General features: G+C 34.6%; 11 protein-coding genes across 13 annotated transcripts in view; 5 read left to right on the top strand and 6 right to left on the bottom strand.

Annotated features, from left to right (window-relative positions):
- Positions 1–5,432: 5,432 nt before the first annotated feature.
- Positions 5,433–8,099, top strand: LOC21407942 (glucan endo-1,3-beta-glucosidase). The gene is made up of 3 exons (XM_010108176.2): positions 5,433–6,804; positions 7,422–7,713; positions 7,859–8,099. Exons 1-3 carry the CDS (start codon positions 5,752–5,754, stop codon positions 7,993–7,995), a joined length of 1,482 nt encoding a protein of 493 aa, XP_010106478.2. The 5' UTR covers positions 5,433–5,751; the 3' UTR covers positions 7,996–8,099.
- A 3,486-nt stretch (positions 8,100–11,585) lies between these two features.
- LOC21407941 (RING-H2 finger protein ATL56) lies at positions 11,586–12,062 on the bottom strand. Its single transcript, XM_010108175.1, has one exon. The coding sequence runs from the start codon at positions 12,060–12,062 to the stop codon at positions 11,586–11,588; it is 477 nt and encodes a 158-aa protein (XP_010106477.1).
- A 3,622-nt stretch (positions 12,063–15,684) lies between these two features.
- LOC21407940 (mitochondrial import inner membrane translocase subunit Tim9) lies at positions 15,685–17,510 on the bottom strand. The gene is made up of 2 exons (XM_024172315.1): positions 17,353–17,510; positions 15,685–16,099 (listed from the first exon to the last, which is right to left on the bottom strand). The coding sequence occupies exons 1-2, from the start codon at positions 17,445–17,447 to the stop codon at positions 15,913–15,915; spliced, it is 282 nt and encodes a 93-aa protein (XP_024028083.1). The 5' UTR covers positions 17,448–17,510; the 3' UTR covers positions 15,685–15,912.
- A 70-nt stretch (positions 17,511–17,580) lies between these two features.
- Positions 17,581–19,776, top strand: LOC21407939 (outer envelope pore protein 16, chloroplastic). The gene is made up of 6 exons (XM_024172314.1): positions 17,581–18,050; positions 18,194–18,245; positions 18,349–18,380; positions 18,710–18,743; positions 18,865–18,932; positions 19,402–19,776. Exons 1-6 carry the CDS (start codon positions 17,937–17,939, stop codon positions 19,540–19,542), a joined length of 441 nt encoding a protein of 146 aa, XP_024028082.1. The 5' UTR covers positions 17,581–17,936; the 3' UTR covers positions 19,543–19,776.
- Positions 19,777–19,873: 97 nt separating this feature from the next.
- LOC21407938 (pentatricopeptide repeat-containing protein At1g07590, mitochondrial) lies at positions 19,874–23,410 on the bottom strand. Of its 2 annotated transcripts, XM_024172313.1 has the most exons (3): positions 22,987–23,410; positions 21,529–22,628; positions 19,874–20,091 (listed from the first exon to the last, which is right to left on the bottom strand). In XM_024172313.1, exons 1-3 carry the CDS (start codon positions 23,308–23,310, stop codon positions 20,079–20,081), a joined length of 1,437 nt encoding a protein of 478 aa, XP_024028081.1. In that variant the 5' UTR covers positions 23,311–23,410; the 3' UTR covers positions 19,874–20,078. The 2 variants fall into 2 exon arrangements, with proteins under 2 accessions (XP_024028081.1, XP_010106474.1); XM_010108172.2 differs by lacking the exon at positions 19,874–20,091 and having other exon boundaries at positions 21,121–22,628.
- A 1,020-nt stretch (positions 23,411–24,430) lies between these two features.
- LOC21407937 (metallothionein-like protein 1) lies at positions 24,431–25,511 on the bottom strand. The gene is made up of 3 exons (XM_010108171.2): positions 25,384–25,511; positions 25,183–25,266; positions 24,431–24,880 (listed from the first exon to the last, which is right to left on the bottom strand). The coding sequence occupies exons 1-3, from the start codon at positions 25,431–25,433 to the stop codon at positions 24,781–24,783; spliced, it is 234 nt and encodes a 77-aa protein (XP_010106473.1). The 5' UTR covers positions 25,434–25,511; the 3' UTR covers positions 24,431–24,780.
- A 4,381-nt stretch (positions 25,512–29,892) lies between these two features.
- LOC21407935 (probable GTP-binding protein OBGM, mitochondrial) lies at positions 29,893–33,090 on the bottom strand. The gene is made up of 6 exons (XM_024172341.1): positions 33,027–33,090; positions 31,903–32,139; positions 31,687–31,795; positions 31,447–31,529; positions 31,286–31,348; positions 29,893–31,205 (listed from the first exon to the last, which is right to left on the bottom strand). The coding sequence occupies exons 2-6, from the start codon at positions 32,035–32,037 to the stop codon at positions 30,075–30,077; spliced, it is 1,521 nt and encodes a 506-aa protein (XP_024028109.1). The 5' UTR covers positions 32,038–32,139; positions 33,027–33,090; the 3' UTR covers positions 29,893–30,074.
- A 1,170-nt stretch (positions 33,091–34,260) lies between these two features.
- Positions 34,261–37,358, bottom strand: LOC21407934 (protein TRM32). 2 transcript variants are annotated; one of them, XM_010108168.2, is made up of 4 exons: positions 37,149–37,358; positions 36,593–36,672; positions 35,031–36,456; positions 34,261–34,919 (listed from the first exon to the last, which is right to left on the bottom strand). In XM_010108168.2, exons 1-4 carry the CDS (start codon positions 37,306–37,308, stop codon positions 34,294–34,296), a joined length of 2,292 nt encoding a protein of 763 aa, XP_010106470.1. In that variant the 5' UTR covers positions 37,309–37,358; the 3' UTR covers positions 34,261–34,293. The 2 variants fall into 2 exon arrangements, with proteins under 2 accessions (XP_010106470.1, XP_024028108.1); XM_024172340.1 differs by having other exon boundaries at positions 36,593–36,691; positions 37,149–37,209.
- Positions 37,359–43,535: 6,177 nt separating this feature from the next.
- LOC21407933 (fasciclin-like arabinogalactan protein 4) lies at positions 43,536–45,386 on the top strand. The gene has a single exon (XM_024172336.1). It carries the CDS (start codon positions 43,830–43,832, stop codon positions 45,108–45,110), a length of 1,281 nt encoding a protein of 426 aa, XP_024028104.1. The 5' UTR covers positions 43,536–43,829; the 3' UTR covers positions 45,111–45,386.
- A 12,464-nt stretch (positions 45,387–57,850) lies between these two features.
- LOC21407932 (probable protein phosphatase 2C 4) lies at positions 57,851–60,992 on the top strand. The gene is made up of 4 exons (XM_010108166.2): positions 57,851–59,829; positions 59,927–60,040; positions 60,190–60,454; positions 60,572–60,992. The coding sequence occupies exons 1-4, from the start codon at positions 58,105–58,107 to the stop codon at positions 60,685–60,687; spliced, it is 2,220 nt and encodes a 739-aa protein (XP_010106468.1). The 5' UTR covers positions 57,851–58,104; the 3' UTR covers positions 60,688–60,992.
- Positions 60,993–67,037: 6,045 nt separating this feature from the next.
- The window catches only part of LOC21407931 (epsin-3), a 2,053-nt gene continuing 172 nt past the window's right edge, over positions 67,038–68,918 (top strand). The window contains exons 1-4 of the mRNA XM_010108165.2: positions 67,038–67,344; positions 67,451–67,573; positions 67,702–67,863; positions 68,214–68,918. The exon at positions 68,214–68,918 is cut by the window's right edge and continues 172 nt beyond it. Coding sequence (XP_010106467.1) covers positions 67,208–67,344; positions 67,451–67,573; positions 67,702–67,863; positions 68,214–68,784 — 993 coding nt within the window. The 5' untranslated portion in view covers positions 67,038–67,207 and the 3' untranslated portion in view covers positions 68,785–68,918. The remainder of the gene's footprint in view (positions 67,345–67,450; positions 67,574–67,701; positions 67,864–68,213) is intronic.

The following is a 68,918-nucleotide window of genomic DNA, read 5'->3' as shown; positions in this document are numbered from 1 at the left end:
TTGGTATAGTGAGTTCAAGTTCCATGCAAAGTCAAAAATACAAATATAGTTGCATGCGTAGCTTAACGACAATTCAACACTAAACTGTACCAGAAAGAGCATAATTTAATCTCTATCCCTAATTTAAAAAAGTAAATTACTGACATATTAATAGGTGTATGACCAGTTTTGGTCACCTGCTTCCAATAAACAACAAAAGTTAAAATGTCTTTTTTTGTTATGTTTTACAATATGAAATCACTGATATACCAATTGGCTATTGCTAATAAATCGTTAAATTTTATATTGATATTTGGTTATGCAATGACTGAGAAAATTCTGATGTTAATCGGTATAATTTACGTAATTAAATTATGAATTTCATGGATAATGGCATGTTTTGTAATGAATGATTTATGGAATTAATAATATTATTCTAAAATTCTATATAAAAATTTTATCTCAAAAATTTTTATGTTATGACTCAGTCGATAATCTTCATCACAATTTAAGACGGGAAAAATTTTCGATTTGACTATGACTCATAATTTTGTTCGTAAGAATTTATGAGTATTGTACAGTGTTAGCAGTGCTACGGGAAGCACTATAACATTTAAAGCAATCCTTAATTGCCAATTAGTAAAATCGGTGTTACGCGAGTTGCGTTTTTAGTAAAGCCATAAAGCCGGGCTCAGAAATTGACATTGTCGGTTATTATGTTTTACTGAGGGTTTTAAGACACGTATGTTAAACTCAGATTTTAAGTTATTTTAAGACAAATTTTAAAGTCTGGAAACAACCCGAATAATCTACACGATTTTAAATCTAAACCGGTATTAATTCCTTCTGAATATAGTGTTGGACTATGATTTAAACAGTGGACTAAAAATCACTGGAAATTATTTGTCATGTTAATTGATCTAGAAATTATTGTCAGTACAAATTTAATCAGTTTAAGAAAGAATCTTTGCGGGACAAAATGGAGACAATGATTGAACCTTGATATGATAAGAGTTTAAATCATCATTAAGTGTAAATTTTCTCTCTCTTCTCACTAAGTATGACCAGCCATACTGTTGTTTTTTTTAATCAAATTCTAGTCCATAGAGCTTGATTAAGAACTTGATTAGTGATAAGTTAACTTAGCCATTTGTCTATATATACCACCGGTTGAAATTAAGTTCACTTTTACCTTTTTTTTTTTTCACTCTCTCTCTCTTTTCCCCTTATTTGGCTGAACCCCTCAAGTTCTCTCTCTCAAAAAATTTCCCCTTCACACAAGAAAGACTTCAAACTACAATCTAGAAGAAAGAGAAGGAATTTGTGTAGGAATTCCTAACACTTTCAAGGGTAAAGATCAAAACTTTCTCTTATGATTTTATTTGTTCAAAGTTTCAACTTTTCCTTAAAGATTTAAATCTTTGTATGAATTTCTCACTTTGATGGTCAAAACCATTCCTCTCCTAAGGTTTGTGGGAAGATTCTTTAAAACTTTCTCTTATGATTCTTTTATTTAAATCATTTCAACTTTAAGAACAAAGTTTGGTTTAGTTACAAAGTTTGTGTTTCTATTGTTTATTTGTGTGTTAACAGGTTAGATCTTCACATGCAAGGAGTTTTAATTTAAATCTTTTTTTTTAATTTGCATTTTATGGTCTATGGTTGTTGTTTTGTGTGTTTAGAATAAGGTATGAGCTTTGCATGTTAATTTTAAGAGGTTAAATATGCAAAAATAATAATAATAAGTTGACAAGTTTCTGTTTTGGTTTAAAAATTTCAGTCCATTTTGATTTAAAATTCGGAGCTGTTAGAGACTAAACTAAGAAAAAAGCTATTTCACAAAAGTTGTAGATCTCGATGTGTTCAATATTTTTTATACAGAGAAAATTCTCAATTCTATCTCTAAAATGTGTTTTTAGGCGTTTTTCCACAACTGCCCAGAATTTCATAAAACTGTTCAAAACTACCAATTTGAGTTCGTTTCTGTTTTACTATTTTTGGACTCTTTAGAGGGCAATTTCAGGATTTATGACTTTCGTGCCTTAAAGGTTTCAACGTTATGGATAAATCTCTATAACTGCAAAAAAAAAAAAAAAAACCACAATTCTGACTTTAGAATGCGTTTTCGGGCTGTTTTCAAAAACTGCGCAAAATAATATTCCTACAGCTACTATTTTTAAGATTTTGGGCCGTTTTGAGGCCGAACCTCGTTTTCAGCAAAGCACTAAACTTTTAGATCACGACACACTAAACCTTTAGATCGCGACGAGACGAAGAAATTTCACAAAGCTTAGATTTTAAGAATCAAACTCTAAGACGTAGTTAATTACAGATTAAGGAAAAACAGAAAAGTTAACCGGTAAGAATTGAAACGGTTTAGATTTCTAGTGAAGAACATTTTTCGAAACGTTTGAATCTGAGTTTTTCAAGAATTGAAAGTTTAAAACAAAATTTAATAAACGAGGCCAAATAGAAAATTTTAAAAGGTTTACAAACTTATGGTTATCTTCTAAAAATAATCACTAAGTGCTTGCCAGCACTAATTTCTAGTAACCGATAATATTACTATCGATAAAATATGATTTACTAATGATTTTCAAAATAAAATGGGTTGAGAATTTCTATAAAAACACTAGGTACGAGCCCAACACCCGTACTATACCTGTAACTTTTCGAGCCTAAGTTTGACCGCTAGTATAAAGGAGCGTTGTAGACATGTTGTAGACTAATGGGCCTTAATATAATTTTAGGCATAATCTAAGAAATAATATGAATTGGTAACTTAGACATAAACCATGGTTTAGATAACTAATTAAAAGATTAAGCTATCAACCTAGGACCGATTAGCAAAGGCCGTTAAGGAAAATTATATGATAAAAATTTATTAAAATAATCACTGTAATATGTAAGAAGTCAAATGATTCTTTTTTAAAAAGAAAATATTTTCTAAGCATATGAATAAATTCCTAAATAGACTAAGTTAAATAGATTAGCTTATAATAAGTCAAACTCATACCCTCAGTGGGTTTTCTTTATAGAACACAACAGTAGAGTTTAACCTCAGTGAGTAATATAGTCCCGACCTTGGCTGATATAGCATGTAAGTGAGAATTTCACCTACAATATGAATAAGTTTAAAAACATAATATGTACATGTTTATGTTTAAAGTATAATATGTTATGTCATGATATATCGCATGCTCACTATTAAAATCTATAATAAGAATATTTAAGAGTGTTATACCAATCCCTCGACTTACGGGGAGGATTTAAGGCATGAGGAGGCAATCATTCAGTACTTGAGGAGGTAAATTTAGGTCACGATGTGGTTGGGAACCTTGTAAACCCTTTCTACCCATTGATTGTGCGTACATCTCGGTACGTACACTCGGGCCCAGAGGAGTAATAAAACAAGTTCATAAAAGAGCATAATTGATACATGCATTACTGATATACTTTAAGTACTCTGTTTTAATTAGCGAGACTTAGTTCCTACTTACTGAGTATAAACTCACCCCTATGATGTATTTATACTGTAAGAAAACAACCAATAAAAGGTGAATGATGGGTTGTGCGCAACGGCAGGCGAGCAATGTGGAGAATGAGAAATTGATACCGCTCACATTTTAATTTTGCAATATGTTTTGTTGTGATAAGACTTTTTAATTGTATTTATGCAGTATGGTTTTAATAAGACCGAGACTTCTTATATAACTTAAAAATTAATATTTATTAATTTAATATTAAAGTTAAATTTATTTTCCGTTATTATATGATATATAAATATAAAAAATATTCACAAATTCAATTTAATTAATTCAAGTATTTTAAGTGATTACATGTTAATGAGTTTAAGAGACAATTACTTAGGGTCGTCACATGTTAATGATGGACTATCAAATTAATATATAATAGACCATAAATCAATCTATGACTGATTAATCATTTCTAAAAAAATCATTTCCATAATTTAACAAAACTTGTGCCATTCAAAAATATAACTCAAGAAACAAACATGTACTTTAAAACCTCTTTTTCTATATTTTATTAGGAGAGTTAGACATATAATATAAATATAGCAAAGATTTTAAAAAAATTCATAAACAACAATATATAAATTATTTTTAGTTTGATAGGTATGTGCGTATGGTTCTTATTTTATTAAGAAAAAAATGAAACCATTAGATCTCAAACACACGTACACACTCATATACCAAATCACTTAAACTAGCCTCAAGTTGTAAATTTATAATCCTTATAATAAGTCCTTATGAGTTATGAGATCTGAACATTTTTGCTTAATTTGAAGAATTTGAGGGTCTATTTGATTTATACGTTTAAGTCAATGATTTTTATTTATTAGCGGGAACTTTATGAGAGGAGAAATTTTTTGAATTTAATTCTTTGTGAGATAAAAAAACAATGTAACAGAATCGAAATTATGATTTGAATATATGTACCAAAACGAGGCGTGAATTTTTTAATTGTAGCATAATCTGATTTTTTGTTCCAAACAAAGATTTGGATGGTGAAACCGATTCATATTGGTCTTACAAACCAAATGCGCACATATAATTTCAATATAAAATGTAAAAGTAATTTTACAGATATTATCAAACAGTAGACATACTATATACAGCAGTATAATTTTTTCTAATTAAAAAAATCTACTTTTTTATTTAGGTAAACTATTGTAATCTTAATTTGGCATAGCGTGTGTTGCACATATAACATAATAGTAATTTTACGTCCGACTCTATTATAAGATGTGGAATTTAAATCTCCTCAGTCTAAAAAAATAGTGTATTATAGTTTATAAAAAGAGAGAATATAATAAATAGTAAATTTATATAACTATATTAATTAAATAACATATTTTAAAACTACTTGAAGTAAATAGATTTAATGCATAAATAGTTCATTTATGATAAGTAAAAAGATTTTTTTCTCATATAAATTTTTTTTTTACGGCTGGTAAAAGATTTTTTTAACATAAATAAAGATGTTTTACTATATAAATTATTTTTACCAATCATAATTAAAATTTTTACATGATAAATTACTATTTACTTTAAATAGTTTTAAAATCAACTATTTACTTAATTCAGTTTTAAAAATATATTATTTACTATAAAAATAAAGAAAATGAGACAAATACACCTTAAAATGTATAGATTTTAATTTTTTATCTTTTAATTAATACATTTTAGTAAAAAAAAAAACTATATTAATTAAATGAGTATTAATCAATAATATAAAAAATAAAAATTTTAAAATAATACATTAAAATAGTGAGTTGACTAATTTTTTCTAAAAAATCATTATTAATGGCACTCGAAACTAAAAAAAATTCACTAAGGTTGCCAACTGCAAATTTGTAGGCCAAAAGAGGTGCGAAAAGTTGCTCACTAGTCACTAGCCTGCCCAACATCTATCACTGTTTTTTGATTTTGTTCGTTCCTTTACGCGTCTATCACTGTTTCAATCACGATGGCACTTGTTAAACTACTCCCAAGTCCCAAGTGTCTGAAGACGTTACCATTGACTGACCCACCTGGTCCCACCATGAGATGAGACCTCTTTCTTCATCCTCCGATGAATAAAAACAAAATAACAACAACAAAAAAAAAAACAGATTAACGCCCAAAACACGTGCCCACTCACACTTTTGATAACAGCTAATTGAGCACACACCTCAGTACGAAGCAGTGGCCAATTTACCATTGACACTGCCCATTGTTAACTTTACTCCACACTTCTCCTTTCCCACTGATGAAACCAACCATGGAACAAAACCCCTTCAAAACCCACCTCTATATTTTCTTCCTCTTCTTCTTTTCCTTTAAAGCCACCGCTTATTCCGTCGGCGTCAACTACGGCACCGTCGCCGACAACCTCCCGCCGCCTTCCCAGGTCGCCACCTTCCTCAAGACCCGTACCACCATCGACCGCGTCAAGATCTTCGATGCCAATCCCGACATCCTCCGCGCCTTTGCCGGCACCGGCATCGCCGTCACCGTCACCGTCGGAAACGGCGACGTCCCCTCCCTCGCCAAGCTCCCCGCCGCCCAGTCATGGGTCGCCAACAACATCCTCCCCTTCCACCCCAAAACCATCATCAACAGCATCGCCGTCGGCAACGAAATCGTCGCCACCTCTGACAAGAGCCTCATCGCGCATCTCCTGCCGGCGATGAAAGCTCTCCACTCGGCTCTGAAGCTCGCCAACGTCACAAACGTTCAGGTTTCGACTCCTCACTCCCTCGGGATCCTCGCCCCCAACTCGGAGCCACCGAGTTCGGGTCGGTTCCGAAGCGGGTACGACCGGGTCGTGTTCGCCCCGATACTCGAGTTTCACAGGCAGACGAAATCCCCCTTCATGATCAACCCGTACCCGTTTTTCGGGTTCTCGGCGAAGACGCTGAACTACGCGCTGTTCAAGCCAAACGGCGGCGTTTTCGACAACGTTACGGGGTTGAACTACACGAACATGTTCGACGCCCAGATGGACGCTGTTTTCTCGGCGATGAAGAAGGTGGGATACGACGATGTGGACATCGTCGTAGCGGAGACCGGCTGGCCATCGGCGGGAGACCCGAACCAGCCGGACGTGAACTTGGAAAACGCGCTGTCGTACAACGGAAACCTCGTAAAGCACGTGAGCTCCGGCAAAGGAACGCCGTTGATGCCGAATAGGACGTTTGAAACTTACATTTTCTCCCTCTTCAACGAGAACCTGAAACCCAGCACTTCGGAGCGGAATTACGGGTTGTTCAAACCGGATCTGACACCGGTTTACGATGTGAGCGTTCTACGCAATGATCAGGTATTTTTACATTTTTGTTTTTTTAGCTGTTTAATATTGCCGGTTTCCAGCGAATAGTATTTCGACACGTTTTTGAGACGGCATTGGATATTTGTGGACATTAGCGTAGGCAATCACCCGTTCTTGATGCACAGCTGACATCTCTGACACTTGCCAGCTTTTTTTGGTAGTATAGGTGCATAGTCTGTAGTGGAAGACATAAGGCAGCTAATCATCGGTTTACTAATTCGTCTTGATTTTAAATGATGGTTTTTTTTATTATTTTTTATAAAAAATTTAAATTTTAAAAATTAAAATTATAATTCTGAATTCAACTAAACATCTCATAAATTATTTTTAAACTGTAGCTTTTTTTATTTTTATTTTTAGATTCTATGCTTTATAGGTTTTGTTATGGTCACAGAAAGTTTTCTACCATTTGAAAACCTTTCCCGCAAAGGTTCCTTTGCTTTTCCCGTGTCTGAATGGATGTGCATGATGAGATTCCCGAGGCTGAATTCAAGTGATCTGTGCGCGGACTATTGTATTTTTGTGCGCCCCATCAAAAACCATCGCTGAATTCACATCTGCAATGACATTGTCGTTGATCTTTTTTCAATGGTGTTTATTTCTCTCAGGCGCTGGGTCCCACGGCTGATGTGGCGCAAGCACCAAAAGCCGTTGATACGAGGAGAAAGTGGTGCGTGCCGAGATCGGACGCCAGTGACGAGGCGTTACAGAAGAACATAGACTACGTGTGCAGCGCGGGAGTGGACTGCAAGCCGATACAATCCGGTGGGCCCTGCTTTGATCCCAACACCGTTCGATCGCACGCGTCGTACGCGATGAACGCTTACTATCAGGCGTTTGGGCCTCAGGACTACAACTGTGATTTTGGCCACACTGGAGTGATCACTGATACCGACCCCAGTAAGTCCAATTTGAACTCTTCTCAAAATATACCACGTAACGTAACCTTAATTGTTTTCTTTTTAAGGAAAACAATCTATTCTATATATTGAAATATCATGAAAAATGAGCTTTTCATTTATAATGCAAGTTATACACGTGGCAGGTTACCAGGCTTGCACGTATCCTTTGGAAGGTGTAAAGTTGCAAAGGTCGGTGGCCGGAAGTTCTGTGAAACTGTGGAACGTGGCTGAGATATTTATTGGAGTTGCTTGCTATATTATGTCCATACATTTTGCTTAAACCTGTTTTATTAATGATATTTAATATGTAATATGTAGGTTTTAGCTAGTGTTATTCAAGGTATAGCTTATATGAAATAGTTCTCCCTATTAACTTATTTTGTATTAAGCTTTTTCAGATTTTTTTTAATTGAAATTAAGCCTTTTCAGTTGCAACTTATGTATGTGGATACTAGGCGGCTCGGTGGTTTTGCATGTGTGGAAGCTTTCTGAAAGCTTTTATTGTAAAAATTTAAAATTAAAAACTCAAATCGGTGAAATGAACGATGCCTAACTTTATTAGTTAATTTAGTTTTATCAAATTTGATTGGCGATCTTTCTTTATTTGTTTTTGTTTTTATTTATTTACCTTCAATTCTATTTTGATCATTGAGTTTTAAAATTTTTTATAGTTGGTCATTGAGATTTTATTTTATTTCAGTTTTAATCATTTTGTTATCTAAGTGTTAAATGTTTAACAAAATATGTAGAAATTAGGGATCGAAATTAGAAACAATTAAAGTTTCGAGACTAAAATAATACAACAAAAAAAATTAAAGTTAATTTCCTTAAGCAGTTTTTAAATTTTAGATAATTTTAATTTTTTACACAAATTTCGTTAAATATTTAACACTTAAATAATGGAAGGATTAAAATCGAAACAAAATAAAACTTTAAAAAAGACTAATTATGAGATGTTTTAAAAATTAAGGACCAAACTGGAATTGAGGATAAATTTTAAGAACTATTTGTGGGATTAAATTTATTTTGTTTTGTTTTTTTAAAGATTAGTGCAAAGGTGGTAGCTGATCTTTTAATTTTGATAATTAGCAAAATGGGAAACGAGCGTTTAATTTTTAATCTCGGAGACATCACGTGCATTGCACTAAAATCTAAACTTCAAATTAGCTAAAGTAATCCCTATTCTCAACCCTTATTGCGCATCGTCCCTCCTCTCAAAAAGCCGAGGTCCACAGCCCCCCACACGAGACTCTTCGTTCGAAAGGTGTCGTCGTTGATGCCGTCTTGATTCTAGTTGTTGACCACTCTATTGAGCTTGAGCTCTAAATTCCTTGCAAATTTGATCCAGCCTCTTTTGAGACTGTTATCAAGTTTTAAGCCCAAAAACAAGTTTGAGCTATTGTTTGGTTCATTTTTCTGAACTTTAGCTAAAGAACCCTTCTTAGATGGGTTTAGTATCCATTTTATAGAGAGAGAGAGTATATGAATATAGATTTTTATTCATTTTCTTGATAAATATCATTTTGTTAGTATAATTATTTGACCAAAAAAATTATGAATCAAGAATAAAAGAGTAAAAATTCTGACTCATATACTTTCAAGGGGTACCCTTTTAAAGAACTTAATCTCTTCAATTAAGTTCTTATAGGTTTGAATCTGTTTGCTATAGTAAAATCATGAGTAGTTTTGGTTTATTCACAATTCTCGTACTAATTAAACACTATTTCAAACTTTATTTCTTGATGTGATGTTTTATTTCTTAATAAGACTTTACACTTCTAAACGCAAGTTTGAATCAAAGTAAAACCTACATAGGTTCAAAAATTTCGATTTAAACTGAAAAAAGGTCAAAATCACGCTATTCAAATGTGCAAAGTGAAAGGAGTCTTTTTGTCACCCAAGCTTGTCAAGCCCTTCGTTCTATTAGTGAACCAAATGAAAAATATTAATTTTTTTTTAGGTAAAATTTATTTGTTTTTCTTAACTATCCTTGAATATTGATACATGTATAGGGGTGGCAATTCGTGTCACGTGTCGTGTTCGTGTCATGTTTTGATCATTTTTTTTAATTTGCAGTCAACCCGAACATGACCCGTGACACGAAATTTTTTAAAACCGCAACACGAACACGACACGACCACTCTACAGGTTGACACGACACGACACGAAAATGACCCGTGACACGAAATTGACCCGTGAACCCGAAATTGACACGAAAATTGTATACTTTTATTTAGTTTTTTAATTATTAGAAATAACTTAAAATTCATAACACACTGAAATACAATAACATCCATTGAAATTAAGCAAATAACAGTATAAATTTTGAGTATAACTATTATGATATCACAAGTTCATAATAAAATCAAAAATATGTAATGAAAAATATATGTATTTTTTAGTTTTTTACGAGTTTCGTGTCGTGTTCGGGTTAGGTGGGGCCAATCCGAAATTGACCCGTGTTTTTCGTGTCAATTTCAGGTCGACCCAATTCTGACCCGAACCTCTTTTTTCTCAACCCTAACCTGCGAAATTCGTGTCGTTTTCGAGTCGTGTTGTCGTGTCGTGACCCATATTACCGGCCCTATATGTACACACACACAACACAGTCTAGTCTAAATGTTTAGAGAGAATGGAATTTAGCTTTTCAATTTTATCGAAAATAATTTTTTATTTCATTTCGGTTGATTAGCAATCTTAGTCTCAATAAATTTTCCTTTTCCGGATAATGACGGTCTTTCATTCAATTGTAATGAACATTATAATTGTAGATGTTAGATATACGAAAATTGATATAATAAACAATTTACTGCAACAAACAAATCACTTAAACGATTCATTCGATAGAAGAACGTCGAGGATTTTTCCAACATACACCACTTCCGACTGATGTGCATAAAAAAATTAAATCTTTGGCTCATTTTGAAATGTCAATGTAGGTTCTTCTAATTGATACAATCAAAAAGATGTTGTCAATTTTGATCTTTGCACGCTTTAATAAATTTTATGGATTTGGTACTTAGAAGCTACACATATGACAATAAACCACAGACAACACACAAAAAACGAGAAACCTAAATAGAAAATGTGACCTATGTGGATATAGGTCTCTTCAATACGAAAACAAAATAGATGAAAATAAAAAATCTATTCGTTCCATTGAGAGATATTCTAGAGAGGCTTTCCGGTTATCTCGATTGTAGCTTTCTCTACAGATAGATATATCTAGTTTGGCGTCTGAGATAAGGATGTATTACGTATGAATGTTATTGGCTTAAAATGAATAAATTTGCTAATAAATTTTTCTTATGATCCTTGTTTAATCCTGTTTACTCGGCCAAGAGATAAATTAAGGCATCATTTATATCAATTTTATTCAATTTACCAAATTATCATAAGAATTATTTTTTGAAGGGTCATAAAAAAAAATATAGACTTCAGCCAAACGATAAAAGTAATAATAATAAAGCAAGAGAGAGGGAGAATTATTTGCGAAGGATTTTGGGCTAGTTTCTATTTTGAAACATATTTTGGGCCTAGGGTTCCGGCGTGAAAGTGGCGACTTATATAGCGAACTATTTCAAAGAACCGGCACATATATATAAGGCGATTCATATCATTTATATTTTAGTAAATAATACGCAATTTATATGAAGTGTTTAAAAAAATCGTATTCGTAGAATGATGATCATCACTATAATTATAAACATAAATATGTCACAATTCTGAAGAGCATGAACTACATGATCAATAGTCTACTTCTAATATTGCCAAACACTCAAAACTTCAACCAGAAAAATTGAAGCAATTAATATTTTTGTCAAAAAAAATTTTTCCTGTAATATACATACTAAAACGAAGAGTTGATTTCTAAACCTGATCGAGATTTATGGTACGGCCACCTCTAACAGAAGCGCGACAAAGCGGACAGTGATGATCACGATCGAGCCACTTATCAATGCAGGCCCTATGAAATCCATGGTTGCAAGCCACGAATATCCGACACTCGTCTCCGTACTTGAAATTCTCCAAGCAAATAGCACAGTCGCTTCCGCCGTCGCCGCCCCCGGTGTTCATTGGGTTCTGCTCGAGTTTAAACGTGCAGATGATCGTAGCGGCAGCACTAGGAGCTCCTGTCGGTTGTGGGCGGCGGCGCCGAGCCTGTAGGAGCTGCTGTTGTCGGTTTCGGTGATCACAAGCCACCGCGGCAAATATTGATACAAAAAGGAACAAGAGAAAGAACAATATCAGTTTATACAGTGACACATCAATTATGAAGGTCGCAGGTTGAATTGGTGGGGGTGGGGGTGACGGGAAAGGAACTGGCGGAGGTGACGGAAAGTCCATGCTGTCTGCTCGTGATCAATATTAGAGAGAGAGAAAGATTTGTGTGTGTTTCAGTTTTTGTTGAACCCGGAAATAAGAAAAACCCTAATGTTAATAAAGGTTTTGATTTAGTTTCCGTGTTAAGAGATAAAGAATCAGAGTTTACGAGAATTTTGAGTGCAAGGTTAAATCGCAGTAATGGGATACTTATGAGGATTGACCAATATTTCTTTTTTTTTTTTTTTTTTTAAGGAAAAGAAAGAAACATCTTTCTTTCTTTTAATAAAGATTCGTTAATATAATTAGCAAATTGGGGAATGGGGATTAAGATGACATTTGGTAGGTAAATTATGATTCTCTTTCCTGATAATATGGCAAATACCTTATGAAGTCAAATTTTAAAAGGCTCAAATAAACTAGGATATTTATCCTAAAAAAAAAAAAAACTTGAAGTAAAATATTTTGCATAATATCCAAATGTTAGTATACCACGTGATGCTTTCTTCTCATCCCATTAAAAAAAAAAAGATTATTATCACATATTCTTCTAAACTTTGGGGTCACTCTCACTTTACTCCTTAAACTTTGGGGTCACTCTTACTTTTGAGATGGAAAAGTTTAAAATAATATGGAGGGAACAATGAAAAAATTCACGGGGCAAAGTTGGGGTGACTCTAAAGTTCAGGAGGCATAGAGTAAATCACTAAAAATTTAATTATAATTTTACTCTCAAACACCATGCTAGTGAGTGCATGTGAGACGTTTACCATCTCTTTTAAATGAAAATTAAGAGGGAAAGAATAAAGTGAAAGTTTATAAAAGTTTAAAATAATAAAATGAAGATTTTTAAAGTTTAAGAGACAAAGTGAGAGTGTCTCCGAAATGAGACATACAAAAGTGTTCTTTCAGGAAAATATATTCCATAACGTGGAAGGATAATAGAACCACCAATCTACATTGATAATATTGTCTTTCGTGCTCAACAAACATTTAGAAAGGTACATCAGTATGAGCTAGCGCTCCGACCAAAATTCTCTCTCTTTCTAGTTTTTTTGTCATTACCAATATAATAAACAGTTTTTTATTACTAAAATTGATACTCCAAAGGTAATTTTTATAAGATTTTTAATATTTTTATGTCAAATAACCTCCATTTGAATTGTAAAAATTTACAATCATATAATTGAAAAAAAAAATCAAGAATTAAACTGTCCCTTCTTAAAAAGTTTATTAGTAAAAGAATAAAAATAAATTAAGTCATAGGATAAAGTCTGGACATAACCAAAGCTTTCAATGAAACCCAGAGTGCATCATACATTGGGCAAATTTTACTGAATAGAAGCACAATTTAATCACAATTTTGCACGATACCATTGCTTAGAACCGGGAAAAAGAAAGTTGCACATCGATTTCAGATAGCCAATTTCTCTCAAGACTTGTTAAGCATTCAAAACGAATTGAATACCGTATATGACATATTTGTCAGATATCTCTTTTTCTTATATGTACACGGAAAAAAACAAAAAAAACAAAAATCAAAGATGTTGATGATCGATTTTCGTCAACAAGACCTTACCGGATTACCTTGCGGTAGCTCGTTGGGTTACCGATTTGAAACTTGTAATTTTACTGGATTTGCTAGAGTTTGTATGAGTGTATTATCAAAAGAAATCGTTATATCGCTTATGAAAATAAAAACGAAGAGGTTTTATAGTGGTTCACACTTCTCGAAAAGAGCTACATCCACTGTATTGTATTTCTCTTGTTTTGGTTATTACAAATTACACATACCAGATCCGAGAGCCCCTTCTCACGAGGGCTTTGCTCCTTTTTATACTGGATATTACATGAACCTTGCCCAATGATAGGCAGTTTGGACCATTTGACAGTGTCTTCCATGGGGCTCATACACTCGAGTGGCATATGGCCTCATTTGCTTAGACCGTAGCCTGTCATTACCTTTTGGACTGTTCACTCATCCAATTTGTCCCCCCATTACGGCTCTGTAGATCCTCTGTAATAGCTAGTGATCCGTCCTAGGCGGTTTTAGGGGCTTGTAATCATTTCCTGTGCAACTGACCTTCTCCAAACCCAGACGTAACCTTGGGATATTCAGCTAATCTTCTCAGGAGTCTTTCTTGGGATGTGGACCCAGTTGTTTGCGTTCTGTCTTCTGTGCCCATGCTAAAAGCCGCCGCGGGTAGCATCTCTCACGGCATACTCCATCACGTTATTTTACACGAGTTGGTCTTGCAGGGCCCAACTGTGTATAGGGTCGACGGTATCAGTCCCCTTGTGCACTCGGCTCTCATATCATACGGGAGAGACTAATGAGGCTCGAGCGTCGAGGGCTAACTGACGTGACAGGCATGGGGCCACGTGTGGCCTGATCGTTGTCCGATGTGTCGATGTGAATTTTCCCACACAACAAAAGATTAATAATAAAATTAATTCTAAACCTCATCGACAGAACACAAACCTCTAACAGAACCGCGACAAAGCCGGTGGCAGTGACGATCACGATCGAGCCACTTTATCAATGCAGGCTCTATGAAATCCGTGGTTGCAACTGACGAACATCCGACACTCGTCCCCGTACTTAGAAGTGTGTGTTATGCACATACATATTTAGTTATTGAGGAACAAACTTAAGTTATAAAAAAGTTTTCAATCAACCGAAATGTTTTCAAAAAAAGTTTCTAGTGAAATGGACTGAAATGTTTTCAATCAAAATGTGTTTTTGATTCAATAAAATATGCATATAAACATAAGAACAAACTCAAGTTATAAAAATTTTAGTGGGCAAATTAGATAGAAAAATATTTAGAAAGCACGTACGAGAAAGTAGATGACATTTGGCACAAAAAATAAATAAATAAAAGAATACATGACATTCGCCACAAAAAATAAAATAAAATAAAATAAAATAAAAGAATATTTAAGTAGAGACACATTTGAAATAAGTATTAGTTCAATAAGGGCAAATTAAAGAAAAAATATTCATGAAATAAGAATTGAGATGGTTGTATGAAAAAGATTCTTAAATAGAAATACATTTGAGAATAGTTTTAATGTGTCATTTATTAAAAAAAAAAAAAAAAATTTGTCTTCTTTGAGAGAACTTTTGCTATGAATCTACATGAAATTAGATCTACTAGAGACGTATTTGAATTGTTGTAAATTAAGAGGGGGGCAAAGATGAAAAGAATTAAAGAATTATATGCATTTAAAAGGAAGAAACAAAACTCTAGGGGCTTAAAAAAAATTTCTCAAGAACCCAGGGGGATGGCCCCATCTCCCTCCGCCCCTGATCCGATCTGATACCAATTCGAAGAGGATATCAATTAATTTATTTTCTTGCTATTGGCTGAATTTTAATTGCCATATCATCGGCAATAATAATAGAAAGAGAAATCTGAGTTAGGAATGTAACCGCATTGACTTTGTCCTTCAAAAAGAAAACCCTAAATAGCTTATTGATAAAACGGATTTCATTGCCATCTAATTTTGATTTGAAATAGAATTCTCATTTTTTTAATTTATTAATTGTGGAGGGAAAATATGACGAGGATTTAGTATCCGAGGCGAACAAACGTTAATAGACACAGGTTGCAAAACGTGAAACAAAACAATCATTTGATCATTTTTTTTTTTTTCATAACAAAAAGGCCAGCAAAGACCTTACTTGAAGGACACAAACTTTATAGGGAGTAATGGCATTGTATCTACAAACTAGAACATGCTATTTCGCCCCTGGCAAAATGGGCTTAAGCGAGAAATTTGTTATGTTGAGACATTGTCTAATACACCGACTGAGAAATGAGACGATAAATTGGCTCCTCAATCCTTATTGAGATATGGTAACTTGTTCTTAATCCTGTGTTGCTGCACCTTGGTTGAGCTCTGCGAACCTCATGCCAACTCGCATCGAATGCTTTAGGAACTTCTCAGCACATCGCCGCACACAGCTCTCCTCTTGCTTCTGCAGGGACTTGTGCTTGAATGTGTCAACACAGTCATTAAAACACCTCTCCACAAGTGAGTTGTACATCCTCAAACTGCATTAAAAAAAAAAAGAAAACAACATAATCAGAAGATTTATACCAGGACTTGCGGTTTGGGGCGAGTTTGGTGCTTAGCTGATTCCTTTTGTGGAGGAAATCAATTGATTGACAAATCCTAAAAACAAAAATTATTCGTTGATTTAACTCTTAAGGACAATGTTTTTCCTGGCTTCACATGATATAAAAGTCCAAGTCAAATATGAAACCACTCAACCAGTACTTGAAGAGATCAGATGAGAAGCCACCGTGACCTCATTTTGAAGGTTAAAAAAAAATTACAAAGTCCTCTGAAGTTGTTGGGTGTGCGCACCCTCTAAGGATACAGAATCTCATGTCGGTCACTTCGTGCCCAAAAAAAAAAAAAAAAAAAAAAAAAAAGAATCTCACGACGGCAAGAGCACACTCCCACATCGATCTCGGATGGACAACTACATTGGACATTTCTGAGACATATATCTAGGGTTGTAATCTTTCTTATCATGATTTATTTTCTTTTTTTATGTCTTAGAAATCACCGCTATAGTTGTCCATATGAGTTCATTGCAAAAATGCAACATTGCCGAACAGAATTTTTTATATGATTTTGATAATATATATATATATATATCTCCAAAATCCAACTTATTGATAGAGTATAACTGAGCATTATGAATGTAGTTCCCAAAACGTCCAGAAGCAACATGAATATTGCTCTGGTTTTAAGGAGAACATCACTCTGGCTTCACCTACAGAGAGTCGCCCACCAGACAAATCATGCGACACTTCATAGTAAATGAAAGGTGAAACTACAAACTATAAGTCAAAACACATTGTCGTCCTTGCATTTCACTTCATAATAAATCCACAACCACAAGCATTGAAAAAAAAATTTAAAAAAATCAAACTTGCATATCTGGTACCAAAAAAAAAAAAAAAAATCTCACCATCCCAAACCACTTGTATAAAATAAATGATAGACTAATTGTAAAATTGTTTCCTGAAACTGCTCTAAATCATCATTTCAGACTCGAATCTACTTGGACTTTGCTCTGTATGAATCAGAAAACCGAGAAACCACTTCTTTCCTAGTCAATTAATAGCATTATATTTGAACAAGGATGAACGTGCATTTCTGTAAATTAACAAAATAAATAAAAAGCTAAAATCTTTGGCAGATTACTACTCAGAAAATTCTTGGAATTTAGAACTTGAAAACAGACTAAATCGGAAAATCACAGAAACATAAAACAATAACCAACAAATCCAACCTATCGCGGATTTGGAGCTGCTCGATCATCGCAGACATTTTGATGTTATCTTCCTCAGAGAGCGATTGCAGATCTCCTAGCATACTCTTGTCCATAGTGGATCACTTCTTATCACTGCCAACTATCAGCCAAATAGTAGTCTGTGTTCCAGAATTCGATTTTATATAGACTCTAAACCCTAGGGGGAGAACTCTCGTACGGTGCCGTTTTTCCTTAAGCCGTCTGCAGTCCAACCCGTGCATAATGGGCTAACCCAGTCCATCAGGCCCAGTTGGTCACCAAAAGTTTCGGCCGACGCAAAGAGAAAAGAAAAGAGAAATCACACTAGCACAAGCCACGCGTCATCCAATTCGGCCGTCCCTAAGACATTGGCGTTTTCCCCGGCATTATTTTTATTTTTATTTTTATTTTAGTAACCAACGATCACAAATGTGCACTGAAATCACATCAGTAATCAGTAAGAAAGAAGACAAAAACGAAAAAGAAAGAAACGATATCAGCAATTTTTTTTGTCAAGACTCAAAAGAGTTCTACAAATTACAAAGAGAAGAAGAAAAAGAAGAAGAGAAGAGAAGAGAAGAAAGATGCCAAGCAGCAGGTTCTCGGGAACGCTTTCGAGTCCAAAGGTGGATGTGTCGATCGACACCGGCATTCCTTTCATCAACCTCACCGTTGATGGCTTCTTGAAGATCGGAACCGTATTTTCCTCATCTTATTTGTCTTCTTCTTTAATTATTTTATCGTATCGTTATTTTATGGTTGAAATCTATTGGATTCCAGTTCCAGACTTATAATGGAATTGCTTGCTTTTGATTGATCGGTTTCTTCGATTTTGTCTCAGATTGCAGCGACGAGAGTTGTTGCTGAGGATACTTATCACATCGTCAAAAAAGGTAATCCCTTTTTTTTTGTTCCAATTCGGAAATGTTGATCTTAGAATTGCTTGATTTTGTGATAAATTAGTGTGTTTAATAATATTACATGCTATTTTTGCAGGAAGTGTTTCTCGACACAATTTTGAGCACACAGTGAGTATTTTCTCTGGGCGCGTTATAATCATTTTGTTTAAGAATTTCCTTTTCTTGTTATTACATCATTGTTTGACACATGAATCAATAATATAAGTAGTAAAAGTTCTCTAGAATTATTGTTTTTTTTTCTTTTTATTTATTTATTTATTTTAAGTCTAGCTGCTATAGGGGCTATAGTTGTTCTACTAATATGTAAAATATTAGAACTGATCAAAATGAAGTTTTCCGGGAATGTTTTCATATAATTGCTAAAAGTGTTCATAGAGAGATAATCCCATTAGTGGAACGTCTTCTGGTCTTGCTAATGGGCAGTACTTTGGTTGCAGTTAAAGAAGATGTGTAAAGAAGGTGCATATTGGGGTAAGCTTAGACATATTACATAGTTATTTAAAGTCCTGTTGCGTATACACATATATAATAAAGGATCTGTTACTTCAACAATGAGTACTTGCATCAACATTTTCTTTTACTATGCTCACAGGGACTGTAGCTGGACTTTATGTGGGAATGGAGTATGGTATAGGGAGAATTCGCGGCACCAGAGACTGGGTACTTATTTGGACTGCTAATTTCTTCCCATCGTTCATATACGCGAGTCTTTGAAAAGAATGAAATCGAATTTCTTTATCTTAGTTACCTGAATTGGATATGGCTATGATTTTCGTCCTTTAGTTCAATTATTTTTATGGAATGATAAACTTTAGACGGTTCCCTGACTTAAAAAGAATGTTACCTGTTATTTACTATAGTTTCTTTCATTTCTTTTTTATCTTACAACAGTAACTCTGCCAATGTTAACTTAAGAAGTCAAGCAATTGCTCAAACCATAAGCAATTAGCTAAGAGATCCTAGCTCTCTGAGAAATGGAGAGGTTTATTCAAGATTGAGTTTCTAGATTCTTAACCAATAAGCAATTTTTCAAGGCATTGTTTTTGTGCAAGCTCAGGTTTTATAGTTTCCAGTTTTAGCTTAATGTTCTTGTCTTGAACCGGCTTTCTTTTTCCTCTGGATATTGCAGAAGAATGCCATGATTGGAGGGGCAGTAACTGGAGCTTTGGTATCTATAGCCACCCAAAATAACAAGGACAAAGTTCTGACTGATGCCATAACCGGCAGTGCCGTGGCGACTGCTGCAGAATTTATTAACTATCTAACCTGAAGTATTGGAAGTTGTGTTCTAAACCGTGTATTTTCATTTCAAGTTTGCCAGAACAATGTAGTCACTCTTGCTTGTTGAATCTTGTTAGGTTGAAAGAATAAGAGGTGAACGTTGATTTCTAAATATTTGGTGTAAAATAGTGTTTTGTGTCATGTACACTCGTACTCTGGAACCCTCCCCTGCAGAGGTTTGCTACTTGTTTTGGTTTAAAATCTCTATCAGATACTTGATCAATGGCTACAAATGTTGTTACACGATCAGCCGAATGGGGCTACAGTTTTCGTTGGTGGAAAAATAAGATGAAAAGATCATAGATGGAATGTGAAGGCATCGATAACTTGGGCTTCGACCTCGTATTTACAGAACCTAATAGCCTAATTGTTCATATGAATTGGAGGGACTCCTCGGATACAAAACAATAAGCTCGTCTCTCACTGCTGTCAAATACATGACAGTCTGAGTCCATCGTTGTCAAAGAAATTATGGCCAACATGTTATATATGGAACAATTGCTCTGAAGACATAAGTGAGAAGTATCACTCCAAGAAGCTGAAAAATGAGGAGAACATTTTAAAACAACAACACAATGCAAAACGACAACTAAACATTACAAACGACAAAGATCAAAGAAACGACAACTGTTAGAGAAATGATGACAAAATAACAGGTCAGCAACCTGAGTAAAAGGCAATAACATTCACAGACGACATCCGTCCTGATGACTTCCAACAAAATTTTACTTATTAACTTGGAAAACGAAAACAAAATGTAAAGACGACATAACTCTAAAAATGACAAAAAATTAGACAACGACATTAAACTTGGAAATGAACAACAAAATAAAACGACATGGTGCATGCAGACAACAACGAAACTTAAGATAACAGAGTAAACGACGACTTAAAATACGACATGTAAATAAAAAAACGGCGGCAAAATCGAACGAAAACAAGCCACAGAAAAGTAAACGTCAACCAAATTTTAAAACAACTAACAACATAAACTTCAGGGAAAATACATAAATGCTACCGTTTTCACGCTAAATTTCACCTTCCACGTTGTGTTTTCGGAAATCCAAAAAGACTAACCTGTTTGGATTGTACTCCCTCGACTCTTTTCTAACTACAACCTTAAGACAACAGCAAATTCTTAAACAGCTTATTACCTGAAAAACAACAACAAAATTAGAAAATACAGGCTCGATGAAAACGGCAAAGAAATGAGAAAATTACAAAATTTACCCTTATGGGTCTGTATTTTTACCTCTCATTCTTGATTAATTCCATTTTGCTAGTATAGTTATTTGACTAGAAAGGTTGTTAATCAAGAGTAGAGGTAAAAATCCTGGTTCTCGTCTCCTTTCCCCCAAAGAAATTTCAAAACAGGTGACACCTCAAAGAATCTAAAGAAGGACATGAAACTTCAGAAACGACAACAACCTTAAAAGCGACATACAACTTAAAACGGCAACATCCCTGAGAAAATGGGCATTAAAATACAAAAGATGCAAATACTTGCAATATTGAACCAGGCTAGTATCATGAATCATAATATGTTTATATCAGTGAGTGTGGTGAACCACCAAGGCAAGGTAAAACTAGATGTTAAGCATTCTCAGCATCCATCAAATTATTTCAGCTGTAAATTCAACAGACAAAATTATGCCAACTTCAAAATTTCTCCATACAAGAGGTTAATCCTCAAAATTTCTCTCCTAAACTAATAAATCTTGCTTTCATTCCTTTTGCATCAATACACAGCTTCTGTACACAAAATTGAACAAGCAAACCAGAAAATTATAGTAACTTTCAATAATAATAAGAATATAACAATAATCAGGTTCTATACTGCTCAGCAAGTTTCATGAGGCTATAGGTCTCAGCATCTGGCCTAGCTCCTCCTAGAATCATCCTTGTCAACAGATTCGGATCATAAATCTTGGCCTTAACATAGGCCTTAATTAGAGTGTTGAAAACAAAAGTGTACCTGATATACTTGGCCTTTTTCAGTTCTTCAAATAACTTTTCTGCATTCCTCACATCACCTTTGTCTGCAAAACTCTCAATTATTGACAAAGTTGTTTCCAACCACGGGGTCGAATTTCTGATGACATTGCTTGTTGTCAAATCCATCCCCTTCTCTAGAGTTTTTACAGCTTCCTCCACCAATCCCGCTTTCAAGCAGCCCAAAGCAAGATGCCTATACGTTATGGCATTTGGTTTGCACCCATGGTTTCCAATTTCCCTGTAAAGTCCAGATGCCTTTTTGACAAGCCCATGCTTGCAATGCACAGACAATATAGAGTTAAACTGCTCTGTGGTATTCAACGGTTTTTTTGACTTCATTTCTAGCCAAAGTTCTTCGGCTCGATCAAGCTGACCGATTCTACCAAATGCTTCAATTGCCAACACGAAGCTTTTGGACCTAACATGGGGCAAATCCTGCACAGCTTTCCACGTTCTCTCTATTTCCTTTTCCTTCGCTAAATACCCGTACAACATTATAAGAACATCCAGTGTTGACCAATTATTCCCTGTCATGGACTTCTCTATAGCCTCGACATAAGCCTCACCAACAGTATATAACCTTGCAACAACATGTGCAGTGGCAATTATGCAGTAAGATATTTCATTTGGCTCGACTTTTGCCCGCTTCATGTCATCAAATACCTTCATCAGCCCTTCAATATTGTGCTCGTTGGCTTCTATCTTCATAAGAATGTTGTAGGTGGAGACATGTGGGAGCACTTTATCCGCCCTCATTTGAGCGAGGATTTTCGGAATTGACTTCCTACGCCTCGGTGATGAATGGAGGATAATTAGGTGGTTAAAGACCAAGTATGAGATGGGATGATTCAATTCCCTCATTTTCTTCATGTATGCTAGTGAAAGACTTATTGCACCTTTATCCAAGCATGAGATCACCAGATTGGTGTAGAGGAGCTCGTTTTGAAACTCTTTGGGGACACGAGAAAAGAGTTTTTCACCTTGTGATATCCCATGAATCTTAGTTGTAAATTCCAACAGATAAGAATAGTCCAATTCTCTTGGCCTATAGGGCCTTTCCCTGATCACCCATTCCATTACCTGTCAAAAGTGATTGATTATCACTTCATTAAAAAAAAAAAAAAATACTAACACTAACACAATAAACTTTAAATCCATAATCCCCACTTATGCTGAAACAATCTACTAAGAAGCCAAATTTAATGCCCAAAAGACTAAGCAAAAGATTTGCAATTTCCCCACTTATGCGTTAGTGAAAAAATGCCAATAATTAAAATTACGTCATAAATATTTCTCGATATTGCAATGAGAAAACGACATCTAGACGAAATTAAGAGCTTGAATCCAGGATCTGGGTAAACCAGAACAAGCAGAATTCACTCTATTAACTGTTATAAAGCTCAACCCAAAAAAAAAGGAAAATACAAGAAAGTCAAACCTCAAGAGCGCGTTTGTTCATCTTGAGCTTCCTGAGGCGGTTAATGGCGTGGAAAATGTCGCCTCTGTGAACAGGAAAGCCATCTCCCATCCAGTTCTGAAAAGCAGAGAGAACTGCTTCGCCTTTCGGCAGTTTCTCAATCCTATATGACAAGCATGGCCTGGTTGTTTCTTCTCGTTTTGATTCCGGTTCTTCATTAGGAAGATTATTAGGCGCTTGGGTGCAGAAAAAACCGAAACGAGATGGGAGTTTATCGGCCCTGGAATATTGTACGAAAGGTGTTCGACGTAATGTCTGTATGAGACGAACAGAAATTGTTTGCATGCCTATTTTTTTTTTTTTCAATTGTGGTTCAGCTCCACAAACGTGCCGCACTAATTGCTTAGGGCGAAACACAAAATACCACTGAAAAAAGATGTAACATTTATGCCATCAAACTATATTAACCTAACATTTGTACCACTCAATTAATTAGAAAATTCTATTGTTTTAAGAAAATGATGGCCGGACATTTTCGACTCTAGTTTTCGGTGAGTATTCTAATATAATATTGAATTTTTTAAAATCAATAAAAATAGTGAGAAATTAGATGACATAATCGCAAGTTATTAAATTTGGGTGGCATACTACTATATTTTTCCCTCAAAGAGAAAATTACAAATTTTATATTTTTAAATACTTAATTTATTAAAAATATATATTTTTTAAAAAATAAAAATATATGAACTAATATTATGGAATGAGTGATATTTTGAAAAATTATCCCCTTCTCATTTGGGTGTTCTAAATACGGCCGAAAAACTCCGTACGACTTTTTTGTAACCCAATAAACCTCGGCCCTACAAAGGAGGCAATCAACGAGTTGTTTTCTTTCACCTGATTACGTAGACGAATTAACAAATTGTCAATAAACCTCGGCCCTACAAAGGAGGCGGTCAACGAGTTGTTTTCTTTCACCTGATTACGTATACGAATTAACAAATTGTCAATTCAAACTTACCCAAGTAATCGATCGACGTATAGTTATGCAATTGACGAAAGTCTAGGTGATAAGTATGTGGTTTGAAAATTAAAATATAAGAATCGATTTAATTTACTAATTTAAATTAAAATGTGACTTTATATAAAATTTTTTTATTGTAATAAGAAAATTAAATATAACTGTTGTTAAGAGTTTTTTATCGTAATAAAACTTAAATTCTAAACTCAAATCGGTAGAATAAACAGAATTTTACACATTATTTTACTTGCGACATCTCCCTATCTGTGTACCTATTTATTTATTTTCTTGCTGAAATACGATATAGATATCGTTTACCAGTTGTAATGATATATTACTTTCTTCCTTCCACAATTCTAGTACGATTTCTCAACAAAAACTCCCATCTATACCTGACCCAGAACCTGCAAGAACAAGAAATTGCCGACAAAACGACAGAGATCATAGTAGACAATTTGTCCTTTTTCTTTTAACTTCAAACTCAAACACGCTTCAAACACACAAATTAGCAAAGCACAGGAAAGAAACACAACTATTGAAAAAAAGTAGAAATCAAACATGGAAATAGCCATGGAATACATATAAAACCACAAATCCTAGGATATGGGATTTGTAGAAAATTCCATGGCAGTCTTATTTACAGCAAACGCTTTTATCATAAAACTAGACCCAAACTAGACCCAAAAATCCCCCAAACATTTGTGCTACATCATTTTTTTTCCTTTATTATTTCTTATTTTTATAGAGAGAACTCTTGTTCTTTTTGGGCATTGTTGTGATCATAATCTGATCCATCATTTGCCGCACGCGCAGCTCGAGCCGCACTGGCAGTCTGCGCCACAGTCGCAGCCGCCGTTCTCTGCTCCATAGCTCATCTCCGCCTCCTGAAAGTACCTGCAATCGGTAGATATTCGACGACGTAATACGATTATTTACAAACTTGATACACTTGCTTTTGAATTTAAACATAAAAAATGTAAAATTAAATTATATTTGTAAATTGATATACAAGTACCTACAAATTCAATACGATTACTTACAAATTTTAAACGTTGAAATTAAAAAATAAAAAGTTAAATTTGTGAACCGGATGAATTAGACTCCAACACTGTAAGAATCGTGACCTAAACCTAAGAAAATATTTATGTTTACATAAAGAATATTGTGTTATGAAGTTTGTTAAAAATTAAACGTACGTCTTGGTTGGTGCAAACCCAGCAATGACAGAAACAGTGGTGTTCTCCTCGGATATTCCGAGGTCAGGGTACCTCTTGCCGCATCTGCACAAATATTAGAAAAATTAAGGATAAAAAAATAGGATAAACAATAAAAGGAAACAAAAAGGAATTGAGATATATGAAATTAGAGAAAAAAAAATCGAATTAGTGACAACTTACTTGCAGTCGCTGCCGCAGCTGCAGCTAGATCCACAGTTACAGCCAGACATTTTCTGTTTTTTCTTCTCCTTTGAAGAAATAAGTGATACTAAAAGTGTAATGGAATTCACAAAAACCTTTCGAATGAGTTCTTTGCTGGGGAATTTACTGCTATTTATAATGGAGCAGAGGTTACGAGCAATTGACATCCACCGAACACGTGGCTGAATCCTGGACTTTGTATTTTTTTCATTATTTATATGAAAGTTTTGTGTCGGACTTAATAAACGTTTGGTTTATAAATTTAGAATTATGATAAGTTATATGTGTTTTTTATGAGAAAAAATACTATAACGAATCACGAATTATAATTCAAATCAAGATACAAATCTTATGTTATAAATGGTTATGTCATGTATCTATATTCTGCAATGCATATGAAATAAAACATATACATATATGGGTGCGGTACAATCTATAATCTAACAAGATATCATTTTTCTAAAAGATAACCTATAGTCAACATTGTAATATTAACCTTCCATAAATTATTGGGTAAATAAAACTTGAGATGACAAGAATTAAGAGCAAGTGGACGTATAAGTCATATTCAGTCGGTATGACTTGTGATAAAAAAACATTATCCTTGTAACTTCGAGCATATCGATAGGCTTAGTAGGACCCTCGACAAGAAGAATTAATTATAAGAATTTTTTTAAAAGACACAATGAAAATATTAAATACTCTCCTGACCAATTACAATTAAGAACTTTCTGCGGCAGGCCACGTTATAAGTAGTATGAATTTTTGACAATTAGATCTGATTAAAATCACATTAAATTAAAAAATATGTGAAATTTTAAAAAAATTTATACAAATTTAACCACTAAAAAATAAAAAACTAACTGTAATTCATTTTTTTGGTCCCACAAGAGAAACTTCCAAACAATTAATTAAGTAGATAATTTGTTTTTAATTAAGTTTGGCCAAGAGCAGCTTAAGGCGTGAACCACGCTTTCAAGAATGTATGAATGTACATATCAAAGAGTGTGTTTATGTATGCATATATTTAATATAAGAGGGCGTTATACTATAACATCTAGTCTTGTGGACATCGAAGTTTTTATTCCTTGGAAGTTTTAGTTTTTAAAAAAGTAAACCACATTCATATACTAGTCATTGGGTATCTAACTAAAGCTGAAGACTTTTTTTTTTTTTTTTTTTTAAACATTCAGAAAAGGAAAATGTGAAAAGTAGAATTAAATTTTCCAATCAAAACTCATTTTTCAAAATGGCCAAATACTCAAATAGGGTCATTTTCTATACTCAAATAGGGTCATTTTCTGCTTTCTTATTTGCAAAAGCCTTGATATACACATATCAGTAATTTCAGTTTGATGCTGCGTTGCTGTGTACTCCTTTTAAGCAACATAGACAGTTATATCTCCTGAAACACTATTTTATTTGCGTTTCCCATTAAAAAAGAAAAAATACAAAAATTTTAAAAAGAAGAATCTGAAGAATAAAGGGAAGAGAAAAAAGGGTTGGACAATATATGAGAGCGAGGATTCTTCATGATTAGTGTAGCAACTTAATGGTGGGCCTCCAGTGGCTTCTATCCCCTGATTGTGGAAATAGACTTTTTAGTTATGACTCTAAAGTATATTCTCTAAACATTTCTTCAACTTCATCCACTCTTTTTTCCTTTTCCCTTTTCAAAAATAAGGATTGGTTCCTACGTAGATGTCTTTCCCAAGTCACTAGTCCTTTATTCCAACTCAAGAAAAAAAAAAAATCAAATAAATGGTAAAGGCTGTGATGCTTCGTGAATGATCTTCATTTAACATGTAAAAGTGAAGAGTATATCATAGCATGTAATAATTATTTGGAAATGTTAATAAGGAAATTATTAATGGCAGACAAATATTCATATTTTCAAAGTCACTGCTACCCCCTTCTACATTTTTTTTTTTCATTGAAACTCTTTTATATGTCATAGTGTAGGACTTCAGACGAACAATACAAGAGCAATGATGCTTTTCATTGTTATCCATGACTTAGGTCTCGTTAACTTTGCGGATTCGAGCTGAGATGTGACATTTTTAGAGAGCTTTTTACTGTAGCAGAAAAAGTTAGATGTGACATTTTCTGAGAACTTTTTACTGTAGAAACCTAAAACTGAAAACTCGAATCAGTAAAATGAACGAAGGCCTTAATAAATAAAGAGTATCCTTATTCACCCCCATAAGATTAAAATTCCGCTATTCACATGAAATAAACCCCGTTAAGTTAATAAATAAGATCTAACCTAATAAAACCCACCATTTTATGAGTGTGGGTTTTTTTCCCTTGAATACCATTTTCCATAAATGAATAGCACATATAATATTTACATATGCAAAATCATACATGAACATGTAGAAATGGAGGCATATTATTTGTTTTATATAATAATGATTTTAAAAATGTCTACCAACAAGAAATTTATTGTCGCATTCTAGTGTTACGTACATTTTTAAAGCCATTATTATGTAAAATAAATATTAAAATATATTTACATACATATATCTATGTATATATTTTTTATATGTGTGTAAAGCGGGACAGAAGTTTTCTCTTAATCTCTTCCCTCAAAACTTTTTGAAAACTTCAAAATCACTCTGCATAAATCGTTAATTTAAATGCATTATCTATTCGTGCAATATTTTTTTTTCATTAATAGACCGTAGTTTCATGCCCGTCTCCTCCTGTGTCTCGCTTCCTCTGCCCCACCTTCTCTGCTTGGCCGACATCGAAGAGAATAACAATTAGATGACCTTGGCAGTTTTTCTTTTCTTCACTCAATTTCACTCAGAATTTGTCTTTTTATCAGTTTTTCTTTTCTTCACTCAATTTCACTCAGAATTTTTGTCTTTTTATTTTCTTATCTTTTTTGGAGTTTATCGGTTTTAGTCTCGTTGTTTCTTATGTTTTTTTTTTCCCCCTTTGTCAGTTATTTTTTTTGTTGTTATCGTTTTTCAGATTCTCTTTTGAGGAGTTTGCCGGTATATTGTCGTTTTCCTGAATATATGTCGCTTTTGAGTAAGCTAAATTGATTGTGTTTTCACGTTGTTATTTCGATGTTGATGCCGTTTTTAGGTTTGTCGTTTTGAATTGCTTTCAAGGTAACAAGGTTTGTGTTATTTTACTGTTAAAGTCGTTATTCCTGATTACACCGTCCTTGTTATTTCTTATATTTTTTTAGTTTGTAGGCCCTCTTAAAGTTGATAATGGTTCATGATCACATTGTTATTGCTGCGTTGATCTTATTTTACATCTAATTTGTTTTATGGAAAAATTCCACCCTCCACGTCAGCCGTTAGATGGCTGCCATGTGGACGCTCACCACGTGGTATTACAAATATTAAAAGGCCGGGCCAGTACACCACAAAGAATTGTACCTTCTCAGAGACACCAACTCTAGACGCCGACTGTAAATAGGAGCTAAACCCCAAAAGAGGTCGACCGCATTAGGAAGTGCATCATACAGTCGACCTTATTCTCCCTTAGGAGCAAAGACCGCTTCAAGGAGTACTAAGGCGCCGACCACACCCACGTTCACGTAGCGTGACAGCTTTTTAGACATGTGGCAGGCAAAAAATGCATACAGAGTTAGTGAGGAACGTAGGACGCATTAAATGCATGCAGAGTCAGTGGAGAACGTGGGAGACCAGCCAACATCTCAGTTACCAATGAGTACTGTTATGAGGAATGACATGACCAGCTCAAAGTACGGCCTATGGAGCTGGGCAGAAAACAGATACGATAGTATATATGAAGAGGAAAGACAGAGAGACAGGAGGGACTCCGGGCTACAAAGAGAATCACAAAAAACCTCTTTCCTCTTGGGGCATAAGAGTGAGCATTGTAACACCTCTCTAGGCAATTCCCTGAGAAAGATTGTAATTCTTCCTAAAATGATTAGTGGAAAATACTCAGTAGACGTAACCCGGTATTTGGGGGTGAATCACTCTAAATTCCGGTGCTCTCTTTTTAGCTCTAAATTATGCTTTTAAATCCACTTTTTAACACTCCGTCAACATAATTGTCGTTTTATGTTCATGTTACCTTTTACCTTTTAGCATAATGGCTATTTCCAGTTGACGACTTGACGTACTGCTCTTTAGTCTAATGTTGATGTCGTTTTTTCAGGTTGTTTTTTTATTTTCAGGTTCAGACAGAGGAATAGCGAGAGGAGTATGCCGGCCCCCGGTTGTGCATTCCCACGCACGGCTCGGTGGACAAGAGACTTTCGACTTTGACTATAATAGAAATTGTGCTTGACCATGTTTTTCAACACTTAAAAGTGTATTGGATTGATACAGGCAAAGGTTGAAATGCAAGTAACAAAAATTGAAAGCTTGATACAGACGAGAAGCTCATCACCAAAAACAAGAAGCAATTTATTTACTTCCTCTTTTCTTTTTTTGATAATTATTATTTACTTCCTCATTAGCTCAACTGGAAAGAGACTGAAGTAAAACGGTGTAGTATGGAGGAACATTTTATGTAAACGGTCATTTTTATAAATGCCAGAAACCCAAACTCAAAAACCACCAACAATGACAGTCCAAGCATGCAACTTGCAAGTTCTGCTTGTTTTATATTTTTTGGCGTTCCAGAGAGAATGGAAAGCTTTCAAGTCTCAATGGCAATTATGACATCCACAAACTTTAATCAACCGTAATTTTATCTATTCCGAGTGTAAAAGATATTCCACCTTCTACAAGTTTCTTAAGACCAGCTTTAAGCTCTGGAATTCCCTCCTCCAAGACGGCGCACACAGGATAAATAGGAACACCTTCAACCCTTGTTTTCAGTTCGTCGTATACCCTATCTGCCCCTTCTTCATCAATTTTATTCGCCACTATCAAACAAGGTCGCTCTGACAACCCTTCTTGATGGTACTCAAGCTCCAAAACTAGGTCTCTCAGTTGTTCCCACGGTGGAATTCCCTTTCTCCCATCTAATGCAGCAGCCAAGTCCACCACATAAGCTAGAACCTTCGTGCGTTCAATGTGGCGCAAAAATGCATGTCCGAGGCCACGGTTTTCATGAGCACCCTTGATGAGTCCTGGAATATCAGCCACTGTGATTGATAGGTCATCATAGTTCAGCTTCCCCAAATTTGGTCTGAGAGTTGTGAAGGCATAGTGGCCTACACAAGCCTTGGCCCTTGATATAGCACCCAACAGTGTACTTTTGCCAGCATTTGGCATCCCCACAAGGCTCACATCAGCAATGCTCTTGAGTTCTAATACCAAAATGGCCTCTGAACCGGCCAAGCCAGCACTAACTGAAGACTGATCACCATCAGATACTTTGAGTTCAAATATGTTGTCTCTGTCGAACTCCGAATTTGTATGTTTATGCCTCTTTGAGACTCTGGAAGTTGAGACATTACCCAAACCACCCTCCCCTCCACAAGCAACAATTATTCGTTGACCCTGTTTTGTTAATTCTGCTACATTGCATCGCATTTCTTCTTTTTCATCCGTCTCTTCTTCTGAGCAAGATTCAGAAGCTGAAAAATGAGAATGCAAAACGTGTGGTGCGTCTCGTGAGTTCTTCTCCATGCTCGTCAATTCCTTTATGCTTCTTTCAATAGGAAAGGACGAACTACGCATCTTCTCTGCCACACTTGAGTCTTTAAGGCCAGTTCCCTTGTCTAATCCCGATACTTCATCAGTAAGTGTACCGGGAATCTCCCAAGGATCCAAATCTTTTGAAGAGTGGTCGTCAGCTGCACAAGGAATTTCACCTCTTATAAGATGAATTACAGTGCCAACTGGTACTTGGACAACCTACCAGACACCAGAATTTCAGAATGAACTGTTGCATCTCATTCAGTTAAGCGATTCAACAAATAACATAAATAAATAACCTTATCAGCTCCCCTGGTTCCAATCCTATTCTTTGAGGTGCCATGTCCTCCTCTGCCTGCAGCCTACAAGACAAAATAACTGTAACAAAAAATTTGCTAATTTCAAACTATCAAGCTGTTTCTTGTTCAGTAAAATCGGGGTACAAAAGGTTACCACATACAACGTGGTGTTGCAAACAGCTGAAGTCACAAACTGCTGGGGAACTTTCGAGTATAACATCACCACCTCTTCCACCATTCCCACCTAAAATAGTACAAGAGTTCGACAACAAAGATTGATGCTTCATAAATAGAACTAACATAAGTTTACCATGGCTTAGTTAAATTGACTAGAAACAAACACCTCTAATAATAAAACAAATGGTGATCATACAGATACTTGACTATTATAGAGAACCCACCATCAGGTCTGCCACGGCGATCATGCACACTACGGCGAATGCTGGAGCAACCACTTCCACCATTACCTCCTTTGGCATACAACTTAAACCTATCTATCATTCTCCTCTCCTGAAAAAGAAAAAATGAAATGAAATGCAAAACAGAATGTTATATGCGCTTGCATATCAGGCTACTTGCAGACGCAGACACCACTCCGAGAGGAAGAATAGCAAAACCTGAAGAGGGGCGAGCTTCGAATTCTTCAGAGGGATGTCTGAATAAGGAGAATGAAGCAGGAAGTTCCATGGAGTTTTTATGGACAGCCTTAAGACTTTTAAGTGCCGAAGGGATTTTGTGTAGTGTAATAACATCTCCTTCTCTATTCTTATTACTCAAAATATCCACTTAAGTTCAACAACCTATAATTGCGATTTTGAATAAGCTATCCCTTTGCTTCTACCGAACCTCGAACTCTGTAAGCCCACACAGAAAACAGAAAATTTATCAGTTTCATCATGTTGTAATTTTCGGTAAGGACGCAATATAGCAGCAGCAGAAATCATGGACATTGTTAAATATATATACACATATACAGTTCTCTACGTCATCTTCCTTTTCTCTTTCTTTTTTTCTTGTTAGTTTAGATTGATTAGCTATAAATAAAAATGATTCTCCAAATTTTAATTTATTCATTTCATCAACTAGAAAACTTATGTAGTCTCATTGTTTCAATAGAAAATAGGCGTTGATATCACCAGCTCTCAGGAAACCAATTTGAGATACCCTTTATTTAACCTGACAATAACTCATTAAGATAAAGATAAATGGCTAAAGTTTGAGAAGAATTCACAAACTACAATCAAGTGGGCTACGCTAATGAGATTATCCAGCAGAAAAAGTGAAGTGCACTAATTAGATAAAGACATTGAATACACAACAAATGAATCTCTATTGTTTCCAATCAAAAGTGAAACTTCTTGATCCATTTCAGCTCATCCAAATACTAGCCTACAGTTCTAATAAATGTTTGTCTTTCCCATTTGTTTCTCTCAGGTTCAAGCTTATCAGAAATGGGAAGTTCCAAGCAATCAAACGGCAACTAAAAAAAAAAAAAAAGAGCCGTAAAATTGCACAGAGCAGATGAATAAAATGAGGCAAAAGGAAACCACCTCTTGAGATAAGACGCTAAAGTAAATTCCGACTTTGAAGAACTCCCAGGCTTATGGAGCCAGGTTTGGGTTTTGCAAAACCTCAAGTTAATCTCATACCCAGTGAAATTTTTTTTTTAAACGGCAGAGATTAGCAAAATCAAAAGGGAAAAATCATTGAAAAATCCTTTTGAAACACGTTTTTCTCATACCTGGAAATGAAAATCCTCCTCGGCGGCGAATAGTGGGAGGAAAGCTTGGTTTCGTCGGTCGTTTGCGGGACGAATACACATGAAATCATGTCGTTTAGTATTTAGGTTTTTTAGGGATTTTTCTGAAGCTGTTTTTTTTTTTTTTTTTTAATTCCTTACCTTCTCAATTCATTTTTTAATTTTAAAAACTCTCATTTTATTTTTAAAACTTTGAATTATAACATATAACTCTTTTCTATTATAATTTTTATTAAAAATAAATAGAAAAAAAAAAGAATACTGGAGTTATATAATTTTTTTGTTTAAATTTTTGTTAAAGATAAACGGATAAAAATCACATAATTACACATAATTTCCTCTTTTTTCCTTTTGACTTTAATATAAATTATTACAAAAGAACTTAAATGGTACAAATTCAAAATTCAAGAAGTAAATGGAGAGTTTTTAAAATTTAAGAGATAAAAGTAAGAATAACTTTGAAATTCAAAAACACTAGTGAACATAATCTTTTTTTTTTCAAAAAAAAAAGAAAAAAGTAAATTGATTATTTGGTCCAATTCTATTAATGCTCCCAAACTTTTTTAAAAGGATTTAAAAGGATGGAAAGCGTTAATATTTAATTGATCACGGATTTTCATCACGTGAGACTCCCGTAAAACAATTATACTTCATTTAATTTGATATAGTTGTAATTTGAACTACACATCAATAGAGTATTTTTTTCATGTTCTACCACAAATTTCTCTAAATAAACAATGCAATGACGAAATAAAATATTTCTAGAGTGATGACATTTTAAACATTATAAGGAGAAAAGAAGTGCTTTATTTGGCGCTAACTTCTTGTTATGTCTTTTGCATCAGGGGAAGAAAAACTACTTGTTATGTCTACAAGTATTATAGGTGACGGTAAATAATAGCATTATGTCTTCCTTTTCTCTAAATACCAGACCAACAAGGATAAAAAATTCATACTTATTCCACCATAATCTATGAATTTTCGTTTTATGTAATTTAATAAGACAAACTCTTCAAATTTGTTTGCAACTTAATTTGAAAGTCATATACCACAGTAATTTATACACATGGAGTTCCCAAAAGAAAATTTACAAAGAATCTTTACATCAGCTAAAAGTGGAATGCTTAACTAAGTATGCTTTAGCTTTATGACGTATATATAACACACAACACGAGACCAAAATTTCATGCATATACATATACACAACAAATAATTTCTATAAAAAAACAAAAACAAAATTTTGTTTTTCTCAAGAGCATAGAACTTCATCCAACAACTGATCAAAGATGTCATCCTCAAGCTCAAGAGCCACCATTTCCATCTCCCATTCCAAATCCATCCAACCATCATTTTTGGCCAAGTCTCTAGCTACAACATCATCAAGCGACTGGTCAAGCTCTGGCCTCAAGCGCAAGTACGAGCTTATCCTTGTCCAAATCTCCTTCAGAAGATGGTCTCCTTTTGGCATTGGACGGACAAGGCGACCCAAGGAAAACGCCTTTGGAAAGTATGTGTACGATTTCTCATTCATCTCCACTAGTGTCTCGTTAACCAAGTCAAAAAGAAGCTGGTGATTGCAGATATTTTCCGAAATCTCGTTTTCATGGTGAAGCATGTCCTCTAGTTCTTTGAACATTGAAGGGCTCAGAGGTTGGTCAAGTGAGTGCCATGTTGAAGTTTCCTCGTTGTCAATGAAGCCTGAGAGTTCTAGTACGTCTCTGACGTAGTTGAAGTCTGTGTTTCCTGTTATGTCGGGTTGGAAGTAGTGCCCCGAGCGGTTGTCTAAGCTTCGGTTTCTATCTTCAGTTCTGTCATGCTTTAGAGCTTTGGTGTTCCTGTTTTGTTGGAGCATAGAAGATTCTGTCTCATCCAAACCTGAACACAATTTAGCCAAAACAGTTATCATCAAAGCTACTTAATTAGAACAAAATGCACATTTTCGAGATGGGAAAAATTATTTCAAGCTTTAGTAGAATCTATGATTACCTTCTGACACATGGTCCGAAAAACAAGTTTCTATAACTGATCCTTGATTTGGCTGTGAAAGCTCTAGTCCTGAATCCTCTGTGACATAAATCTCTTCTTGGCAAGAACTGTTTTCTCTCTTCAGGGGCTCGTTTGCGTCCTCAAGGGTGTTATCAGTCCCAGGAATACCCTTTTCATTTTCATCCACTATTAAATCATCTGAGTAAATATTTGCAATGGTCTCACTTCTTTCAACAATGCTATTCTGCAATCTCGTCTCCACAACAGCATCTAACAGCTCCGACTTTTCTACATCTACTAAAGCAATGCTTGATGACTCCGGTTGAGTATTCTGATTTTCTCCATTTTCATTTGTACTACGATCCACTAGAGTCTTGATTGGCATCTCTAAGCGAAAAGAACCACGGGATGTGCCATTCAAAAGGGATGCGAGAAAGTCAATATCAGGAAGAGACAAGTTTCTCCTGCAGGATTTTCGAGCATGAGGAGCAACTTTTTCTTCACTTGTCACTCTTAAGCTCCTAGAGTGACTGTACTTGGTCTCCTTACCAGAAGTATTCTCAAACAACTTGGCATATCTTTCTAGTGACTCATTTAGAGAAACTGTTCTTCCCACACGTTGGAGTCTTCGCCTTCTTAAATCATCGTCTGAACTGTCGTTCTTTTTACTATCTTGGTCAATAGTAATCTCCAGCCTATCAATGGAAGTCCTGTCTCCAAATGGGGTTTTCTGGTATTCTTCCTCAACAGGTGTTTGGCCCCTTTCCCTTTTGCTCTCCTTTAGTGCATGCTTTATTTTCTGCTTGATATCACTTAACCGGTTTATGACCAATTGATTCCATCCATGGTTATTGACACTGCCTGATGTATCGCCAGGATCAGCTGTTAGAGAATTCACATGATGATCCTTTTGAAATTTGGATTGTTCTCTATTCAGGAAGAGCCATACTTCATTCTGCTTGTGTTTGAGTGTACTAGGCCTGATATTTCTAGCTTGTGATGAATTGGCTAAAGGGAATGACCTTGACTTAGTTAATCTAACCGAGATATTGGAATTCCTCAGACCACGAAAGTGGTTCTTACAAGCATCCGGATCTTGTAGGATCTTCAAGAAAAACTCCTTGTTGGCCTTAAATATCTCGAGAATGTCAACGCATTTGTCGAGTTGTTGATCGGAAACATCTCTATTAGGCCGAGGGACAGTAACTGGACTAGTCTCATCAATGCCTATTTGACCCAAATAATTCTCCGAAGGCTCTAGATTATTGACTGGATTAGTTCTATGAAACCATGACTGCGGAGGGAAGCTCAGAATCCACCTTCTGTGGTGACCTTCCCCCTCTTTTGCTCTTGGCAATGGCGATTTTATGCGAGCTTTTCCATATCTTTTGCTTGCAGGAACTGAATCTGTGTTATGTCGATCGACCTAATTTATTCAAATTAGATACTATCAGTTTTTGTTCACATAATTGATGAACACTTTTTAATATTGTTTCAAATCACAACTAGCAGTCCAGCACTTCTTAAGTTCTGCTAAAAATCAACTTGTGACATGAACTTACCATCAATTGTTCCGCACCATCGTCCATAAACACTTCGCCTGAATCACAGTTGTTCAATTTTGGTTTTGGACTTTCATTCCCTGCAAGCATTTACTCCTGCTGAGTTTGTATAGAACTAGAAAATGAGATAGCAATATGAAGACTCATAGGTAAAATTACACCTCTCAACTCTGTAGTGCCACACTAAAACTTCTTCTGCGGATGGAAGTATTACATTCATTTAGCTGAGCCTTTATTCGTACTATCATGGGATTTTAAGTACCATTAATACAACGTTGAAAAAGGAATCTTGAACATAAGTGTAAACTCAACCATTTAAATTACGGTCTAGTTTGTTTTGCAAATTTAAGTTGAAATGTGACATTTTTTTAGAATTTTTAACTATAAAAACTTAAAATTAAAAATTCAAATCGATAAAATAAACGAGATATATGTGTTCTGGTAACATATGACACTTTACTTTTTTTGAGTTTTGCATCAAATATTCAGACTTGCAACATAAAATCATTAAAAGAGGTTTGATAAAGGAACTGAGATTGATAGAGAGATAGCTTACATCTGACACGTCGTCGTTTTGCACCTTGCTTTTTATGTGGAAGTACCTTTTTGGCGCTTTGCCAATGATGGTAATCAAGAATATGAAGTATGCCACACATACACCCATGAAAGTTGCCCCCAACATTAACCGAGTCATTGCGTTGCAAATGCTTTCCCATTGTTTTTTTTTTTTAATTTGTACTACAATGGAGACTATTTATATGTTTTGTCCTTCTGAGCTTGAGAACTTCGTGTACTACCACTTCTCTTCTCACTCTCTATATATATATATATATATATATATATATATGTATATGTATATGTATATGCCTGAAATAACCAAATTTGTAATGTAAGCCACTTGTTTAAGGACTGCTTTATGATGTACTTTGATTTTGACAGGATTCAAATAGATTGCTAAAATGTTGTAAAAAACAAAGGGCGGTTAATCTTTTATAGTTTTGGTGAAATAAAGATTTTATTTTATTCATCCACAGAAGAAAATACAAAGTACCCACCATCTGAAAAGGCTTAAATTTCTCTCTCTATTTTTTTTTCCCTTGCTTCTCTTTGCTATTTTAAGTGTATTTTTGTTTCTTCTTTTGCTTAGCGGCCGAAACTGTAAATATAACTCATAAAAGATAGTATATCTAGACTTTTTGCTTATATCATGTAGTGAACGATACACAATACAGTAAACATCTTCAACGTCTACTGAAAGATTATTTTTCAAAAATAAAATTATATATATATATATATATAACTACTGAAAGAGGACGAGAATCGCAGAGACTCCTGATCAAAGAGACCAAAGCAATCGAATTCCGCCCAAATTTTATCGAACCTAAACACATGAAATCCTCAAACTTTACTAAAAGGAAAAAAAAAAAGAAAGAGAGAGAGAGAGAGAAAGAGAGAGAGAGAGAGAGAGAGAGAGAGAAGGAATTAAAGAAATTGGCAGAGGAACCCAAGAATATTCTAATAGAGAGAGAGAGAGAGAGAGAGAGAGAGAGAGAGAGAGAGAGAAGGAATTAAAGAAATTTGCAGAGGAACCCAAGAATATTCTAATAGAGTTCGATAAACTAAGCATAGGCAGTTTAATAATAATAATAATCATAATAACCAAAAACGTACATAAAACAAACGAAGAACAGAAAACAAAACATCATTAAAAGATGGTAGTGTGTTCCAACCTTTACCGAGATGAGGGAAATAACAACTTTGAGACTCCTATAATTAGCATGCAGCAGTTTTCAAACCATGGCGGCTTTGATAATAAGAATTAAGAACGTAAGGAATCTGAAGACTGAGATTTATAGACTATAAATGATAATAATAGAGTAAAACAAACGTATATAGATATGTTTGAATAAATCAAAATCATATTGTATATGACGTGAAGGAGAAGAAGAAGAAGAAGAAGAATGGTAGTTGGTCTTCCTTCTGCATAGGACCCGGGAAGTTGATGTAAGCGCCAAACTATAAACGCTATTTGCTGTTCACTTAGCCGCTAACTGGGGACCACTTTTTCCTCTCTACTAGGAATTGGTCCAAGGCCACAAGCCAAGTCTGTGGATTAATCTTAATGGGACATGGATTAGAATTAGATGACCAGCCATAATGATGAATTAAGGTAAGAAAGAGACCGAGCTCGGACAGCTAAATTACAAAAATATCCCTAAACTTTGTCATGAGTAGTATCGACTTATTTTCCAACTTTTCAAATATGCTAACCACACCTCATCAATTTGAGAAATTTTAACACAATTATACTCGAATTTATTGTGGTTTAGCAAATTACTCTCACGTTGATAATTAACCTCTCTATAATTGTAAAATTATTGTAATATATCTCATTTTACTAAATTTGCTCAAATTTCTTATTAGATTTAAGGAATTAAAATATTTGTGTTACATTAGAATCAAGACGTTAGACTTTTTCGTCGAATGTGCTTTTTCGACACTTGTTTAACACAATCATCATTAAGATTTAGCATATTGAAATAATTTTATAAGTTTAGGAGGCAAGTCGTTAAAATCACATATGTTTAGAAGACAAATGTGTAAGACACCCGTTGAGAAATGATAATAAAAATAGGCGAAAAAACTCATTGAAGTTTAAAGGGTATTGTTGACACATTTGAAAAATCATAGGCAAGCTGATGCTGATGGAAACAATGAGAGGGATTTTTTGTAGTTTATCGTTTGATTTAGTTTTCCAATTAAAATCTAGTGCTTTTACTTCTTTTTTTTTTTAGGACAAAATAAGAGGCTAAAGTGATAAGAAGTTAGGTGGTGTGACCTGGGGTAATATGTCAGCCTTATGATTAAGGTGTTTTCAAGTATTGGTTATGATTTGGTAGATTGGTCTCTAGCAACTTCTTAAAATTTGATCTAACTTTGTCTAGTAATTGGTGTAATTGAGATTGGTTGAAATGTTGTTCAACGAGGATCCAAAATAGTCAACCAATATTTCAGGATGTTACCCTTGTCTTTCTTTGTATAGGAGATCTTTTTGGTTTAGAAACATGATGAGCAATTTTGCTAATGCATACCTACTCTTTGAGGAGAAAGGACAACCTATAAGAGATGATCATATGGAGATTACTATGTTTATAGCAAAGGTATCTATATTACAAATAACTCATGAAAAATCCTAGCAAAAGAATAAAAAATTAAAACAAAAGGTTCATGAAAAGATAACCATGTTAAAAAAGAGCAGATTAAAAAGAAAGAAAGAAAGAAAAAGATGGTTATACAAAGTGAAAACATACTCCTCTTTATTTCTTGATACACAATAATTACCTATTTAAAAAAAAAAAAAAAAAAAAAACAAAAAGAGGATACACAATAAATACCCCTACTTGATTAGCCAAAAAAAAATCCCTACTTTTTCCTCTGTTCTTTAAACTTGTTTTCTTACGATTATTTTGACACATTCAAACTTTAACTATATTTACATTTGATTAAACACTCACTTGAATTATAATTCTCAGGTCAAGTCTGCAGACTTCCAGAAATGGACATATACCAGCCAGCATGCTGCTTCTAGAAACTGAAATATCATAAATATCAGCATTTTTTTTTCTCCAAAAATGTTTATTTATTTATTTATTTAGAGTTGGAGGATTTGAATCGTAAACCTCAGTATTAAAGCTAAGCGTGAAATTACTCCAAGATCAAGCCTGGTACTCCAATAAATGTTAGCTTTGCTTTGAAATCAATTAATCATAAAACTATAGTTCATCCTTATAACGTTCATTTTACCGATTCGAGTTTTCAATTTCAATTTTACTACAGTTAAAAATTTTAACAAAACGTTATATCTAACTTTTTTATTACAGTTAAAAATTATCATATAAAATTATATCACAATTCAAATCGATGCACCGAACGAGACATCACTGCCAAATTACTGTTTAAACTCGCGCAACATTGGAATGGCGTTAGGCGAAAGCATCCTTTACTTACTTCTCATGTTGTCCAGAATTCACATTTGAGAAAAGACCGTACGCAAAAGTTGACTCATGAAAAATTGACCAGTCAGTAAACAATCTTTCCATGTATTCGTGTTATTGGAACTGAATTGCAAATTGCAATAAACGGCAATAGTTAACGCTGACCATGTCCTTGACTATGTCAATCTTATTCTTTTGTCTTGTACGTACGACCGTCACAAAAATGCAAATGGGATTCTAGATTTTGACATGCCTATTATTCCAAAGCACCTCAAATTGTACGATTTTCCTAGACCGGATCAAACTTGCAATGATGCTGTATAATAATGGTTTGGATTTACTTAAATGTATATAATACGGTACAATGGAAAGGATTACATTGATTAAACATTAATAAAACAATGATCGGAGATTGGGTTGCCTATTGATCACGTGTTATGCAGAGAAATTTTGGGCCTGAGGTGTTGGGTTATGCATGACTCGTGTTTTGTTTTTTCTTTTGTACAGTGGGCTAGTTAACACGATATTTAGACAGAAGCACGAATTTAAACATGATACAACCTGTTTTGGATATGATGATTAAATAATAAATATAACAAGCACAGGATCTTGTAATATTCTTATCCATTAATTTCATTTTATTTTGGATGAATCTTTTTTCATTTAATTTGAATTGTGTTATAACAAAATCAAATTTCTACGTTAAAAATGTGAATGAAATTAAGATGTTTTTGAGCTGGTGGATGGCACGACACGAAGGATTTTGTAGATAGAACGCAGTAAAGAGCGAGGCAAGGCACATATGATTAGGATCTCAAATACTTATTAATGATAAAAAAAAATGTAAATGAGTTGTTTCCAGCCCAAAAAGAAATTAGTGAGATGTTAGCCCATGAAAGGATCAAAGAGAAACTGAAATCCTTGTGGCCCCAATGTCTTTTTTTTCATTTTTTTTTTATTTTTTTACACAAGGGCCCCAAATTGAAGTTCCAGCCTTCCCACACCTCTGTGCGTGTATATATATTTTTGCTAACCAACCCCACTTTATTCCTAGCCAATTTCACAACTTGCACTTTTTTTTTTTAATTTTTTTAACTCCATGTCATGTTGGGACATTTTTTGGAATTATTTGGCAAATTGTGTTTTTGAGTAGCTCCATTAATTATTCACCCTCAAGCCTTTCACTTCATCTGGGTGATATTCATTTGTATTATGCAGAAAAAAAGAGCCAGAAAGCAACATAATTCACTCGGGTATATAAGATCAGCATCTTTTTCAACAGAGGTAATTTCACAAGTAACTTGGAAATTATCATGGCGTGTCCCGTTCATTTTATTGATTTGAGTTTTGTTATAGTAAAAAGTTTTAAAAAACAGTCACATTTAATTTTTTTACTATAGTAAAAAATTATTACATAAAGTCACATCTCAATTCAAATCAGCGAACTAAACGGCCGTAGTCTTTTAACACTTCTCAGTAGCCATTACGAAAGTCCAGTTTTATGCCTGAATCAATCATACCACTTTCTTTTATGGGCATGGGAACGGCCTTAGCCTTAGCGTTACACCCAAAAGATATTTGGTCCCCGCAGTAAGCACCAAGCAAGTTTAGAAGATTGAGAAACATCCTTGGCCCAGCAGCCATATTCCAATTGGGTTTAGTTAAAATGCGAAAGCTGATAAGTGATGACCCTTTTCCATTACACGGGCTGCCAAGAAAATAATTGACCCACACGAAGAAAAACCCATCATCAATCCCAAATGAAAGGGAAAAAAATTGAAAAAAGAAAAAAAAATGTTGGTAATTTAATTACGGGAGAAAGAGAAAAATAAGTCAATACTTGAGATAAATTAAAATTAATAGATCAATAGTTTACATAAGTTAATAAATAGGCTAAATTACTGTTTTTGTCTATAACTTGTCTGGTTATGAATCATAACTTGACAAGTTATTATCCATAATTCACGATTTTTATCTATAACTTGTCTGGCTATAAACCATAACTTGACAAATTTATTAATAACTTATCTGATTATAAATCAAAATTTAACAAGTTATGACCTATTAATTTTTATAACTAAAAATTGATCTATATATTTTTTTAAACTTTTTATATTGGTCTATTTTTTACTATTTCTCTTTAATTATATAGTGAAACGTGCACCGCCAATAGAAGTCTAAAAAAAAAGAGTTCCCTAATAAGGCATCTTCATCTTATTAGTAATTATATTATATTAAAAAAGTATATATAATATATAATTTTTAATATAAATACGGCTAAAAATAAAGGGCTACGTTTAATTCACTTTTTCTTGGTCATATAAGGGAAGGTAAAGGGAAAAAAAAAAAAAAAAAAAAAAGAAAAGGACTATTAGGATAGAAAAATCTGAAAATGCAATACTAAGAGATTTATTTTGTTAATGAATATATACTGTTAGAAAGGTACAAAAATGGAAAGAATAACAAATATCCTAGAATCAAGATTATAAACTTGAATTTCGTTAATTCGGGAATTACTACGAGTAATAAGAGAATGCGCTACCATGGTTGTGGTTATTACTATAATTACTAAAAAGAATTCAAAGTGACGAGTGAACAAAGAACATATAATAATGATAAGAATGAAAAAAAAAAAAAAAAAAAAAGAGAAGAGTACTGTTTTGGTTGAGTTTTGTTCTCCTCCTTTTGTTTACACAAATGTTTAGTTCAATTTTACTTTGGTTGTCGTGTGTATACTATTTTTTGGCCGAGTAGTAGTCAGTTGAACTTTCTGACTGTTGAGTTTGTTGATCGCTTAACACCTGTTATGTTCCCTCATCTCTTGCCTTTTGGCCAACCTCCATGGTTGTTCTTGTTTTCCCTTCTCCTCCTCCCCAGTCCCTCCCAACACTAGCACAGTTATTAACACGTGGAATTCATCCAGAGCGAGTACAACGGTTTAAAGCATCCACCGCAAGTGGGGGCGACAAAACTCGCGCAAAAAGATTGCCCCATTGTGTTCCACTCCACCCCACATCACTAGTTTCATTTCATCGTCATCTATCATTCCCCATCCATCATAAACTGCCTTTCACTCCCCTACTCGCTCCCACTCACTCAATCACTCACTCAATCACCCACTTTCCCTTTCTCCTCTATACTTTACTAAAATCCTAACAGAAAGAAGGAAAGAAAGACCGACACACACGCTCTCCCTTCTCTCTCTCTCCCTCCACTCTCTGCGAAGAGAGAGAGGAACAAAAATGGCCAACATCTCTTCTAATTCCCATTTTGCCCCTACGTCCCTACTCTGTTTTTTCCTCCTCCTCTCTTCTTCCCCCATTCCCACTACTTTGGCCTTAAACATCACCGCCCTCCTCTCCACCATCCCTGACCTCTCCGACTTCACCGCACTCCTCCTCTCCTCCGCCCCCAACCTCGCCGCCGAACTCTCCCGCCGCTCCTCCCTCACCCTCCTCGCCGTCCCCAACCCCTACCTCTCCCCCTCCTCCGACCTCACGCGCCGCCTCTCGTCTTCCTCACGCGCCGACGTCCTCCGCTATCACATCCTCCTCGAATACCTCTCCGAGTACGACCTCCGCCGGATCCCCTCCTCCGGGAAGATCGTCACCACCCTACTCCAGACCACCGGCCGCGCAGCCAGCAACTTCGGCTCCGTGAACATCACGCGCGACCCCTCCACCGGCGCCGTGTCCGTCCGCTCCCCGGCGCCCTACTCCCCCTCCAACGCCACCGTCCTCAGCCTCATCAAGACGCTCCCGTACAATGTGAGCGTCTTCGCCCTCGATTCGCTCCTCGTCCCGTACGGCTTCGATCTGATGGCTTCGGAGACGCGGCCGCCGCTGGGGCTCAACATCACGAAGGTGCTGATCGACGGCCACAACTTCAACGTCGCGGCTTCGATGCTGTCGGCCTCCGGCGTCGTCGAGGAGTTCGAGGCCGACGAGGGCGGCGCCGGGATCACCCTCTTCGTCCCCGTCGACACCGCCTTTGCCGACCTCCCCTCCACCGTCAGGCTCCAATCTCTCCCCGCCGACAAGAAGGCCGTGGTGCTCAAATTCCACGTCCTTCACTCCTATTATCCCCTGGGCTCTCTCCAGTCGATTGTGAATCCCGTTCAGCCCACATTGGCGACGGAGGACATGGGAGCCGGGAGCTTCACGCTCAACATTTCTAGGGTTAACGGATCGGTGGGGATCGACACGGGGATCGTCCAGGCCTCGGTGACGCAGACGGTGTTCGATCAGAATCCCGTCGCCATTTTCGGGGTTTCTGAGGTTCTTTTGCCGAGGGAGATCTTTGGGAAGAATCCGATAATGATGACCAAGCCTGGAGCTCCTTTTGTTAGCGGTGGCGCTCAGCCGCCGTACATCTCTCTTTCGCCGGAGAATTCGCCGGGATTTGACGGGCCTTCGTCGCACCTCTCGTCTCCACCGGGTTTATCGGAAGCGGCCATAAACGGCTTCGGAAGCTTGGGGCTTGCTCTGGTGTGTTGTATAGGACTGTATCTATTACTGGTATGAGATCTCTCTCTCTCTTTTTTTTTTTTTGCCTCGTGATTAGATTTTTTTTTTTTTTTCTGGATTCCTCTTCTTTTTTTACACGGTGAATTGAATTTGGCTACAAATGGCCTAATTTTTCATTTCTTTTCTTTTTTTTTTAAAGTTCAAAATTGGATGTTAATTTGTGTCGATGTTTCAATAATTTATATATATATATATATATATATTAGAGGCCACAATTTTTCCCCCTCTGTAAAGCATTGAGATTTGGTTATCTATATAGTCTGTTGTACCGAATGTAGCTAGAAGAAAGGTTTCTCACTTTCAAATCCAATAAGAGTTTTCTTTTTTACCTTTGATTTACTTGCAATATAGACGCTTTTGCAGACTTCTGATAATAGATAGCGTTTAACATTTCCAAGTTTGCATTTCATTTCTCGTTTGTGGAGTGGAGCATCTGAAAGTTAACTAGTTAAGCTATTAAAGCGGATTTGGGATTAACAAATCTTAATTAAGATGATCTAGAAAATATCAGCTATTACTATTTAGGGAATATGAAAAAGGGTCGGTATTATACAAATTCCTTGCCTCTTGTCGTATAAAGTTGTAAAGACAGCTTTTCTTATGGCGAAATATCCCGCCTGAGCCTTCTTAAGAACCACAAGTTCTTCGCTCTATAATATCTTTTTTCGTCATTTTTCTTTCCCTCTAGATTATATTGTTTGGCTGGCAAGAGGCAAAGAGTTGCACAAGGACAATAAGACGTTTTGTAGGAATTTTGTTTCATTGTAAATTATTTATAGCAAATTGGGAACATGGTGGATACCAAATAATCTCCCTAGTCCCTCGCTTGATCACTATATAAACAGCCAAGCCATTTTTCGAAGTTAACAAATAAAAATGGAAAATTCTATGGTCCTAGTCTGTTTTAAGCAATTACATTTGTTAATTTTATATATATTCTATATTTTGGTGTAATTTTCATCAAATTTAACTATATATATATATATATATATATATATATATATATATATATATATATACAACTCCAAAACTCCAACAGGCATAGTCTATAGACATGACATACCCCACCATAAAATATAAAGTTCAAATATAAGCTCCTCAAAGGTATTTTTTAATGCATTAAATAATAAATTATAGAAAAAGAAAATAGAGGGCTGAGTCAGTGGATCAGTCATCAGAGAATCCTGCCTTCTCAAATGTACTGGCAAGTCATGGATAGATTTTAATGTGGTTGGGTTCAGATCTCAAATGGTTTGAAATTTGCTGTTAGGACTTGGGAAGTGTCTGTAGTGTGCAATTAGTGAGCAAAGTGGGTGACAGAAGGCAAAAATCTGGGGCCCACAATCGAACGGCTTCGATCGAAAGTGCAGTAGGGAACTCAACTGTGATGCACGCATTTCTATGCGGGGCGGATGCTGATTGGGCTGGCAAAGAACAGTGTACGGCCAGATCTAGTGAGGCTTTTTAGAAGGCGGGGGGGGGGAATCTACTGTGTGTCTACCCAGATCGGATGCTCCTTTTGAGTTTAAGAGGAGTGTTAAGATAGCGCCATCTTTCTCCATCATCAATCTGATCAGCCTTGGTCCTACTATAGATTCACGATACTTAAGACATGTGAATGTCGAAAGTGTGGAAAAAGATGATAAAAAAAGGTCACTAGTACACTCACCACAATGAACATGAACAATGGACCTAACAAATGTGAGCTGTAGAAGACTCGTTTATTGTGAGTGACAGCGTCAAATATTGCTACTTTAAAATTTGATACGAATGTTAATCCTTAATAATTATTTAAGGTAGAATCTCACAGTAAACGTCAGAGCAATAACTGTTATTAAGCATTAGTGGTGTTTGGAACCCCAAGTCACATGGCCTAGTGCTAGCATCCATATTTATGAGAATTGCGGTGTCGGATAACACTAAAATGTTCATATATTTGTAGAACTTACCATACTTAACATAAACCAATGTGAATGAATACTCTCACCGATAGCCTTTAACCACTTTACATTTAGGCACTAGTGAGTTTTCTTAGCATAATTGTTTTGTGATTTTGTAGTTTTCCTTGTGACTTGAAATGTTTCACAGGGACAGTCAAAACAATTTCTTTTTGTTCCTCTTTTTTCTCTTGGGTGCCCAAAGCATTGAAAAAAAAAAAAAAAAAAACATAACGATAAAGAACCAAACAAAAAGTAAAGGCATGCAAATAAAATCATGATTGCTAATGTTCTAAGCTCATCGCCTAAGATTTTTTTTTTTTTTTTCTCTCTCTCTCTTTCCTTTTCCCCCTCTCTCTTTTGGGAGGGAAAGTGTTTGATATAGCTCGTAGAAATGATCATGGTAGGTCTATTGAACTTCTTATCTCTCTTTTGGGCTTTACAAGTTGAGAGTGTTGGGCTTCTACTCGTCTATATGTTGAGCATTAAATTCGAATGTACTATTGCACTTTGCAGTAGTCATCGTCTTTCTAATCATTTGGAAAGAAGACATATATGTTCTCAGTTTTAGAAAAATTAAGGACTGAAATTTTTTTTAAAATAATTATATTTAATTTTTTATTATAATAAAAAAATTTATATAAAATTATATCTCAATTTAAATTAAAAATTTAAATCAGTGAAACAAAAAAAATCAATACCGAGTAGAATTATTAGTTCATAGGTTTCCAAATTATCAGAGAAAATTATCGAGAAATTAGGAGCTCCATACAATTCATATAACGGAAATAGTAGAAAATAGACCAATATGAAAAGCTTAAGGAAGTATATAGGCTAATTTTTAGTTATAGAAATTAATAGGTCATAACTTGTCAAATTATGATTCATATGGACAAAAACTATGATTTATGAACAATAATTTATCAAGTTATGATTTATATTAAGATAAATTATAGATAAAAATAATAATTTAACCTATTTATTAATTTAGACTTATTAAATATTTTTCTCTTTCTCCCTTCATATATAATGCCCTTTTAAGCTTCAGGCCCAAGCCTGTAGCCCGTCTATAAAGCAAGCCTACCTCAATTTTCACCCCAATGAAATACTTGAAAAATCTGTCCCTTTCGCTTTATTTATTTATTTGATAAGAGACGTGACAATAAAATAACGTCTAAATAATTTAAGATTAGTTCAAATTACAATTTAAGATTTTGTTACAGAATTTTTCTTGTAAAGAATTAAATTTAATTTTTTTTACAGTATTTTTTCTCATATAAATTTATTTTTTAACTTTAAAAGAGTTAAGCGAACATGGCAGATTTATTTACTAGGTGTGTAAAATGGATTTCGGGAATCAACTAATATAAAGTATTGATGGAGGTCACTATAGCTGTTTATATTTATACCATATATATATATATATATATATATATTTGTTTCAGTTTGTTGAAACCAAAAATCATGGTGTCGAAACATGATCGGCAGTTAAACCGTTCCCAGTTAAGTTTGAATATAGTGTTCTGAAAATGGATCATATTTTGATACGGTAGACAAATGCATACGCCATATATAAGCCAATGAATTTGACCGAAACGTGGGAAATCGAGTATCAAATATTGAATTTGATCGCCTCAAATTTCAACAGTGTCCATAATTGGGAAAAATGAAGATAATGGTACATGACATTGTTGGAACACAAGCAACACACAACAAAAATAAATTGAAAATATTGACCGAATCCAAGATTTACTATTGAAAAGGAACAAAGAGACTCGGTCATTGACAAAAATCATTACAATTATCTTTTCTTTGTTCAAAATTGGCCATATATGCCGAAATGCAATAGTACTCGGAAAAAATGCAGAGGAAATAACGAGATTACGAAAATATATAACGCAACAAAATGAGTATGATAGAATCTGATGCAGACTTTCAGAGTTCTCAAATTCACTTAAAGAAAATTCAAAAGAGAAAAAACCCACAAATTAAAGAGAAAACTAGACTGTGATAACAATGTCTCAAATGTTTAAGTCTAACTATTGCGATGGCTGATGTGAAAATGTATAGCCTTAAAATATACGACAAACTAGATAGATAACAATAAACAAGAAAACAAAAAAAAAAACAAAAAAAAGCTCAATTAATAGAAGACAAGGCAATCTAAAAATAACGACTACTGCAACTAAAACCTCCTACTTCAATATATATGTAAAATCACACCAAAAAAAACATTGTCAAAATATGAAAATGTAAGGGCAAAAATGTGGATGGCAAATATTTGGGAAAGGGGACAACAATCTCTAATAGTGGTAGCTAGTGGGCAATGGTGGGTGGTGGTGGCGCTGACCGCTAGTGACCATGATGGCTTTGGAAAATCCCTCTTTTTGGGTCAAACAAAATCTGGATTGTGTTTGCTCAATGGCTGGCATTCTCTTATATCTTTTCGCCCTAGTTTACTTAACACTTTCCTCTTATATTTCTAGCATATTTTTCTCCTTTCTCCCTGTACACATACGTATTCTTGCAAGTGAAGTTTTCTTGACTTTCTCAAGATTCAACGTTCTATTTGCAGCCCAATGTAAAGAAAAGAAGAAGCCTTAAAAGAAATTCCCGATGTTTGTGTCTGAACAAATATGAAACCAAAACCCTTCTAATTGAAGTCGCGATCCGGATTAGATGTTTTAACCCATTTCATTATATAATTAGTTTACTCGTTTTATGACTTTTTTTTTTTTTTTTTTTTTTTTTTTTTTTTTTTTTTTTTTTTCGTGGACCATGGTTAGCAGCCATTGATTGCAGAGTTGGAAATTGTCAAATAACATTCTGAAAACTTAACAAGTATCTAATTATTGTTGTGACTTTTACTCTAGAGGGTTTCTCTAAAGTGTAAAATTAAATTAATAATATAGTCACTATATAATTTTGGCTTCCCCACTTATCCTCTTTTGATTTTTGCTAAATGCTAAGAAACTTATCCTCTTTGATTGACTAGTCGGAAAGTATCAGCTTAAAATGTATTTATAACTTCTATGAATACAAAAACAGACAAATTCTATAGCATCTTCAAAAAGTTAGATGATGGTGCATAATTAGTGTTTATATATATATATATATATATATATATATATATTAAGAACATTACGTTTAAAAAGAAACATGTTGAGAATATATCATGTCAAAACCAAAATGGAGCATTATTCTCTACAATATGCGGGGCGTTCATGGACATTAATAAAACTTTGCAGCTAATTTTGCCCAAATCAGATTATATAGTATTAGGGCCGGTAATTTCGGACACGACACGATGAAACGATACGAAAACGACACGAGATAAATGGGTTTAGACCGCACGATTATTAATTGGGTCGTTAACGGGCTGACACGAATAACACGAAAATAACGGGTTGGATTCATGCCAGCCCGTTTAACACGCTTAACCCGTTTAGTTATACGGGCCGTAATCGGGCTGACACGACACGACCCGAACTGACCCGTTTATTAATCCATATATATATATATATATATTTTTTTTTAAGATAAAACCCTAGCTTCTCTAATTCTCTTTCTCTCATTCTCTCACAGCCCGTTTTATTTATATTCTCTTGTTTGCATAAAGGGTGTTTGATAAAAGGATTAACTTAATTTAACACTCTAACTTTTAAATAAGTTATGGCATGTTGATAAAATTACAAAATGCCAATGGATTTGTAGATGGATGATTTGTAGATGGACTTGTAGATGGTTGATTACAAAATGCCAATGGATGATTTGTAATGGATAAACTTAAACTTTAAATATGTTTTATGCTTTATGCACTTAAATATGCCAATGGACTTGTAGATGGTTGATTATGTTTTATGCACTTAAATTTTCAAATATTTAGTTATGTTTTTAAACTTATTTAAATGTACTTGGTTATGTTTTCAAACTTCTTTAGATGTTTAGTAATTTGTATGTTTTGAAACATATGTCATAAGTGATGTTTTAGATATTTTAATGTGTGTTGGCTATTATGCATGAATTTAACTATAAGTGATAATAAGTAGTCAATTAATATAGTTTTGAATACAATATAAAATTCACTATTTTTGCTAGTTGGGTCATAAACGTGTTTTTTTCGTGTCGGCCCGTCACGGCACGTTTAATAATCGTGTTCGCATGTCGTGTCGTGTTAACCGTGTTATTAGCGTGTCGTGTTCGTGTTTGAGTTTCTGACACGTTTATTAATCATGTCGTGTTCGTGCTCACTATAATCGTGTCGTGCCGTAATCGTGTCGGCCCGAACACGGCCTGCGAACACGAATTGCCAGTCCTATATAGTATAACTCAAAATTGAATTGTTTATCAAGATTTAAAAAGGATGATTCTCGAGCAACCCAAATAGTGGCTAAGAGGTAATCATAAAAACTGTCAATTTGACATTCCTTTTGCTTCTATTTTTAAGTAGTATTATTTTTCCATTGGTATTTGAAATCAAATTTTTGAAAGTGTTTAGAGGAAAAAAGATAATACTAATAATTCAATATAAGCAATAAAAATTCTATAATGATGTTGTAAAATCTTATTAGGAAAATTCGGGTACAACAAAAAAAATCCTCCTATTGGCTCTAGAACTTGTTATTATCTTAAAATTTCGTCACAAGTACTCCTCCAACATCCCCATTAAATCTCTCTATTTGACCTCTGTGTGGATGATAGCTCGTGGACAGTGACGGAGGGACGTGAGGCCCGGGGACACATGCCCCCCTAGATTTTTAATATTTAAATTGTAGTATTTAAATTTTTTATATTTAAATTTTAGTATATGTTTTTTCAAAACTTTTCACATATGCCCTCCTTATCAATAAAAATTTCAAATAAATCCTCACAAACTTCAATTTCAAATTCTTTTATTTCCTTATATTGTTCTTTTGATATTTTCCTATTAAATCTTATATTTTTAAATGTACCTAATTGATTTTTTCTCTAATGTATTCTTATGAAAACAATTTTTTTTCAAATTGGTCCCTTCTAAAATATTTTTAGATATAATCTAAGCTATATAAAAATGACCCATTAAAATATTTTTCTCAAAATGTGTCCCTAATTAAGAATTTTTTTTCAAACAATTCTCTTAATTACAATTTTCTTACACATACATGTTCTCTAATTTGCTCTTGTTAAAGTAATATGTATTTATTCAAATGTCCTCTACATACTTAAAGATCTTTTTTTTCTTCCTTATGACACTCGCAGTTATTATTTTCTCATAAGTAATATGTACTTTATAAATAGTTTTTCTTATTTAATTTACTTATTAAAATTTTTATTACTCAAGTATGTTCGATAGTCTATACACATATATTACTCATCTAAAATATTAGGAGTTGATTTTATTAGTATTTTTTATTTTATTAGTTTACGTCCCTCTTGAATCAAAATTCTAACTGCGCGTGGAGATGTTTAAGTGTGAGCTAAAAAGACTGAAAAGCTCGGACCAAAAAGTCTACGTGATAATTTCGATCTTTATTATTCATAAAGGATAAATATTTTATCAATTTAAATTCTAATATATAATGGTGATGAGTTTGTTCTACACAGATATCTAATTTTTATTTTCTATCTTCATTTGTCAAATTGTTGTCATGCACAAATTGGAGGCCGGAGAATCTCAAAATCAATAACAATCAAAATAACTTTACTGAAATCCGACCGAAAAAAATGCCTGTTGAAATAATGATCCTTGATATTTGGTCAATTAATAACTGGTTTAATTGTCTTCTTCGTTACGATATTAAGGATCTGTTTAGTTTGCTAATTTGAATTTTTTATTCGAGTTGAGATATGACTTTACGTGAGAGATTTTTACTTTAACAAAAAGTTAGATGTGACTGTTTCTGAGAGTTTTTTACTGTAGTAAAACTCGAATTATAAACTCAAATCGATAAAATGAACGGGATTTAAGTGTTTGTTACATTGATCTTAGTATTTCTACAAATATAAGATTGTGGTATATTATTTGAGTTTAATAAAAGACCATCCTTATTAAAGTTTTAAAGTCTTCTTATAAGTTTTTTTTTTTTTTTTAAGTCACATTTTATAGCTTTTACTGGAAGTTTTTTTTAAGAGTTAAAGGTTTTCTAAGAAAAGTTATCCTTACGCCCGTAAAAACAAGTTTTAGACCAGTAAGCCAAGAGCAAATTAGGGGAAGCAGTGACAAATATTCTTATTATTATTAATATTATTTTTGTTAATTATGGGATTCTCCAAATAGCTAAGCTATTCCTGGTTAAGTAACAAAATAGTATAAATCATATGAGTAATAATAGTAATTTTAGTCTCGTGTTTTTCTTAATTAATTTTCATTTAGTACTCATCATTAGCCAAGTTTGACGTAATTATAAATTAACCAATGAAAGAGATTGATGCCCATCATGAGATTAATTTACACCATTGGTCTCTTTCCTTAATTCCTTAAACAAAGGAATTATCTGAAGTGGATGGCATTATAAGTCACTTAGTCAGCAAACACGGTTCCATCAAATCCTAAAGGTCCACAAATGTAATAAGTAAAACCCACTAAAACGATATTAAAAAAAAAAAAGACACACACACAAAACACCCACAATGGATGGAAGGAAGGTGAAAACTATAAAACTTAGCATCTCTTAAAATGTATACAGTAAAGTGATAAAAAAAATGAAAAAAAAAAAAAAAAAAAAAAGAAAGTTCATTTACGGATCCAAAGAAAAAGTATTTTATACTTCAAGTTGACGAGTCAATGCACCTAGCCATCATAAATCTTACATCTAGAGGTGCTTAAATAGCCAAAGTAATTGTGCTCCAAAAAGAATAATTTTGTGCGTGCTAAGTCATTATTGAAATATGTACTGTTTTATGTTTTCATGTGTTTAAAATATTACCTTTAAATAAAAATAAAAAAAATTATCTTGATGTCCTATTCTATTTCTGCATGTATGATTAGTCATTGAAAGTTGAGTCGAAGATTGTGAAATCGTTTAGTACTAACGCGAAATACACTAATATAGTATTTCAAATTAGCAAAATGAAATCTAATGCAGATGATCTAATAAATAACTCGTATACTTGGGCCTCGTTCACTTCGCGGATTCGAGTTTTCAAATCGAGCTGAGATGTGACATTTTCTGAGAGCTTTTCACTGTAGTAGAAAAAGTTAGATGTGACATTTTCTGAGAGCTTTTTACTGTACAAACCTAAAACTGAAAACTCGAATCGGTAAAATGAACGAGACCTTGGAATTGGGCGTAAATTTTATTTGTAGTTACTAATTAAATCTCGTTTATTTCACCGATTCGAGTTTTCAGTTTTAGATTTTTACAGTAAAAAGCTTTCAGTAAATGTCACGTCTAACTTTTTCTGTTATAGTGAAAAGCTCTAAAAAAATGTCACATCTCAGCTCGAATTAAAAACTCGAATCCGCGAAGTTAATGAGGCCTAGATTGTCAACTATTTGAAAGTACATGTTTAGTAAGTATAACGAAACTCCTAGTACGGCAGCATTCACGTGGTTATGTAATATATGTTAATACCTTTTTTTAAGTGCAAAAAGCACATAAATAAGTGTCCAATTGATATTAGGTTACATTAGTTTATCATGCTGGTTTGAAGTTTTGCTAAAAGAGACAAAGTTTGGGAGGTGGGGGAGAGGGAGAGTGGGTGGGTTAAGCAAGTGGGTATGGAGATGGTGGCTTAGGGAGGTTTTTCCACTTGCAATACTTAATGATGGTGACTTTGAATTCTAAAGATGGGATATATATATATATATATATATTTTTTTTTTTTTTCTATGAGGAAAAAAAGTGAAATTTCATATTATTTTAATTAATTAACTAATAAAAATTACAACATGAGTTTCGCTTAGCATCTTAATATAAATATTCATTATTTGTACATGATAAGGGGTTATCCCCATCCATCCGTTCTTTTTTTTGTAGTGTTGGATGCAATCATGTACTTACAAATCATTTACCTTGTTTCTCATGATTTTGCCACTGTGATTTTGATTGCCACTTGTCCATATAAAGGACTTTGGTTGGGAAAATTAATGATAATTTGGATTTACTGCATACAACAGATATCATGTACGCTTGGATATATTATTTTTCTTCTTTGAATCTTGGCCGTTTAGTTTGAATCACAATATAAATTTTTACTGTAATATTTTTTTATAAAAATTTAAATTTAGTTTTTTTTTACTATAGTATTTTCTCTTACATGAATTCACTTTCTTAACGAAAGAGCAAAACGAACGAGACTAATATTATATTGAACATCTTGAGATAAAATGAAAAAAAAAAAGTGAAAAAAATGGAGATACTTTATTCATACTTCCTTGAATATTTTACTGTGATATTGTTGTTCGATTAATAAAGGATATTATTTTCCCAATTTTGAAGTTTTGTAACAATTTATTTTTAAAATTTTAAAATTAACATGTAACACACTGATAAAAAATAATAGAGGCACTTATATGAAACAAAAAAATAGAACAAATAAAGTTTATTATCATATATTGCGACCACAGTATCCCTCCTCTTTTGAGGATCGTATTGAATATAGAAATATGAGTTTAATTAATTGATCTAATAGTGCACAAAAAAAAAAATTATCTCGACGAGAGAATAGATTGATCTTAAAACAACAATTAATTACTATTACTACAAGATAAGCTGTCTTTTATCTTTGTTATCATTTCTTATTGATCGGAATCAATTTGAGAAAAACAAGTTGACTCTTAAAATTATTGGTCATAAAAAATAAATAGACTTGCTTCCCAGTCTCACGGTGCAGCCGTCTCAAATGATGATGGCGTCTAAAGCCTCCAAAGACATTTTTTTCACTTTAATTTTATGGGTTTTTTGTAAATTCAAATTATTTTCTGAGTTTTATCCACAAAATCAAAGAAATTAACATATTTATTGCCATTCTAACTTGGAGGGAATAAAAAAAAAATATACTTTGAAATTTGGACATTATCCCAAAGCTTTAGGGGAAACTAAAATGGACTGTATTTATTGTCCCTTTCGAAGTTCCAAATAGTAATTATATTGTGCCTATACATGATATATATAACTTTGTTTGAGCTCAAAGAAAAGAGGAATCGAACAAAAATAAAAAAATAAAAAGTTAAAAATGGACACCAACCCTGGAAAAAAAAAAAAAAGAGACACCAACTAATGTTTTAAAGAATCATGAGATGCTGCAAAATCATCAAATGGGAAGGGATGGATAAATTGGCGTGTTTGGTGGATAGAAATGTATACTTACTTTTAATAAAGATTAAAGAGTAATTGCAGCACCCATACATTTTTTGTTGGTTATTTATGAGTTACATTTAAATTCTTAATTTCAACATTTGAGACCCTAAATATGACCATTTTTTATAATATTATTCAATTGATAATGGACTACAATTTGAATGACAATTAAGGTGCAAAACGCACAACTTCTAAAAGTTTAGGATCCAAAACTTGTCAACAAATTAATAGTGTAGGGGGTGTACTTGTGTAAAAACGTAAAGGCCTATTAGTTGACTTTCATTAGCTGTTAGATATCACAATTACAATCAATTTTTAAATTTTGAGGGTCTTATTACACCAAAGTAAAAGTTAAGAATTTAAATTACCAAACAGAATAAGTTAAGATTACACCAATATAATTAAGAATTAACCCTTTAATAAATTTAAGTGGGAGAGATCTAGCAATTTGTCTAGAAAACAGAAATAATAGCTCATTGCTCATTGATTTGAAAAATCTGGATCGCATTATTCCTCATCCACTTTCTTCTTTTCTAATAGACAACGTAATTATGATCTAAAAAGTCAACAAAAAGACAAGTCCATATCGGTCAAGCTTCGTAAAACTCTCAAAACCCCCCTCTCTCTAGTTAATGTGGCATAATTAGTAATCCACAACCACCCCACCACCACCACCACCACACCAAAACTGTAATTAACAAAAAGAGAAAATTCCAAAAAAACTAACATAAGCAAAGTAATAAATAACATTATTTTTCTTTACATAAAATCTGTAGAGACTTTTTTTATAACACTAATGTTCTTTATTTATCAGTCGTCACATATGTATTAAATATGATTAAAAATTAAATTAAATTAAAAAATAAAGTAAGTTTGACAATTAATAAATGAAAAATACTGATATTAAAAAAAAAAAAAAAAACACCCATTCCCTTACACTGAAGAAATTCTCAAATATTTATTAAAGATACAAAGTCAAGCCCAGCTGCGGGGAGAGTACTCCGGAAACCTCGAGTTGACAAAAATACAATTACGCGGGACAATAATGAACTGCCAAGTGTCAGTCAACCTTTACTTGTAATCAATCACATCCAACGGTGAACATGGCACTCTTTCCAAGCACACATATTTTTTTGCTGAACCTTTTCCAAGCACATATTTATTGGCCTTTTTTTTTCCTCCTCTTTTATTTTATTTTTCCCTCTTTTGACTTTGGATCCTTACCAGAATTTATGACCTCCTTCATGATTTTACCACTCCCAAACGCGCTTTACCCCGGGGGCGCGCAAACACCAAATCCTCGGTTGAAAGTCGGAGATCGTCACTCGTTGCCCACTTGCAACAGAGCGTGGTATCCACGCTCACCTACAGAAGGTATAACATGGAATAATCAGAAAGCACTAATCTAAACCAAAACCCAGGAGTTTACTTAAACGCAAAACTTTAGTCAACGCCCCACACGGAAAAAAAAAGAAAATATAAAGAAAAGAAAAGCAATATACATTTTTGTTCTGTAGAATTGAATATTGGAAAGAAAAAAAATGTGTTTTTCTCATTCAAAACATCCACCCAATAGTCAACGCCTCTCTCTTTCCTATACTTCTCCTCTTCTATTCTTCTCCTTCTTCTTCTTCACCTCGTTCCAACTTTTTCTTTCTGTCTCTCTCTCCGAGGGGAAGAATCGGCCATGAGATTTCAATCCCAGTGATCTTCACTGGTGAGTAATTCTCCCTAACAAAATTCAATTTTTTCGTTAAATTTTTTGTTTTCCACATGGGAAACGGCTTTGGGAAGCTGACCGTGTGCTTCACCGGCGGCGGAGACGCTCGCCGGAGGCACGACATACCGCTCTACCTCCCCGACCCTCTCGACGAGGGACTGGGCCACTCCTTCTGCTACGTACGCCCCGACCCGACCCGATTATCATCCTCCAAGGTCCACTCGGAGGAAACGACGACGTTCAAGACCATCTCGGGCGCCTCCGTCAGCGCCAACACGTCGACGCCTCTTTCGACGGCGTTGATCGATCTCTACTCCTATAACAGCATCGACCGCGCCGCCGCCTTCGAGAGCTCCACCTCCTTCGCCTCGATCCCTCTGCAACCGATCCCGAGGAACTTCATCGGCTCCGGCCCAATCTCCGCGCCCTTCGGGATCCCCAGCTCGGGTCCTCTCGAACGGGGATTCATGTCCGGCCCGATTGAGCGTGGGTTCATGTCCGGGCCGCTCGACCGCGGACTCTTCTCCGGGCCGATGGATAAATCCGGTCCCGACACGAACAACCAGTTCCAGCGGAGCTTCTCTCAGGGAGGTTTCGCTTTCAGACCTAGATCGGCGAAGGGGAAGCTGATTCGTGCCCTGAGAAGGGCGATTTCGAAGACGATTAATCGGGGACAGAACTCGATCGTCGCTCCGATCAAAGGTCTAAGCTTGTCGTCGGTGAAAGAGCCAGAGTGGAATTTCGGACTGGAGAAGCACAATCACCACCACAACGAGAATCTGACCGTTAGTAGTCTCAATTTGAGCAGCGAAGGGAGTTTGGAAGACGACGATTCGTTCGAGAGTCAAAATCTTCAATGGGCGCAGGGGAAAGCAGGGGAGGATCGGGTGCACGTCGTCGTTTCGGAGGAGCACGGTTGGGTCTTCGTCGGGATTTATGACGGATTCAACGGTCCAGATGCGCCGGACTACCTCCTTTCCAATCTTTACTCGGCGGTGCACAAGGAGCTCAAGGGTTTGCTTTGGGACGAGAAATTCGAGCCGGCCTCCGCCGCCGCAGCCGCCGCCGCGACTTTTCCAGATAATCCGAATTCGGAGGCGGCGGATCAAGATTCGCTTCCGAGTGTTGCTGATAGCGATTTGGGAGGGAATCAAGTGGGGGACGATGCTTGTTTCCAGTGTGTTGAGCAAGAGAATAATCTCCCCTGGGCAAGTGGCGATGATGGGAATTGCGTTTCAAATTCGAGGCGGAAAAAGTGCCAGAGCGGCTCCAAAAGCAAGTACCGAGGGGACGCCACCAATAAATGGGAGGATAATCAGAAGCGATGGAGGTGCGAATGGGACAGGGAGAGGCTGGAGCTGGATCGGAGGTTAAAGGAGCAGCTGAATCGATCCGGTTCCGACGGCGGGGGGGCGATCAATCACTCCGACGTGTTGAAAGCTCTTTCCCAGGCGCTGAGGAAGACAGAGGAGGCTTATTTGGATATTGCAGATAAGATGCTCGTGGAAAACCCTGAATTGGCTTTGATGGGTTCTTGTGTTCTTGTTATGCTTATGAAAGGAGAGGACGTGTATGTGATGAATGTGGGGGATAGTAGAGCCGTGTTGGCACAGAAATCGGAGCCCGACTATTGGCTCGGCAAGATCCGACAGGACTTGGAAAGGATCAATGAAGAGACTTTGCATGATCTTGAATCCCCGGATGGTGAAAGACCAAACACGATTGCCAGTTTAACTGCTCTTCAGCTTACTAAGGATCACTCCACCAGTGTGGAAGAGGTGGAACTTCATTTGCTCTTGGAAATCAAATGGTTTTCATTTTTTTGGTATTATTTTTGAGCTTAAGCTTATAGGTGTTTGTGTTTATCTTTTTCAGGAAGTTCAAAGAATTAGAGAGGAACACCCAGATGATTCCTGTGCCGTGATCAATGACCGAGTTAAAGGTTCATTGAAGGTCACTCGAGCTTTTGGTGCTGGTTTTCTTAAACAGGTACTTACTGCTCTATCCATTTTACAATTGCTGGTAATAACTAGGCCTGTATAGTATAGAAACAAAATGGCTTAGGAAATGTCAAATGGGATTCTTTTAACTTGGTCGAATGTTGTTTATGTCTAATATATACGTCAAAATGTCTGCAGCCCAAATGGAATAATGCACTCTTGGAGATGTTCAGAATCGACTACATAGGGACTTCCCCTTACATCACTTGTTTCCCATTTCTCCACCACCACAGATTAGGCCCAAAAGACAGGTTTTTGATATTATCGTCTGATGGGTTATACCAATACTTCACAAACGAAGAAGCTGTTTCAGAGGTTGAACTCTTCATCACATTGCAACCCGAAGGAGATCCTGCACAACATCTTGTTGAAGAAGTTCTCTTCCGCGCCGCAAAGAAAGCTGGTAATTAGACTATACACTTGACCGCCCAACCAAAGCAACATTCAAAAATATTGATTTCGAAATCTTATGGTTTTGCTCATTCCATATCACTAATGTCATTGTTAATTTGAATCACAGGAATGGACTTCCATGAATTGCTCGAAATACCGCAAGGGGACCGAAGGCGGTACCATGATGATGTTTCAATCATTGTTATTTCTTTAGAAGGAAGGATATGGAGATCATGTGTATAAACAGATAAAAAACACAGGTAGAGGATTATAGAGACATCCGCGCAAAAAAAAAAAAAAAAGTCAGGCATTTCCTTTTTTTTCATTTTTGCCCTCGGTTTTTTTTCCTGGTCACCTTTGTAACATACCAATTAAGCTTCAGGGGAGTGCCTGAGGAACTTGGTTGTGCAGCTTACTGGGTGGTGAGGACTGTAAAGTTGTAAAAGCTGGTTCTTGTTGAATGAATATAAACTGTCATAGAAGAAATTGTAATTTTCTAATAAATGACATTCCTTTTTGGAAAAAAAAAAGATAAAAAGGGGTTTTCTTCGGCATTATCACTACCGTCACTTTCTTCAATTCTTTTATTCACAACTATTTGCAGTTGTCAACGCTTGTCATCTCAGCATCTGCATCTTTCTATTTCTATATCCTTTACTCTTTACAAACAATTCGATACTTTGGTTTCCCCAACATTATGCCTTAAGAGAAAAAATACTAGGATTATGTACACAACGCATAATATAGCAGCCCTTTTGCCTTTTCGGTATGACAATCCCACAGTAGTTGGGCCAAAAAGCTGAGCACTTTACCTTGTTCTAAGATCAAAAACTAAAGAAAGTTATCTTTGTGAGAAAAAAAAAATGAAGGCTTGTCACTAGAAGTAATCTCAAGGTCTATTGTTCAGTATTGGTGTTAAGTTTAGCCATTCTAAGCACAATTTCGTTAAATGTTCTTTTCATAGATTTGAACCATAAATCAAACCTTTTCGTTACATTGTCTTCTATCAAAACAATGGGTTTTGAGTAAAATACCGGATGACGATACCAATTAAAGAACAGTTGAGTGAAAGATTGAATCATGTCGTAAGCACTGGTCGTGTTAAATGAAAAACAGACATCGGGAAGCTAAAATCATGAATGGATTTCAAACCAACCTCCATCAGGGTAAAAATTTCATCTTTATTATTGCAGTCAATAATTGAAGAAGTCAAGTAAGAGTCATAAATAAGTACTGGTGTTTATCATAAAAATAGGAACACCCTCATTGAAAGCATGGATACTACTACTCCTCATTGCCTCAAAAACAATGAAACCTACTGCGGAAAACCCCATTTATGTTATATGGTTTTTGTACATGCATCTAATGCATTTTCCCTCATGCCAACGGAGAAGGTTTTTTTTTTTTTTTTTTTTTTTTTTTTTCAAGGGGGCTTTGGTTGGGGGATTTAATGATAATTCTCTCAACTGTTATCTACTTCTGAAATTTATAGTAAATGCAGGGCAGTTGGTTGAGGTGGATATTAAGCTCATAAATAATTAAAGAGCTGTCATGTTGTCATTGAATCAGAATCCCACGGTTTCCGTTCATGTCCTGCTATACGGACTAGGCCTTTCCCAAGCAATTCCTTCATTGATGAGAAAAGGGGCACCGCTAGTACATACAAATTTTGGTCAGCCAATTAAATTTTATTGACCTTCTAGGCGAAGGTTTGACTTTTGAACCATTTTCAGAAACTAGGAAAAAAGAAAAAAATTCCTTCCCTCATTTTCAGAAGTTAGATAGAAAACAAAAACTCTTCCGAAGAAGTTCATAAAATACCATAAGAATAATCACTTTTAATTGACATGATATATTTTATCATATGTGGTGTTGTGTGGAAAAATTCACATCGACACGTCGGACAACGATCAGGCCACACGTGGTCCCATACCTGTCACGTTAATTAGCTCTCGACGCCCGAGCCTCATTGGTCTCTCCCGTATGGCATGAGAGCCGAATGCATAAGGCCTGCGAGACCAGCTCGTGCAAAATAACGTGATAAAGTCGGCTGTGAGAGAGGCTACCCTCGGCAGATTTTGGCATGGGCGCAGATGGCAGAACGCAAGCAACTGGATCCACATCCCAAGGAAGACCCCTGAGGAGATCAACTAAATATCTCAATATTGCGTCTAAGTTTGGAGAAAGTCAGTTGTACAGGAAATGATTACAAACCCCTAAAACCGCTTGGAACGGATCACTATCTATTACAGGGGATCTGTAGAGCCGTAATGGGGGACAAATTGGATGAGTGAACTGTCCAAAAGGTAATGACAGGCTACGGTCTGAACAAATGAGGCCACAGGCCACTTGAGTGGATGAGCCCTATGAAAGACATGGTCAAATGGTCCAAACCGCCTACCATTGGGCAAAAGTTCATGTAATATCCACTATAAAAGGGGAAGAGCCTCCATGAGAGGCTTTGGGATCTTTTTTGTATGTGTAATTTGTAAGAACCAAAATAAGAGAAATACAATACAGTGGATGTAGCTCTTTTTGAGAAGGCTGAACCACTATAAAACCTCTTCGTCTTTATTTTCATAAGGGACATAATGATTTCTTTTCATAATACACAATCCAAATTCTAGCAAATTCAGTAAAATCACAAGTTTCAAACCGGTAACCCAACGGGCTACCGCGGGTAATCCGATAAAGTATTGTTGACGAAAATCGACCGTCTAACATATGGTATTTTAATTGATGTAGACATGATATGTTTTTATTTTATGATCTATTTTATAATTGATCTCAATTCTCACGTAACATTATTAAGCAAATATGACAAAAGACCGGAAGAATGCGGCATAAGAATTGAATCCACCCTATTAATAGTTTAAAGACTATATAGACAAAGAGAAAGGAGAATGCCAAACAGTAAAGTGTACAAGGCTATATTCCACTTTTGAAGTTTAGTCATCCTTGTCACTTTGATTAAGTTTTTCACAAACATAGGGGCTGGTTAGCTCATAGCTACATACAATTTGAATTATGAGCTCATTCCAAATTAGTGTTTGAATGCACTAATTTTAATCTAAGTTTGAACCATAATGTGACGATTTAAACCGGATTTATATTACAAGTTTATATAAATCACATTTCTCAAAATTTACCATTTAAACCACTGCATCTCGAAACTGCAACCAAACGAAGTCTCATAGTGTATTTGAATTCTTAAGGGGACGTTTGGTTGCAGGATTCAAACCATAATTTGAATCATGGTTAATGATTCGTTACAGTGTTTTCTCTCACAAAAAATACACGTAAATAAAAAATAATTCTAATAACATGATTTTAATTCATGAATCAAACTTCTCCTAAATCTTTGGAGGTGGTAATGGTATACCTTTAATTCACCGACTTGAACCATGCCACCAATCGTGAAGGCTGAACCAGGCCTTCCAAATTTGGAAGTTTAATAAAGAAATAATTACACGGCAAAATTTCATACCTTAATTTAAAATTTAGCAAATTTTTTTTTAAATATTATAAATACAGTAAAATTTTCAAAATATAATAAATATAACAAAAATGACATAATGTTTATCATAATGATGCCATATTTTATATTATATGATGATATAGTTATTATTCTAATGATATCAAAATTTTATATTTTTGTAATATTTTAAAAATTTTGCTATATTTAATTTTAAATTCTATTATTGAAATTTGGCTAGACGCATAAAGAGCCATTTTCTTACTGGGCCTTAGGATCCAGTAACTTTCTATTGGGCTGAAAAAGTGAGAGCGTGGTTTGAAGTAGGCCAATAGCCCAAGAAGATGACTAACATGCTTGGTAACCATATCAAGCAGTGCAGTACGAAAGCTCACTGTTTTATTCTATTTTAAATCTGATTACATGGCAAGCAGCTCTAGTTTCTCTTCAATCCAAGCCTTTTATAAGTATAAGATTAATCACCAGCAAAAAAGATGATTGAGTTAATAATCTCTTCAATATGAGGATTCTAGAAGCATATACATACACACACACACACACACACACATATATATATATATATATATATATATATAATAGAATAGAATCGTGACTCGTGCTTGTATACAAGAGACGTGGACACAAATGCATCACCAATGCATGACGTTCTTGACTAATTCTTCTTCTTTGGGTGCTAATAATAAATAAATAAACAACAAGGATTGTTAATTTGTAAATTTAATCCGTCAGTCAAAGCCGGTTTGTCAAAGGAAAGCTTTAGATATATTGCGTATTCCATGATGCATGCTTGGGGTATTTGTGTGTTTTAACTAGACAAAAGCTCGTGCGTATTATATTATATAAAAAATTAGAAATTTTATAGCATATAAATTTTTATAATATAAATTCAAAATAGTGTAAATTGAACTCCAAATCAATTCAAAATAGTAAATAACCGTAACAAATAATAACATTTTTAAAAATGAACTGGAAATAGTTTGAAACTGTCCGATCAAAAATTTCGATGGATGTGATTCACAAGTGAAAAGCACGTGTAAGAGAAGTGCGTTCAGGGGGGGAAGAGGGCAGCTTCACAGTGGTGGGCCCGTCACTTTTTCAATCGGCCAGTCAGGCATCGACACGTGACAATCCTAGAACGAATGACGCAAAAGCCCATGCACATAGAAGGGAAAAGAGAAGGAAAAAATGGTAAAATTGACAATTCATACTCAAAAAACAAGAGACATAAACAAAATTTCGGGAATGTTATTGTACAATAAACAATAAAATATGAGTGTGTGAATAGTGAATCTTGGGTCTCTTTTAGTATATATAATAATATGTTAGAATGTTTGCTCCTCTCCAGTCTCCACGTTGCCATTTCCAGTGCCACATTAATGCTAATATATGTATTTGTTTCTAATTTGCATATACCTAAGTACTATGTCAATATCTAATCTTACGGCACTAACAAAGCTATTCATGCACAATGAAAATTTATCGTGGCTTACTAAATATGATATTTTTGTTTGAAATTATTATTATTATTATTAGTATTAGTAGTAGTAGTAGGATTATTATTACCGTTACCGCTGAAATTTAGAGTTATTTTCTAGTTTGTCTCGTGAGTTTTAAAAACTCTTATTTTGCCCTCTAAACTTTGAATTGTTCCCACTTAATTCTTTTTGTTCAAATTTCTATTAAAAACAGATAGAAAAAAAGGGAGTAATACAATTATGTGGTCTTTTTATATGAATTTATGTTAAGAACAAACACATAAAAACCACATGATCACATTTAATCACATCTTTTTTTCTCTGATTTTAATAGAAATTCTTATAAAAATACTTAAATAGCACAAATGCAAAATTTATGAAGTAAAGTGAGTTTTTAAAATTTATTAAGCAAAGTGAGAATGACCTCAGAGTTTTGGGACACTAGTGAGACTAATCCTTATTATTATAAGAAATTACGATTGTTCTGTTTCAAAGTTTATTTGAAATAAATATCTTAAATTAGAAAATTTTTTTAATTTTTATTTTTGTTAAAGATATGATTATATTTGGCAAATTATTGATTAATTTTGGTATAGGTCTACATTACTAATTTTAATAAATTATGTGTACATATTAGATTTAGACATTAGTAAGGGCCCGTTTGAGATTATTTGTGTTTGTGTTTTAAGTAGTAGAAGAAGATAAACATAAATTTAGACTTTTTAATTAATATTTGGATAGTGTCTTAAAAAATATTTTTATATTTAAGAAGAGTTTTTGAATCTATTAAATAAAAAAGTTAAAAATATTTATTATTATGAAAAGTAATATAATAAAAAGATTGATCATAAATCACTTTTAAAATAAATAAGTCAAAAATAACTTTTCTTTTAAATCAATCTAAACGGGCCATAAATTGCTTCTCAGCTCTTTGCAAAGTAGGCAGCATTTATTTAAAAAAAAAAAAAAAAAGGCAGTCATTGACTCATTGTGCTTAATTAATCAAAGGATTGGATGCCAAAAGAATCAAACGGAGTACAATTAGTTCGCTAAACAAAATGGTTTCTCCCCTCCTCCCAGTTTTGAATTAAAGGGCAATTGCCCGTAAGACTCAATAATCAAGAAAATGTGGGTTTCACGAATTTGGATCTGCCCCATAAGCTAATGTTTCTGGCAACTTTGCACTTTCACCATATGTGATTATATATTATTTAACTTCTCTTCCTGAGCATAACAAACTCAAAAAAAAAAAAAAAAGGAAAAAGAAAAATATCCCTTAAGAGTTATTAACAAATAAAGTGTCTGTTCAGTTCGTTGATTCGAATTAAAATGTGACTTTATATAAAAATTTTTTATTATAATAAAAAAACTCAAATTCTAAATTCGAATCAGCGTAACGAACGAGTCCGATAATTTTAAATTTCAAACCAAAACGCGGCTGTGGGCCTTCGCTGATGTGTAGCAATGTAGAGATGTTGACTTCAAATCTCTACTCCTCCACTCTCTCTACCTTGCTTTAAATTAAAATTAAAATACAATTTTACAACTTCATTGACTTACACACAGCTTTTAATTTCAAGATGGACTTTTGAATATCCATCATTCTACATTTCTACATTGAAATTTTCTTCTCTGGAAACATTATTAGGTTGAGTCTCACTTTGTTTCCTTTGGATTTTTTTTTTTTTTTTTTTTGCATAACAAATTTTAGTTTGTTAGATAAATGCTTGGTTTTCTGTTTCATTAGATCAGAACCGCTTGTGGCTTTGTACCAAATCTTCTCATCTCAGACATGTCTATCTTAAGCAAAAACAACTCTGAAAATTCCACACCTTTCTTCCATGAATTCAAGAAACAAGCTTCTTTCTTCCTTAAGGAGAAGATCAAGACTGCTAGATTGGCCCTCACAGATGTCACACCTACAGAGTTGTGAGTTTCTTATCTCTATTAAAAAAAAAAAAATCTTATCATGGATTTTTTAACCAATATTTATATATTTATTTATTTTTTTGTTGTTGTTCTTCAATGTCTGAAGATTGACTGAAGAAGCAACAAGTGGAAATCCATGGGCACCAGACACTCGGACCTTGGCTTCTATCTCAAGATCCGCTTTTGAGATTGATGATTATACGAGAATTGTGGAGATTTTGCATAAAAGGTTCTGAATCCTTTCTTATTTTATATATCTTTGAATTATATGTTCTTTTTTTCTTTTCCTTTTTTTGAATGATATTTCCTTTCATATTTTTGAAATTACGATGCTCAAGTAGTTCTCTGATAAAACAGATTGCTCAAGTTTGAGAAGAAAAACTGGAGGCTTTGTTACAACTCACTCATTGTCGTTGAGCACTTGTTGACTCATGGACCAGAGAGTGTTGCCGAGGAATTTCAGTGTGATAAAGATGTCATCAGACAGATGGAAAGCTTTCAGTACGTAGACGACAAAGGGTACGCAAATGTTAAATTATGGTATTTCTACCGCAGGACCTGTTATTTTTAGCTACACTAAGCATCGTTGTTTATTTGTGGTTGTACTAGTTTTACATCGCGAGTTGTAGATTTTTAGGCCCCGTTCATTTCAACCGATTCGAGTTTTGCTACAGTTAAAAACTCTCAGAAACAGTTATATTTAACTTTTTTATTATAATAAAAAATTTTCACATAAAGTCATATCTCAACTCGAATTAAAAACTCAAATCAGTCTAACCGTAGAAGTCTCCATGAAATTAAATCCTTTTTTTTTTTTTCTTGTTTGTTTGAAAGCATATTGAACATATTGATTGATATGCACAACACAGATTCAATTGGGGGCTTGCTGTGAGAAAGAAATCTGGGAGAGTATTGAAACTGCTAGAGAAAGGTCCTCTTCTTAAAGAAGAGAGAGATAAGTCTAGGAAGCTCAGCAGAGGGATTCAAGGTTTTGGAAGCTTCACACAAAGGTCATCGTCATCATCATCAACTTTAGCACAAGGCATTCTTAGGGAAAAAACATCACTGGGAAGGTCTCATTCTCAGTTCATCAGCCATGAGAATCAGCAAGAAAATAATCAACTCCCTTACAAGAAAGAAGATGGACTCTTCATCAAGACTGAGGAATCAAAGCCAATCAAAGGAATTGATATTTCTGTGTCTATCAAGAGAAGTGAGAGTTCCAGTTCTGAAAAGGCTGAAATCAGTGTCAAAGAAAACATGGATCCTGATGAGGAAGCGTTGCATGGGTGGGACCCCATTGGAGAGTCCACCAACTTGCTTTTAGATGGTAAAGATAGTACAGATGAGTCTAGAATTGGAACTTCAGCCGAACATGATCATCCCTTTAGTGACACAAACATTCAAAGTACTGCTTCCCTGCTTTCTGTAATGCAATGAAAGTTGAAAGATTTTTGTAAAGAAAAGATGTTGCTTTTTACTAGCCAAATAGCAGTGTAGGACCTATTTAGTCTCACTTTTTTGCTATGCGGCAGTTTGTCATGTATAATTTATTTTTTACCACATTGCAGATT

The sequence above is a fragment of the Morus notabilis genome, unplaced genomic scaffold, assembly GCF_000414095.1.
Source record: "Morus notabilis unplaced genomic scaffold, ASM41409v2 Scaffold46, whole genome shotgun sequence".
In the NCBI taxonomy this organism is placed as follows: domain Eukaryota; kingdom Viridiplantae; phylum Streptophyta; class Magnoliopsida; order Rosales; family Moraceae; genus Morus; species Morus notabilis.
This window is presented reverse-complemented; position numbering and strand designations above follow the sequence as displayed.

What these genes read in the sequence shown, in the direction of transcription:
- LOC21407941 (XM_010108175.1), bottom strand. Translation starts at nt 12,062, where the DNA reads ATGGACTTTCCGTCACCTCCGCCAGTTCCTTTCCCGTCACCCCCACCC.
- LOC21407942 (XM_010108176.2), top strand. Translation starts at nt 5,752, where the DNA reads ATGAAACCAACCATGGAACAAAACCCCTTCAAAACCCACCTCTATATT. An exon ending in GCGTTCTACGCAATGATCAG is followed by an intron (nt 6,805 to 7,421) that starts GTATTTTTACAT and finishes TATTTCTCTCAG; the next exon opens with GCGCTGGGTCCCACGGCTGA. An exon ending in GATCACTGATACCGACCCCA is followed by an intron (nt 7,714 to 7,858) that starts GTAAGTCCAATT and finishes TACACGTGGCAG; the next exon opens with GTTACCAGGCTTGCACGTAT.
- LOC21407938 (XM_010108172.2), bottom strand. Translation starts at nt 23,310, where the DNA reads ATGCAAACAATTTCTGTTCGTCTCATACAGACATTACGTCGAACACCT. An exon ending in TGAACAAACGCGCTCTTGAG is followed by an intron (nt 22,629 to 22,986) that starts GTTTGACTTTCT and finishes CACTTTTGACAG; the next exon opens with GTAATGGAATGGGTGATCAG.
- LOC21407933 (XM_024172336.1), top strand. Translation starts at nt 43,830, where the DNA reads ATGGCCAACATCTCTTCTAATTCCCATTTTGCCCCTACGTCCCTACTC.
- LOC21407935 (XM_024172341.1), bottom strand. Translation starts at nt 32,037, where the DNA reads ATGTTATTACACTACACAAAATCCCTTCGGCACTTAAAAGTCTTAAGG. An exon ending in CGAAGCTCGCCCCTCTTCAG is followed by an intron (nt 31,796 to 31,902) that starts GTTTTGCTATTC and finishes TTTCTTTTTCAG; the next exon opens with GAGAGGAGAATGATAGATAG. An exon ending in TCGCCGTGGCAGACCTGATG is followed by an intron (nt 31,530 to 31,686) that starts GTGGGTTCTCTA and finishes GTACTATTTTAG; the next exon opens with GTGGGAATGGTGGAAGAGGT.
- LOC21407932 (XM_010108166.2), top strand. Translation starts at nt 58,105, where the DNA reads ATGGGAAACGGCTTTGGGAAGCTGACCGTGTGCTTCACCGGCGGCGGA. An exon ending in ACTCCACCAGTGTGGAAGAG is followed by an intron (nt 59,830 to 59,926) that starts GTGGAACTTCAT and finishes TATCTTTTTCAG; the next exon opens with GAAGTTCAAAGAATTAGAGA. An exon ending in CCGCGCCGCAAAGAAAGCTG is followed by an intron (nt 60,455 to 60,571) that starts GTAATTAGACTA and finishes TTTGAATCACAG; the next exon opens with GAATGGACTTCCATGAATTG.
- LOC21407939 (XM_024172314.1), top strand. Translation starts at nt 17,937, where the DNA reads ATGCCAAGCAGCAGGTTCTCGGGAACGCTTTCGAGTCCAAAGGTGGAT. An exon ending in TTATCACATCGTCAAAAAAG is followed by an intron (nt 18,246 to 18,348) that starts GTAATCCCTTTT and finishes CTATTTTTGCAG; the next exon opens with GAAGTGTTTCTCGACACAAT. An exon ending in GACACAATTTTGAGCACACA is followed by an intron (nt 18,381 to 18,709) that starts GTGAGTATTTTC and finishes CTTTGGTTGCAG; the next exon opens with TTAAAGAAGATGTGTAAAGA.
- LOC21407937 (XM_010108171.2), bottom strand. Translation starts at nt 25,433, where the DNA reads ATGTCTGGCTGTAACTGTGGATCTAGCTGCAGCTGCGGCAGCGACTGC. An exon ending in AGCTGCGGCAGCGACTGCAA is followed by an intron (nt 25,267 to 25,383) that starts GTAAGTTGTCAC and finishes ATATTTGTGCAG; the next exon opens with ATGCGGCAAGAGGTACCCTG. An exon ending in GGGTTTGCACCAACCAAGAC is followed by an intron (nt 24,881 to 25,182) that starts GTACGTTTAATT and finishes TACCGATTGCAG; the next exon opens with GTACTTTCAGGAGGCGGAGA.
- LOC21407934 (XM_010108168.2), bottom strand. Translation starts at nt 37,308, where the DNA reads ATGGGAAAGCATTTGCAACGCAATGACTCGGTTAATGTTGGGGGCAAC. An exon ending in AAAACGACGACGTGTCAGAT is followed by an intron (nt 36,673 to 37,148) that starts GTAAGCTATCTC and finishes AAATGCTTGCAG; the next exon opens with GGAATGAAAGTCCAAAACCA. An exon ending in TTCGGACCATGTGTCAGAAG is followed by an intron (nt 34,920 to 35,030) that starts GTAATCATAGAT and finishes AATTGTGTTCAG; the next exon opens with GTTTGGATGAGACAGAATCT.
- LOC21407940 (XM_024172315.1), bottom strand. Translation starts at nt 17,447, where the DNA reads ATGGACAAGAGTATGCTAGGAGATCTGCAATCGCTCTCTGAGGAAGAT. An exon ending in CAGCTCCAAATCCGCGATAG is followed by an intron (nt 16,100 to 17,352) that starts GTTGGATTTGTT and finishes TTTTTAATGCAG; the next exon opens with TTTGAGGATGTACAACTCAC.